The 69064-nt window shown below is 38.5% G+C and overlaps 1 protein-coding gene across 1 annotated transcript; it reads right to left on the bottom strand.

Annotated features, from left to right (window-relative positions):
* Positions 1-9552: 9552 nt before the first annotated feature.
* On the bottom strand, positions 9553-44731 carry LOC120779682. Its single transcript, XM_040112040.1, has 4 exons — positions 44578-44731; positions 44270-44490; positions 10180-10300; positions 9553-10096 (listed from the first exon to the last, which is right to left on the bottom strand). The coding sequence occupies exons 2-4, from the start codon at positions 44403-44405 to the stop codon at positions 9916-9918; spliced, it is 438 nt and encodes a 145-aa protein (XP_039967974.1). The 5' UTR covers positions 44406-44490; positions 44578-44731; the 3' UTR covers positions 9553-9915.
* Positions 44732-69064: the final 24333 nt, after the last annotated feature.

The raw sequence follows: 69064 nt of genomic DNA, 5'->3' as shown, positions 1-69064 counted from the left end.
TTATTAATTTGATTATGGTTATAATGTATGTATAAGAATTCGTTTACATTTTGATAGCTCAGATCAATTCGAAACCAATTTATTTTTGATATACTGATAGGAAATCGGCTTAACAAAAGATCATATAGATATTTCGATATTTTTTTTATTGAAACTTAACAAGGATATGGTTTTAGATCTCATTCTAATTACAACTAGTGACAAAAATAAACTAATACCACGTTCAGACCGAAAATTTAAAAGATTAGATTATATTTAAGCATTTCATAACCCAACAGTGTTCTCACTGCCCTTTGAAAGATCAAAAAACAGGTGTTATTGTCATTCAAGAATTCACATCGCTTAATATTTATCAAAAGAAAAGATTGTCATATAGTATTTTGAAATAAAAAGACGGCTTTTTTAATATTTTCCATATAATAGAAATAATGGATGCATTTTTTCATTTGTTAAGTCGATTTTCAGATGAAATTAGATTCATTGCTTTAAAAAAAATTTGTTTGTTTACATTTTTTCCCTTTTGTAGTGTCTAAATCAGTTGTGATAATGTAACAGATTTCCAGTGCTGACAAGTAGATTGCTCAAAATCAGAGTCGCACAGAGGGATTTAGCGTGGATCAGTTTCAAATCATTTCAACGAAGTGATTTGGAACTGTCATTTTTGTATGGCGAAATCTTGATAAATTTTTAAGATTAGTGGGATAATCCATTCAACAGCCGAAATCGTGTGATTAAGTGTCGGTCTGAACATGGTATAACAACTAATATTTATCAAAATTTATATAGTACAACAATAAAAGCTTTATAAGGAAGATTTTAATATTTGTTATTTGCTTATAAGGTTATGAAAACTTGTTCTTTTCAGTCTGAGGATGCTATTTATAGTCTCTCCCAGTCAGTGGCGTTGCTAGGGGGGGAGCCGAAGGGGGCCGTCGCCACGGGCGCAACGTCTTGGGAGCGGCTAAACGATCTTCGCTGTTTTTTTAAACTCCAATTCGGGCAAAAATTCCTGAAATATAGGGCGTAAATGGGTTTTTTATGGCTTTTAATAAGATGTCTTGTAAATTTACTATCAATTTCCTCAAAAACCGTATTGTGAGAATTTTGGAACTTCAGAATTTGCGTGGCCTTCCTAAATTTTATATACTTAATATCGAAGATATTTAGATAGGTAGATAAAGGGGGGCGGCAGAACATCTTTGGCCCCGGGCGCCCGAAGTTGTAGCTACGCCACTGCTCCCAGTTGTCAGGCTTCAGCGTTTACGTCATTTTGTAAATTTGTAGCATGTTTGGGTGCTGTTTCGTGAATGACTTCCCGAACATTTTTATGTGAAGCTCACGATGTAGATCTGATTTTCATATGTACCACGAGGCATTTACAATTTTTCGCAGAACTTTATTTTGGAATCTTTACATCTTCGACGTATAACGGTGCAGCGCATCCCCATATTTGTATTCCATATGTTCAAATTGGCTTTAACGTTTGTTTGCAGACTAGGATTTTATTTGAAGTTGTTAAGGGTGATTCCTTGCCGATCAACCAGTTTATTTTGTTGTATTTTAGTTTTAGTTCTGAAAATTTCCACTTTAACTTTGCGGCCAGCGTCAAACCAAGATATTTCGATAAAACGTCGTTTTTAACTCATCACAAATGTATTTACCAAATATAACCGCAGTTTCTTTTCGAAACATTTGGGAGCTATAGAGAAATGTTACAATTTTTTTCGAAAATATTGAAATCATATTTTTTGATAGTGATTAAGAAACAAAATTATTGTTATTCACATTTTTTTGCAATTTTGTAATAAAGTGATACAGAATTGGCCAGGGGCCGCAGTTTGTTTTTGAAACATTTAGGAGCTGTAGAGATATGTGGCAATTTTTTTCGAAAATATTGAAATAGTAACTTTTGATAGTTCTCTCTCTTCTTCTTTACTGCCGTAGAAAACCGCTTACGCGGTTATAGCCCAGTTAACAACAGCGCGCCAGTCGTTTCTTCTTTTCGCTATTTGGCGCCAATTGGAGAGTAAAATCGAAGCCAGGCCTTTCTTCACCTGGTCTTTTCAACGAAGTGCAGGTCTTGCTCTTCCACTGTTTCTCCCGACGGGTACTGCATCGAATACTTTCAGAGGTGGAGTGTTTTCGTTCATTCGGTCAACATGACCTAGCCAGCATAGCCGCTGTCTTTTAATTCGCTGAACTATGTCAATGCCGTCGTATATCTTATACAGCTCATCGTTCCATCGAATGCGATATTCGCCCTGGCTAACGCGCAAAGGACCATAAATCTTTCGCAGAACCTTTCTCTCGAAATCTCGTAACGTTGACTCATCAGATATTGTCTTCATCCATGCCTCTGCAACATATAGCAGTTCGATAAATAATTGGTGACTTATAGAGTTTGTGTTTTGCACGTCGAGAGAGGACTTTACTTCTAAATTGCCTACTAAGTCCGAAGTACTACATGTTGGCAAGAGTTATTGAGTCTGGAGAAAGCAGAATTAACGGCGCGGATGTTGAGGCCAATGAAATCAGTATCAGTGGCGTACGCCAGCAGATTGTACCTGCTCGATTAAGTTCTGCAGTTCGAATTATTTTCTCCAGAAGCAGATTGAAGAAGCCGCACGATAGGAAGTCGCCTAGTCTGAAACCTCGTTTAGTATCGAACGGCTCGGAGAGGTCCTTCCTCATCCTAACAGTGCTTTTGGTATTGCTCAATGCAGCTTACAAAGCCGTATTTGTTTTTCGGGAATACCAAATTCAGACATCGCGGTTTAAGGCAGCTCCTTTTCGTGCGATCAAAAGTAGCTTTGAAATCGACGAAGAAGTGGTGTGTGTCGATTCTCCAAGATTTGGCGCATGGTGAATATCTGGTCAGTTGTTGATTTGCCAGATCTAAAACCACACTGATAAGGTCCAATCAAGTTGTTGACGGTGGGCTTTAATCTTTCACACAATACACTCAGCAGAACCTTATACGCGATGTTTAGGAGACTCATCCCACGGTAGTTGGCGCAGATTGTGGAGTCTCCCTTTCTGTAGATTGGGCAGAGTACACTTAAATTCGAATCGTTTGGCATGCTTTCGTCCGACCATATTTTACAAAGAAGGTGATGCATGATCGGGCGGCAATCCATCGGCCCCCACCGCTTTGTTATTCTTCAGACGGGTAATTGCTATTCGAACTTCTTCATGGTCGGGCAATGGAATGTCTGCTCCATAGTCACCGATTGGGGAATCGGGTTTGCCTTCTCCTGGCGAGATGCTTTCTCCATAATTCCCTGTTCCATCCATAATTTTAGTATGATTTGGGCATCGGTTACTAGATCACCTCTTTGGGTTCAACAAGAGTATGCTCCGGTCTTAAAACATTTTGTTAGTTACCTCATTTTTCCGTAGAATTTTCGAGCAATAACCTCGTCAGCCAGCATGTCAAGCTTTTTATACCTACGCATTTTGGCCTCTCTCTATTTCTGTCTGCAAATGCGTCTCGCTTCCCTCTACAACTCTCGGTATCTGTCCCGTATCCCGCACGTGTTGTGGTCCATCGTAATTTTGGGAGGTAGGCAGTCTGTTTTCTCTCCGCTACGACACGGCACTCCTCGTCGTACAAACCATTGGTTTCGTAAGGAGCTTGAAATGCCGTCCCACAGTTCACGTATACCGAGTTGTTGGCGAGTGCTCTCAGAGACCAGGAGCGTAAGTCAAGTAGAAAATTGCTCGGCTGTCTGTTGTGATTCCAGCTCCTCGATTTCGAATCTTCCTTGTATTTGTTTAGGTGCGGTTTTAGCCGCACAGAGGCGGATGCGTATCTTGGATGCCACAAGAGTGGTGCGATTCTATGTTAGGACCTCGTCTAAAACACTGGAGACGTGTCTTCCTTTTATCACTACATTTGGACATCGTGGCGAGGCAGCTTTCATAAGTGCACTCTAAGCGCTCATAGAAGCCACCTCTGGTCACATCGCCGTTTTCTTACGTCGGGGCGTGGGCGCAAATCAGCGATATGTTGAAGAACTTCGCTTTGATGCTTATTGTGGCTAGACGTTCATCCACCGGTGTGAATGACAGTACTCGGCGACGTAGTCTCTCTCCCGCCACCCACCCGATACCCACACCGAATTTGCGCTCCTTTATATGGCCACTCTAGTAAATGCCACAAGGACCTACTCGACCTTGTCCCGTCCATGGCATTTTTGGAAGGCTCTGATGTCGGCCCTCACTCTAACGAGGACATCAACCAGCTGGGCAGCGGCATCTTCCCAATTAAGGGACCAGACATTTCCAGAAACGTTTGCCATGCGTCATCAAAAGGGTGGTCTCTCATCCGAGGTTGATTGTTATTTTTCATTAAATGCGTTTTTTTTACCTGGCGGGAATTTTTGGAAGGCTCTGATGTCAGCCCTCACTCTAACGAGGACATCAACCAGCTGGGCAGCGGCATCTTCCCAATTAAGGGACCAGACATTTCCAAAAACGTTTGCCATGTTCGTCATCAAAAGGGTGGTCTCTCATCCGAGGTTGATTGTTATTTTTCATTAAATGCGTTTTTTTTACCTGGCGGGTCCCAAACCCAGCACACAATCCTGCGGTTGCGGGTTGTTTCGCTTTCTCACTTTAGCTCGCCTTCAAACGGATGTTCTTTGGCTACCCAGTGGTGTCATATGTAAAATAATTGTTTCTAGCCACTCCCAAGTGAATGGCAATCATAGAACTTTCCTCACTTGCTTGAACTTCAACACATGACTCTATCCTCCATTCGATAGCTTTTAAGATATAAACATATTTTTATTCACATTACTTTAGCAATTTTTTAAATTTAGTGGCACTGAACTGAAAATTTCTTAACTTTTGATAATTATTAAGGTAATTTTATTTAAAAAAAAAAATATTCATATTCCCAAGGTTTAACGTATATCACTATTACGGTTTTACGCTCCATTTAGTTGAATTGAAGTTGAAAGTAATTCAACTTTAGATCAACCCAAGTCGAAGATTCATTGGTGCTGCCTATGAATATTTGACAGCTAATTAAACAGCTGAAAAAGAAAAAGTTATCCCTAAGGTGAATAAATATTAAAATGGACATTTGTTTTAATTTATATTATGGCAAAAAAGGTGTTGGGGCCAAAACTGATATACTGCGCGTAAGAAAACGCCTTTGTGACCGCACAAACCGTTTTAAACTCCGTAACATCAAGTAACCAAAGTGTCACCGACAATTAAATGCAGATTCATAAATGGTTTTTGTTTAAAAACCGAAGCGTTTAGTTTGTTTTTATCTAAATGAGATGAAGGAGCTTTATCATAAACTCCCCGTTTTCTCGCTGTCGGTAGGTATTAAGCAGTGGCGTAGCTACCTAGTGGCTGGCGGGGCAGTGCCATATTTCTTTCCATAAATCTCGATCGAACTGAACTTTTGGAAATTTCTCTAAATTTCAAAATAAATATAACAGGTTGCAACCCCATCTTAATCATGACAACTCAGTTGAGAGAAATTCAAAAGTTATGTCTAGGGAGCTCCTTTTCTTTCTGTAGGTTGGCAGTGATTATAATAATGATGTTAATGATTAAGTCAATAAACTTTTCTGTACTGGTCAATATAGTGGTTCAATTTCATTTGTATTTACCACTCATATTGATGTCCGTTAAGTCAATAAATCGTGTCAAATCAATAGATTTCGGCTACAACTCATTGTATAAATATCGTGAAAAAACACAAATCAACTTCGTTATTTTAAAATAGTTCTATAGAGTCCTAATAAAAATGAGCGTAGTGAATCAGAGAGTATTAAAACAAAAATGCTAAATTTCTAGTTCGTGTTGCTTTGCGAATTCATACACAGTGTATTGAACAACGTCAATAATGCAACCAAAACTTTACAAAAATGCGACCTTCAGTTTGGGCGAGGCAAGTAAAGTTTTATCAAAGCCCAAAGCAAAGTTGCAAATTTATAGAAATTATTTTGAATTATTCAAGTGCAAAGCCAGTGAGACTGCAAGAAAATGTGGTATTGATACCCATTTTCAAAAAAAAGGCATAGAAAAGTTAAAAAATATTTTGATGAATTAGCAGGTGATTACCGATTTCAAAATCGAGAAAAAATATTTATATAATTTTCTAACACCAATTATTCAGAAATATTCAGATATAATAGGCCCTAATTTTTCACTTAAATTTATTAATAATTACTACCTATGTAGTTTCAACTAACTAACACTATGCCACTGATATCAAGATTGCATTTTAAATAATACGAGTATGAGCAGCGTTCTCGTGCGTAGCGGATAAAACATAAATAAAGAGGAGCTTATTATTTTAAAAGTTTAGTTTTACTTTATGTTTGAAACAGTCCCTTAATGTTATATTTGCTGTTACCAAATTGTAGCTTGCCTCGTCCAGCTTCGTGATTTTTCTCCAGAGTCTCAACAAATTGTTTTACCTTTCTATGTATTAATACAAAATAATTGATTAAAATATTTTTTCTAAATAAAGACAGTAATGTCCAACTACAACTGAACTACTAGTTGAAATATTTTGAAACTCTGGTCAACCCAATTGGCGGAGAGTTGAAAACCGAAATATTACAAAAAACAAAAAAACTTCAACCGAGATTTTTTAACATATAGATCGAAATTTTTGGCACTTGTGGAGGCTTGAACAGTTATGGTCCGAGTTTGGCTATTTTTGGACTCGAGAAGAAAAGAAGAGTTTTTGCAAAGTGTTATCTCAATACATTCATTCTGTGTACTGAAAAGGGGAAAAATCACATGAAAATTCTGGTATATGGGAAGTAGGCTTCGTTATAATGTAAAATGGGATCGTCCAGAAAATGCTATGTACCGAAATTGCTTGAAATTGGTCCAGTAAGACCGGAGATTTGTTATTTCGTTTAAATGTGGGCTCAACGTCCAATTTTGAACCTGGCTTCTAAAGCCTTCTTACATAATACCGGGTGTAATATTTAATGCCTCTTGTTGATATCCCGATTGAATGAAAGGTCTAAAAAAGATCAAACGCCGTTTTTAGTTGATCGACACAATTGAATTTACCGAAAATAAACGTATTTCTCGAAACATAGGTTAATTTTTTTCGCAAATATTGAACTCGGCATTTTTGTTAGTTTTAAAGATAGAAACATATTGTTATTCACATTATTTTAGGAATTTTTGAATACATACACTGCTACATTTTGCTACAGAGTATAACAGTTTTGTTCATTTAAATTTGAATGTATGACCTAAACCTAAGCGAGATAGATATAGGGTTATACATACAAGGTGCTTTCCAAAGTAAACAGGACTTTTTGAATCTAGCGCCCCCTGGTGGCGCCATCTAAATGTCGATTGGTGCGTTAGAATCTGCTATCTTTATCGATTGTCCAGTGTCATGAGATTTCATCGATTGGAAGTGAAGTTATTGCGTTTTAAGTGTCAGTGTGTTTGTGTTATCGGCGCGAGTTTCGAACAAAGAGCCAACATTAAATTTTGTTTAAAAATTGGCAAAACTTTTACCGAAACGTTTCAATTGATGAAACAAGTTTATGGCGATGATTGGAATTGAACATCTCCGAAACATCGATTTATCGCATTTTGACCAAACATTTGGGCTTACGAAAGGTGTGTGCACGGTTTGTTCCGCACAAATTGATTGATGACCAAAAATTGCTCAGAATCCAACATTCGAAGGACATCATTGTGACCGATTATTTGACCAAAAATCACATTTGAACCATTAACCACTCCTGTATACACATTCGTTCGACATGCTTTTGGACCGTGCAAAAAGCTGTATTGAAGCAGGGAGACTATTTTGAATTAAATAAATTGATTTCGCCGAAAAAACCATTTGTTCTGTTTTTTTTAAGGCCTTTTTACTTTGGAACGCACCTTGTATGTATATACTATATATAAATAATCGGGATGATGAGAAAAATTGAAATCCGGGTGACTGTCTGTCTGTCCGCACGTCCGTCCCTCTATCCGTGAACGGTGTAACTTGAGATATCTTGATGAACCTTGGTATGCGGGTTTCGTTGATGGGCGCAATTGAACCACAGCCACGCCCACAAATCGCCACTAACCGAAAACCTAAAAAGTGTCATAACTAAGCACCAAATAAAGATATCCTATAAAACAGTAATATGACACAGGGGATCACAGTAGCAATTTTGACAAACTGGACGTAGTTTCGCCCTCTAATAAGTTTAATGTACATATCACCTAACCCACTACAGCTACAATAACTGACTTTGCTGAATGCAAGTACTATAAGAACTCCTATCGAAACTGTGCAAACGAATGAAATCGGAAAATAACCCCACCAAATAACGCTATTGTTCAAAACTACTAAAAGCGCAATAAATCAATAACTAATTACGCCAGAGACATTAAAATTTACCTCCGAGATGGTATTAGGGAACTTTATGGGAACCGGTGTAAAAATTAGACGATGAGTGTGGCGCCGCCACTTTTTCGTGGAATTATATACTACGGGCCCGGTCAACCGGTTTGGACTAAACTTAGTACGTAGCATGCTTCGCGTATTTCTATGTCACAGTGCGAAAATGGGCGAAATCGGACTATAACCACGCCTATATTCCATATACGAACATTTTAAATTGTATTTGTTTCTTTCACCCTCCAGTAGACAAATCAAGAAGGAATTATAATAACGGAATAAAATTTCGCACTTATAGTTACTTTAAAGTATGCAACCTTATCACCAAAATAGATCAAATCCTAGCAAGACGGTTCAAGCCCATAGGTACCGAATATGTAGACCTCAGTTTCTATAGTTGACTTTTGACCTAAAATATCGGTCAATGCGGGAGATATGCAATTGAAATTCAGGAAGCCCCGAGCCCCCACATACCTAATATAAGGACTTTCGAACCTCCAGGTGACTATATACCGAATATATCCGTCAATATTGGAGTTATCTAATTTAAAAATGTGTTTTTTTCATGATAATGTATCTTTATGCGTAAAATAGATACATTTGGACGAAATCTTGACGAAGCACCCATATAAATAATATCAGGATTTTTGAACATCCGCCTGATTTCACTCCATATGATTGGTGATTGCATGTGAGGTACCTTAATGGAACTCAGGGAACATATTTTTAGTATGTGGCATGATAATAGTTAATAGACGTAATCGGGTCGTTTACTTCCATATATGTATATAAAATTGATTAGAGTCCGATCCTCATGTTGACGTTTCATATCTTTAGGTGTTGGCTTTAATTCCTGCAAATGTATAAAATGTTGGGTTGTACCCGAACTTAGTGCTTTCTTACTTGTTTTATTTGATTTTGATATTTGGCCAATTTTAAGTTCATCTACTTTATTCGGAACTACATCAACGCAGCCTTCATATACGAGTACGTATAAATAGTTGAAATTGTAATAATTTGTTCCTATTTAATATAATTGTTGATAATACAAATTTACTTTCTTATTAATTAATAAGCCCATTAAAAGCTTGTTATCCCGCTATAACACTATATGTATCTAAAGCAATAGTAGTGAAATATCCAAAAACTGGTTCAGTTTCTCATTGCTGTCATATTTTTAAGAGTAAATTTTAGGAGACAGATACTATTACACTTAAAGTTTTCTGTTTAATTGAAATTATAAAGATAATAATGTTTTTGTATGTACATGTACAATATATTGTAGATTGCATGTAAATTGGCAAATATGTCAAAAGAGGGAAGAAGTAAAATCGTTTAAGGTATAATACAATTGGTACGTTTGATATTTCCTTGAGTTACTGTATTATCAAATTATGATTATTAATGTCAAATTATGATTATATCGCTAGGTGCAGACAAATGCATGCAAATCGTAATCGATCCATGGTTGTGATTTATTAACCACAACAAAATATTCCCATGTCTATAAACAACTATTCCTTTTTCGTTTCTTCCTCTGGAATTTCAGGATATTCAAGTTTAACACCAGATTCGCAGGTGAAGATAGGGCAGCAATACGGGAAAGGTGCCGTCTTGTTTGTTTTTTCAGTGTCCAGCTTGCATTTATCATTCGCTAACGGTAGTGGGCCGCAATCTTCTACCAACTCCAATAACCTGGAATGAAAAAAGAGTGAAAATTATGAAAACGGATATTGAAATTATTAAAATAATAACTATTAATTTTAAATAAATAATACTTGGATGGGGTTTCTTCGTTCAGAACACAAGTTGAGCGACCGCAAAAGGGTGTCAGCTCCCATGTCTTCGTAGGTTCGACAGTAGCACAACGTGTGGAAGCAAAACACATTCCAGGGAAATCTGAAAATAGTAAACAAACAACGTAAGGTAGGGCTAAGTTGGGGTGTAAACGAAAATTTTATTCTCTTGCAACTTGCAAGTACAAAAGCTCTGGAAATAACTTCAGGTGTTGGCAAAATTTTATATTAACTAAGTATGTAAAGACGGACTAATTTCAGGTGCAACCGAACATTTTATGCTCTTGCGCTTGCAACTTGCAAGAACCAAAGCCGGAGAAATACCCTAAGGTGCAAAACGATAAATATATGTATGTATATACGAGGTTTGACAATTAAGTAATGAGACTGATTTAATTGCCGCGCTTGTGGTAAACCTGTGACCTTGAAATTCCTTTTCTCTTTTTCCGCATCCCTTCCCTCTCCTTTGATATATGTACCATCGCTCTAGCTTGTTTAGTTCGCCTGCTGCGTCAAGTTGAGTAGACGTGTGTTTGTAGTGCTCGTCACGAAAATGGAAAAACGAAAGCAAAAGCAGCATCGAATGACCGTCGCAGAAGACTGTTTGGAACAAGTAAAAAACGATGCCACGCTGCTTGATCGAGTTATTACAGGCGATGAAAGCTGGTTTTTCCAATACGACCCAGAAACCAAACGCCAAAGCTCACAATGGTTGTTTTCGTGCGCCCCCGCCCGAAAAAAAGCTCGCATGAGCAAGTCGAAGGTGAAAACGATGATTATTGCCTTTTTTGATAGCCGTGGAATCGTCCACAAAGAATTCGTTTCACCGGGGATCCTTCATCACGACAACGCGCCGTGCCACACCGCTCTCAGCGTGTCCCAGTATTTGGCCTCTAAAGGGATCGCCGTGTTGCAACAGCCGCTTTATTCGCCCGACATGTCACCCTGTGACTTTTTTTGTTTCCTAAAACAAAATGGGTGGTCAAAGGAACCAATTTTGAGTCGATTACGGACATCCAGGCGGGAGTACTCGCGGACATCCCAGTCGAAGCGTCCCAGAAATGTTACGAAGCATGAAAAACGCGCTGGAATCGCTGTATAGCTGCCCAAGGGGACTACTTTGAAGGGGATGGTAGAGTTGTAGAATAATTTTCAAATATACGGCTTTTATGGAATCAGTCTCATTACTTAATTGTCATACCTCGCATATGTGTTTGCATTGCAATCCTCTGGTTATATCACTATATAACAGCTGATGCACTGACCTACATTTTCGATATAAGGTTTGTTAGAAAAAAAAAATTTCATATGTAGTACCATATATATGAAGCATATGGGAGTTGGGGGTAGTATCGACCGAATTATATTTATTTTTGCCAATACTACATACAATTAACATGCCACATACTAATTTCGCCCCAGTAAAGCACGCTCTCTCATTTTCAGATTCTCTTCTTCTTAATTGGCGTAGACACCGCTTACGCGATTATAGCCGAGTTAACAACAGCGCGCCAGTCGTTTCTTCTTTTCGCTACGTGGCGCCAATTGGATATTCCAAGCGAAGCCAGGTCCTTCTCCACTTGGTTCTTCCAACGGAGTGGAGGTCTTCCTCTTCCACTGCTTCCCCCGGCGGGTACTGCGTCGAATACTTTCAGAGCTGGAGTGTTTTCATCCATCCGGACAACATGACCTAGCCAGTGTAGCCGCTGTCTTTTAATTCGCTGAACTATGTCAATGTCGTCGTATATCTCGTACAGCTCATCGTTCCATCGAATGCGCAAAGGAAAAAAAATATTTCGCAGAATTTTTCTCTCGAAAACTCGCAACATCGACTCATCGGTTGCTGTCATCGCCCAAGCCTCTGCACAATATAGCAGGACGGGAATTATGAGCGACATATGGAGTTTAGCTTTTGTTCGTCGAGAGAGGACTTTACTTTTCAATTGCCTATTGTTGCTCGACGTCAGTTTACACAGCCATATTAGTTTTGAATGGATACCAAATTCAGATATCGCGGCATAAAGGCAGCTCCTTTTTGTGCTGTCGAAAGTAGCTTTGAAACCGACGAAGAAGTGGTGTGTGTCGATTCTCCAAGATTTGGCGCATGATGAATATCTGGTCGGTTGTGGATTTGCCAGATCTAAAGCCACACTGATAAGGTCCAATCAGTTTGTTGACGGTGGGCTTTAATCTTTCACCCAATACGCTCGATAGAACCTTATATGCGATGTTGAGGAGGCTAATCCCGCGGTAGTTGGCGCAGATTGTGGGGTCTCCTTTTTTATGGATTGGGCATAGCACACTTAAATTCCAATCGTTGGGCATGCTTTCGTCCGTCCATATTTTACAAAGAAGCTGATGCATGCTCCTTATCAGTTCTTCGCCGCCGTGTTTGAATAGCTCGGCCGGCAATCCATCGGCCCCCGCCGCTTGTTGTTTTTCAGGCGGGTAATTGCTATTCGAACTTCTTCATGGTCAATTGAACGTCTGCTCCATCGTCATCGATTGGGGAATCGGGTTCGCCTTCTCCTGGCGTTGTGCGTTTACTGCCCAAGTATGCTCTGGGCATCGGTCACTATATCACCTTCGGGGTTCTACAAGAGTGTGCTCCGGTCTTGAAACCTTCTGTAAGCCACCGCATTTTTTCGTAGAATTTTCGAGCATTACCGGCCAGCTTATCAAGCTCTTCGAACTCACGCATTTCAGCCTCTTTGTTTTTCTGTTTGCAAATGCGTCACGCTTCCCTTTTCAACTATCGGTATCTATCCCATCCCGCACGTGTTGTGGTCGATCGTAACGTTGCGAGGTAGGCAGCCTGTTTTCTCTCCGCTGCGACACGGCACTCCACGTCGTACCAGCTATTCTTTTGCACTTTCCGAAAATCAATGGCTTCGGTTGCAGCTGTAAGTAAGGAATTTGAAATGCCGTCCCACAGTTCCCTTATACCGAGTTGTTGACGAGTGCTCTCAGAGAGCAGGGGTGCAAGCCGAGTAGAAAGTCGTTCGGCTGTCTGTTGTGATTGCAGTTTCTCGACGTCGAACCTTCCTTGTGTTTGTTGGCGTGCGTTTTTTGCTGCACAGTGGCAGGTGCGAATCTTGGCTGCAACAAGATAGTGGTCCGAGTCGATGTTAGGACCTCGGAGCGCACGCACATCTAAAACACTGGAGACGTGTCTTCCGTCTATCACAACATGATCGATCGGATTGGTAGTTTTTCGATCCGGAGACAGCCAAGTAGCTTAATGAATCTTCTTTTGCTGGTATCTAGCACTACAGATAACCATATTTCGGGCCCCGGCGAAGTCAATCAGCCTCAACCCATTTGGGGATGTTTCGTCGTGGAGGCTGAATTTACCGACCGTAGTGCCAAAGATACCTTCTTTGCCCACCCTGGCGCTAAAGTCGCCAAGCACGATTTTGACATCGTGGCGGGGCAGCTCTCATGGGTTCGCTCCAAGCGCTCATAAAAGGCATCTTTCGTCACATCGTCCTTCTTTTCCGTCGGGGCGTGGGCGCAAATCAGCGATATGTTGAAGAACCTCGCTTTGATGCGGATTGTGGCTAGACGTTCATCCACCGGTGTGAATGACAGTACTCGGCGACGTAGTCTCTCTCCCACCACGAATCAAACACCAAATTTGCGCTCCTTTATATGGCCACTGTAGTAAAGGTCACAAGGACCTATTCGTCTCTGTCCTTGTCCCGTCCATCGCATTTCTTGGACGGCGGTGATTTCAGCCTTTATTTTCGCGAGGACATCAACCAGCTGGGCAGCGGCACATTCCCAATTAAGGGTCCGGACATTCCAGGTGCATGCCCTTATATCGTAGTCCTTGTTTCGTTTGCCATGGTCGTCATCAAAAGGGGGGTCTCTCATCCGAGGCTGTTTTGTCTTTTTCATTGGTACTGATTTTTACGTGGCGGGTCCCAAACCCAGCGCACAACCCTATGTAGGGGATATTTCGCCTTCTCACTTTAGCTAGCCTTCGAACGGATGTCCTTAGGCTACCCAGAGGATACTTGGTCAAAGACCGAAAGTAGTAATCTGCTTGAGCCATGTGTAAAAGAATCGTTTCTATCCACTCCCAAGTGAATAGCGGTCAGAGAACTTTCCCCACTTGCGTGAACTTCTACACATGACTCCATCCTCTCAGTCCCCGCCCACTAATAGGTTTAATGTACATATCTCTCAAATTGTTCAAGCCAAAATTACCAAATTCGCTCCAGATAAATTCTATACTAGCCCCTACCTACAGTGTTGAAACGAATCAAATCGAACCATAACTCCGCTCACTCCCCATATATCGGTAGTATTAAAAATTACTGAAAGCGCGATAAATCAATAACCAAAACTCCAGCGACAGTTAATTTTACCACCCATATGGTATTAGACAGCCTTATAACAACCGGTATTAAAATTGGACAATGGGCGCGGCACCGCCTATATCTCGAGACTTGCTCAAGCGATTTGAATCAAATTCGGTAAATAACATTATCTTAATATTTCTATGTCACAGGATGAAAATGGGCGAAGCCGGTTCACAAACACGCATAATTCCCATATAACACAAGTTTAAATTCCTTTTGTTTCTTTTACTTTCCGATATAAGTACAAATCAAGAAGTAATTAATATAACGATATTCATACAACCTTATGATCAAAAATTGGCCAAGTCGGACCAAAACTGACTTTTGACAGAAAATATCGACCAATGTGTGAGATTATAATTTAATTCAGAGAATTTTTTTTCCTAATACTATTATATCTGTGTATTAAAATTGGGTAATCGGATCAATATTTTCTTTAGCCTCCATATACCAACATAAAGAATTTCAAACTTCTGGGAACTTTATACCGCATATATCGGCCAATATCTGAGCGATCTTAATAAAATTGAGAGAAGGAGTTTCACTCATAACGGTGTTTGTTTGTGCCTAAATAGATAAAATTGGGCGACAACGTGACCTTGCTCCATACAACTAATATAGGATTTTCGAATAGCGGGCTGACTTCACTCCAAATGGTTGGTGATTGAATGTGAGGAACCTTGATGAAACCTTGGGAGTATATTATTAGCCTGTGGCTTTTTAATTTTATGTGGTATTGGCAAAAAATAGATAAAATCGGGTCAATACTATCTATATACTTAATATAAGATCGTCCAAATTAACTGGACGCATAATTTTGAATATACTCGTACTATAGTTTAATGTCAAAACAAGAAAAAACGTTGACTTCGGCTGCACCGAAGCTAATATACCCTTCACAGATTACATAGGTGCCTTAGAAAATAATTTATACCAAATTTCGTAAATATATCTTGTCAAATGTGAAAGTTTTCCATACATGAACTTCATTCCGATCGTTCAGTTTGTATGGTAGCTATATGCTATAGTTAACCGATCTGACCAATTTCTTCAGAGATTACATTTTTGCCTTAAAAAATAATTTATGCCAAATTTGGTGAAGATGCATTGTCAAATGTGAAAGTTTTCCATACAAGAACTTGATTCCGATCGTTCAGTTTATATGGCAGCTATATGTTATAGTGGTCCGATATCGGCCGTTCCGACAAATGAGCAGTTATAATCATAAATTATATCATTGTGTCCTGGATATTGTACCAATGTAAGTTTCTTTTACAAACGATCTTCTGAAAACGATCCAGAAAATAATCAAAGACATTGGTGGAAACACTCCGTTTAATAACGCTATTTTATACCAATGGAAAGATACGGTAAAACGATGTGTCCGCGTTTAAGAGATTCCATGAAAGCCAAAGAATTTAAAACTATTCGGTTTTTGATTTGGGTCATTTATTTTATTCATTTTCGAACTTATGAGGTACACTTAAAGACCAACTGAGCTGTTGAAGTTGCTCCGAATGCTTGTACAAATGAAAGTCTAAGAGCGTAAACAGAAATGAGTAAGTTAACGTTATCTCACTAGGTTTAAAAATGGATGGCCGAGGTAGAAGTGGCTTACGCTATTCATAAATCCTTGGTTCTCATTGACAGAAGCTTAATCCATTAATAAAGGGATAGCTGCAGTAAGCGAGAAATTATTAGAAAGTGTTTTCCGAGCTGCTTAACTTCCTGAAGAGTATTAGAACGACGACACTTTAGAAGAACAGGTATGTACATTGAAAGGATGGGACAGATGAAACGTTCTTTGTAATTTTTGCTCCCAATAGTTTTTTTTTAAATAACATTATTAACTATATAAACATACCTATATATTAAGCTTTAAATTTACACCCATAGTTGTTTTGTTTTTGTAAGTGAATTGTGGTTCTTTATTTATATAAAAAAAATTTTGTGTTTGAACACCATTATATCAAATTTCACATTATTTGCGTTATTTAAAATTATTTACAGTTAGTATAAGTTTTACTTTTGTAGCATACAATTGTAAAGAGAGCATATTTTGTTGAATTTATTAGATTTTTAATAAATTTTTTGTTGTTAATTCTTAACAAACGATACATTGCCCGACCATTAAGAATTTAGAAAGCAATTACCCATCTGAAGTGGCGGGAGCCGATAGATTGGCGGCCGAGCGGCGACGAAGAACTGGTAAGGAGTATGCATCAGCTTCTGTGTAGAATATGTTTGGATGAAACCATACCCGAAGATTGGATTCGATCTGTGTCAAATACCATGTGATAAGCCTCTTCAAAACAGCATATTAGGTTCTACCGAGCGTTTTGTTTGAAACATTAAAGCTCACCGTCAACACTTATCAGTGTGGATTTAAAGATGAGTGACACACAGCACCTCTTCGCCGATTTCGAAGCTGCTTTAGACAGCACGAAAAGGAGCTGGTAGTAAACGAGGGCAAGACGAAATACTTGTATCTCCTGACATCAAACACTCGCACTCGCGTCTTGGCTCTCACGTCACTGTTGACAGTCATAACTTCGAAGTTGTAGATAATTTCGCCTAACATGAAACCAGTATTAACACTAATGCAGAATAACTCTTGCCAACAGGTGTTACTTTGAACTGAGTAGGCAATTGAGAGTAAAGAGCTCTCTCCACGAACAAAGACAAAACTCTATAAGTCTTCCCGTCCTGTTATATGGTGCAGAGGCATGGAACAACATCTGATGAGTCGATGTTACGAGTTTTCGAGAGAAAGGTTCTGAGGAAGATTTATGGTCCTTTGCACATTGGCATTCGCATTCGATGGAACGATGAACTGTACGAGTTACACGCCGACATTGATATAGTTCAGCGAATTAAGGGACATCTGCTACGCTGGCTAGTTCAAGTCAACCGAAGGGTTGGAAACACTCCAGTTATGAAAGTATTCGACGCAGTACCCGAGGGGGAAAGAAGAGGAAGACCTCTACACCGTTTGAAAGACCACGTGAAAAAGGACCTGGCTACACTTGGAATCTCTAATTGACGCGTAAGTGGTGTCTTCGTTAATAAAGAAAAAATAGAATTACGATATTATCACTTATCGGTGATAACATGGGCTCGCTGTTATATTTACTGCTAAAAGTCATAAATTGAACAACTTTTTGATGTACCTTCCGGAAGGAAAAAGTGTCAACCCCGCTATCTAAATGAGCCTCAGTCTCCTGCCCCACACAACTTTTACAAATTGTGCGAACATCAATTTTATAATTCGAGTTAAATATGTAAATTGTACATAAAGTTAAATAAAATACATTTTGTAGAATTTCTTGCGGAATTGTGTGTTGCCTTTTTTCTATAATTTTTCGAACGGCGAGTGCGAGGAAATTACTCGAAAACAACATGGTCCTTCCTACCTAGTGCCTACAGAAAGGCACTATAGGACAAAAAAAACAAATTTTAATACAAACGACTGTAGTGACGAAAGAAAAAGAAAAAAAACAAAATTAAGTTAAAGTGAAAATCTGATTAATATAATCTAATACATTTCTGATCTAATAATTCTGGCGCGATCGGGCAAAAAACATTAATACAACATAGTAACAACACACAACAGGAAAACCGGAGCACACAGGCATAACAGACCAAAAACATACTTTGCCCCAAAAAACTCCCTTGAGGCGAGATAAAGTAAGTGTATCGTTTTTCATTTCTATTTATTATATGTATGTACTCATGTATGATAACAAACGTATTTATATTTAAGATAATCCGTTTGAACGGTACAAACCGGGAAAAATTTAATTATATATATCATCTATATATATAAAACAGTAAAAAAACTTGTATTTGCCTATTTGCTTACCCCTGTGTTACCAGCACACATAACAAGCTAATCAAACAACAATCTAATTTGAAGTCTCTACTTGCAACATTTTCCGCAATACTCCTTCTGTTCCTCAAAACAGTAAGCAGTAGTATATGTATGTATCTAAAATAAATAAGCAGAAGGCAGAATAAAAAGACAAGAAGAGAAATTAAAGAAATAATAAATTCGAACATACATTCATACATATTAACTAATAACAACGTCGTATTATTGTACGAAGTTAAAGCAAAAAAAACACAAAGCATAAAGAGGTGAACACTTGCGCATGGTGAACTCTCCTTTTGATTCGCATCGCGCCTACAACAACGGAAGAACGTAACAAGCAATGAAGGGCTAAGTTCGGGTGTCACCGAACATTTTATACTCTCGCATGATAAAGTGATAATCGAGATTTCATTATCCGTCATTTACATATTTTTCAAATACCGTATTTGTGTAAAGTTTAATTCCGCTATCAGCATTGATTCCTAATGTATATATTATACAGAGAAGGCATCAGATGGAATTCAAAATAGCGTTATATTGGAAGAAGGCGTGGTTGTGAACCGATTTCACCCATATTTCGTACATGTCATCAGGGTGTTAAGAAAATATTATATACCGAATTTCATTGAAATCGGTTGAGTAGTTCCTGAGATATGGTTTTTGGTCCATAAGTTTTTAAAAAAAGTCTGGATGCAGCTTTTTTCTGCCATTTCTTCCGTAAAATTTAGTGTTTCTGACGTTTTTTGTAAGTCGGTTAACGCACTTTTAGTGATTTCAACATAACCTTTGTATGGGAGGTGGGCGTGCTTATTATCCGATTTCTTCCATTTTTGAACTGTATATGGAAATGCCTGAAGGAAACGCCTCTGCAGAGTTTGGTTGACATAGCTATAGTAGTTTCCGAGATATGTACAACAAACTTAGTAGGGGGCGGGGCCACCCCCACTTTTCCAAAAAAATTACTTTCAAATATGCCCCTCCCTAATGCGATCCTTTGTGCCAAATTTCACTTTAATATCTTTATTTATGGCTTAGTTATGACACTTTATAGGTTTTCGGTTTCCGCCAATTTGTGGGCGTGGCAGTGGGCCGATTTTGCCCATCTTCGAACTTAACCTTCTTATGTAGCCAAGACATACGTGTACCAAGTTTCATCATGATATCTCAATTTTTACTACAGTTACAGCTTGCACGGACGGACGGACGGACAGACAGACATCCGGATTTCAATTAGATATATAATAATCGAATTTAAAAATAGTAAGTATCTGACATTATTGAAAAAACATAAACGGTCCGGTACAACAACAAATATATATATTTACATTGGCAAACATTTCGTTTTGTCTTCACTTTATACCTTTATTTATATTATAGCGCATCAAATACAGACCAGGCACATACACAAAGGGTATTGACGGCTGTAATTACGAGAGTGCACACAAATAGGTCCGCAAACAAAAAAAAAATATATATATAGTATATATATACACACATATAAAATTTACAATATATTTATTATATTATTGCTTAAATATTTCAAAAAAAAACTACGTAAAACGACATACGCGTATTTCAATAAAATAATTGTTAATGAGGAAATAAAAACTCTTATCTACGTAAAAGAGTTTTCGGGTTCATCATCATCATTCATCTGAACTTATACTGGAAAATATATTTCACTTTTATTAATTTATTGTTACTAAAATATATTTCACTACATAAACCATCCTAAATTATCACAAGCGCAAAAATTGTATCGCTTCCGATACAAAACAAAAGGTCAAGCAGGCGTCATAGTAAAACAGTTCGCTCTTAATGACAATAATTTCAATTTGGCTTGGGAAGCTCTAAAAGAACGATACGAGAATGAAAGAATATTGGTCGACAAACAAGTGACCATATTAATGAATTTACCAAAATATTAGAAAGAAACAAGTGAAGAGTTCATAAAACTTCAGTCCACTGTTTCAAATTGTTTGTCGGTTCTATCGACACAGAATATTCCCACAGACAATTGGGACCCCATACTGGTAAACATATGCTCCGCGGCATTACCAGAAAAATCGTTGCTTTTGTGGAAGCAATCGCACTCATCACGAAAAAAATGCCCAACGTGGCAAAAAATGAAAGATTTCTTAACTACCCAATATGAAATTGCGGAAAGGGTAGATAAAAAAACGGTCAGAACTAAAAACGTCCAACACGACCTAAATCGATGTTTCATTAGACCCCAAGCTAGTAACAACAACAATTTAAACAGAAGCTTTTTTAAAAACCAATAGTTCACATCCGAACAATTTAAACAAACGTCATGTAACCTGTGTAAAGGAGGGCACAAGCTAAAAGTAAAGAAAGGAACAACTTTGTCAGATCAAAAAGACTCTGTACAAACTGCTTGTCCCCCTCACACAATCTTAATAATGGCGAAAGCAAATTCAACTGCGTGTATTGCCAAAAAAGGCATCATTCAATGTTGCACTTGAATAACTCACCCAAAGTAGCACTTTCTCAAAAAGAGCCACGGGTTTAGTTGCAACCGCAACTCCCGAAACACAAAATCCCGAATTTTGCCAAGAGACACCATGCTGATCTAAGGCATTAAAAACTCAAACGCTGCACAGCGATATTCAAAGTAGGGTACTACTACCCACAGCAGTTGTCTTCATCGAGACAACTTTTTAATCTCAGGGCCTTAATAGACCAAGGATCACAACGATCTTTCATAGCGTCTAGGGCACAAAATAGGCTAAAACTGCCAACAAAACAAGCCAGTTATGAAATTACAGGAATGGGCGGAAGAGTAGTACAAAACTCAAATAAAATCTGTCCCATTACCCTAATTTCCTCCCAAGCAGATAAGCGCATTCAAGCAGATGCAATAGTTTTACCTCAACTCACGAACATACTTCCAAGCTATCATAGAAATAGCAAGCATTGGCAAAAGGTTACACACCTAAATCTAGCAGATCCCAACTGCAACACCCCCGCTCAAATAGACCTTCTATTAGGCAGCGACCTTTTATCACAAATTATACCAGAAGGTGTTGAAAAAATTTCGAAAGCACTTCTGGCGCAAAATACCATTTTCGGTTGGGTCCTAAGTGGACTAGTTGCGGAACCAGTCACAACAATGACAACTCAAGTTGAGGAAATCTCAAACGAGTACCTCAATTCACAATTGAGAAAATTTTGGGAGTCAGAAGAACTCCCCCCCATTTCAATTACAACACCAGAAGATCAGTATTGTGAAGACTTTTACAAAGCCACAACTACTAGATGAGGTAATGGTCGATATGTCGTACGACTACCACTAAAACAACAATTTCCAGACAGACTTGCCTTAGGTCACTCTCGCACCTCTGCAATACAGCAGTTTCTAAGTATAGAAAAAAAACAAACTTTGAAAAAGTGAGCTTAAACAAGATTATGACGGTGTCTTAGAAGAATACCTCCATTTAGACCACATGGAGGAAGTAAGCCCATGCGAAAAAATCATAAAAGGCAAATATTATTCATTCTACTTGCCACATCATGCAGTAGTAAGGCCTGACAAAAAACCACAAGGGTAAGAGTTGTCTTTAATGCCTCGAGATCCGCTAGCTCGGGGAATTCCCTAAAGGATATTCTATTTACGGGACACACGCTCCAACCAGATTTAATGCTCCTTATATTAAATTGGCGTATATACAAATACGTATTCAATGAGGATGTCGAAAAAATGTATCGACAAATAATTGTTCATAAAGATTATCAAGATTTTCAACGGATTTTTTTCCGAAACTCTGCCAATAGTCAACTACGCGACTTTAAATTGAAAACAGTTACCTTTGGCGTAAACTGTGCCTCATATCTAGCCATCCGTACACTCCACGAACTGGCAGAAGACACAAAGTCAAAATTTCCTCTGGCTACACAAGTCTTTAAAACACAAACGTATGTAAACGATATCTTGTCTGGGAGCCACAGCCACAAGCATACGAGTCCTTATCACAAGGATAAAGGCTCTCAACACCGCAGGGTCTCCCCTAAAAAAGATCTTAGCTAATCACCCAAATATCTTAAAAAATTTACCAAACGACAATTTGTTGGATATTAATTTCCTTATATTAGAAAAGGAAAGTACAACAAAAACACTGGGCATCCAATAAAAAGAGAAAAAATTTATCCTCGGTGGCAAAACTTTTCGACCCCGCAGGATGGCATTCGCCAATTATTATTCAAGCGAAAATCCTGATCCAAGAATTATGGTTAGACGGAACCGACTGCGACGAACAAGTGAAACCTCTTCGCTTAGAAAAATGGTCCCAGTTGGCTAATAATCTGACTGATATTTCGCGGATATAAATTCCACGGTGGGTAAACTATTCCCCCGAATACAAAGTGGAACTACACGGTTTCTGCGACGCCTCTGAAAAGGCATATTGTGCCACTATATACATATGTGCGCACACAAAGCGATACCGCAATTACAAGCCACCTACTAGTGGCAAAAGCAAAAGTTGCGCCTCTAAAAACGCTAAGCCTTCCACGACTTGAACTCTGTGGCGCTCTGCTACTAGCAAAACTAGCTTCAATGGTGCAGACCCACTTAAACATGGCGAAATACAAATTATATCTATGGTCCGATTCCGAAATACTTCTAGCTTGGTTAAAAATGCCACCACACGCGTGGAAAACCTATATTTCTAATCGAATGTCGCAAATACTTGACCTAGTAGGATCAGCCACTTGGCGACACGTAGCCAGTGCTGACAATCCTGCTGATCTAGGTACAAGAGGGTCTAAGCCCCTGCACCTCGCCACCGCCACCCTGTGGTGGAATGGCCCCCGATGGTTAACAGCATCTCCCGATCCTTGGCCACAATCGCCAATGCGCAACATTATTGCCCCCGAAAGTCGAAAAATCGACACCTATCACACGATATTGGATGATAATGACATCCTTGAAGGATTTTCATCTTTCCCCCGAGCGCTCAGAGTAGTCGCCTATATGCTCAAGTTCTTAGAGCGGCTTAAACTTAAAGCTAAAGGAGCAACTTGCCCCCAATGCGATATATTGACGCATCAAGACTTACAAAAAGCAAAGGTCGCTCTTATCGCATCAACCCAAACGCGCTACTTCAGCCGCGATATGTCTTTACTAAGGGAATCGAAGCCGATTGACAAAAAGAGCTCACTCTTAGTTCTAAACCCATTTCTTGACACGTAAGGTCTGCTTGGTGCCAATGGTCGGCTTGTTAACTCAAGCCTAACATACAACGAACGCCCCCCCATAATCATACCTGAGAAGTCTCCGTTTGCCACATTATTCCTGAATTACATCCACATATTAATGCTACACGCCGAACATCGCCTCATGCAACATATGGTACGCCAAGAGTATTACATTCCTCGTTTGAAGCCCCAAATCAGGAAATGGATTTTCATGTGCAAGATCTGCACTATGCATAAGCAAAAAATGCGAACGAAGATTATGGCAGCACTTCTACCTGAACGCTGTAATTTCGCTCTGCCTTTCACCACCATAGGTGCCTTTTCAAATAAAGGCGTCCATGCTAAGGTCTCCGACTCTCATGAAAGGCTATGTGGCTGTCTTTGTATGATTCACGACAAAGGCAGTACACCTTGAACTATGTACTAATCTGACGACAGAGGCTTTTCTCGCGGCATTTGCTCGTTTCGTCGCTCGACGTGGCTTCCCATAAAAAATCATGAGCGATAATGGCAAAAAATTCATTGGAGCTCAACGAGCCACAGAAAAACAGTTTGTGGATTTCTTTAAACAAGTGTCACCTGACATCGTACAAAAGTACGCCCCCCAAGGTATCAATTGGCAATTTATACCCCCAAGCGCTCTTTACATGGGTGGTTTATAGGAATCAGCTGTAAAGAGCTTCAAATCTCATTTCAAGAAGCTAGCTGGCAGCTACAAATTTAATTATGAAGAAATCACGACATTATTAACTAAAATCGAAGCCCTCCGATTTCACAGCCCTAACTCTGGTCACACCTGAGCTAGGCGCGGAGTCGCTATCCTTACTAAATAGATGGGAAAGTATTAAAATTCTCCATCACAATTTCAGTCGCCGATGGAAAGAAGACTATATAAAGGACCTCCACAAGAGGTACCGATGGAAAACTACAGAAAATGCGCAAAAGATTGGAGATTGTGTCCTGATTCATGACGAATATCTCCCCCCTACCGAATGGCGGCTTGGCCGCATAGAGAAGCTTTACCAAGGCTCCGACGGTCATATTCGCGTAGTGGATCTCCGTACGCAATCAGGAAAGTTAACCAGACCGCGCGTTAAACTATGCTTTTTACCGACTGTCGATACCATCGAAACGTAAACGATAAAACCGTCAAATAAACCCGATATAATAAATATTTTAAAATAACAAATAAAACAACCTAATGCTCTATCAACTTGACGATCCACTTCTGCCACAACGTGGCAGCCATACCATAGCCATATCCACTCTATGCAACAAATTTATAATTAAAATAACACTCTTCCATACAGATAAACATGGATGCAGACATGCTCACTCCGACGCCAACCATTCGTTCAACTATCCATGTGCCACGCCAAGTGGCAGCCCCAGTTGCAGCTCCCGAAACACCACATCAAGGGGTCCTCGTAGTGGAACGCCAGCACTGCCGTCAACGCCCATATCAGCAGCAGAGTCTCAGCGCATTAGGTGCCCAATATGTCGTCGACAGCACCAGTTGACGCACTGCGCCATTTTTTAAAGGATTGCCACCACAGCAAAGGTTGCGCGTCGTCCAGGCACACGGCCACTGCCTTAATTGTCTGGCACCTACCTACACCACCCAGGAGTGTACTTCGGGAAACCAGTGCCAGATATGTATGTGGCCTCATCGTACGATGCTGCATCGAACCACCAGACACGACATCGGTCAGCATTCTGGTGGCCACCACCGTGGCGCAGTACGACGACCACCAATAAGCCGGGATGCACGGTCCCGTCGAGAGCCAACCACATCATCATCCCGTATCTGGCGGCCACAAAATGGGACGTCGACCCGACGCCAGCAACAAAGGCCTCGTCCGCGCCGCACCTCAGGCCTCAGCACCGTTGTAGCCACGCTCCAGCAACTGCAGCGAATTCTAGGCTGAAATATTCGCCTAGGGGGCCGGGATGGCTAAATGAGCCTCAGTCTCCTGCCCCACACAACATATAATCCCACATCAACAACACTCTACACTCACCGCATTAAAATATACGTCACTAACACGCTTCATACACCACACTCATCTCAACACCACCTACAATCCACATCACACATAACTACAATACCACTGCATTTTCCACCACAGCAAAATGGGAACAAAAGGGGCGGAGAAACAAGTTGGGCTTCTTTCTTCTTTTTGCGATCCGCTGACGATAGCCGTGCGATTCCCCGCGAGCTCCAACTTTTACATATTGTGCGAACATCAATTTTATAATTCGAGTTAAATATATAAATTGTACATAAAGTTCAATAAAATACATTTTGTAAAATTTCTTGCGGAATTGTGTGTTGCCTCTTTTATATAATATTCCGAACGGTGAGTGCGAGGAAATTTCTCGAAAACAACACCCGCATACCCGCAAAACAAAAAAAAGAGACAAAAGTGGCAACATAGCTTTTGTCGATTTCCGCGGCTCGCAAAAATCTGCGGCAATTTGTTGGCTTGCTCATAAATTTTTACGATGGCTTATAAGCTGTTAGAGCGGCAAAGAAAGTGGTGACAAGCGGCGTTCGTTCGTTTGCTTTTTCGGCACAGTTCGCATTTTCTACTAACATTACGATATTGTAACGCTTTGTCGTCGCGTCGTTCTTTCGACAAATTCACTCTTTTGCTTCATTTAGACACATCAAAATAATCATTAGTGTTTAGTATACGCTTACATTTCTGAAGTACATGAAGTGCATTCAGCGATTTTTACGATTAGTAAAATTTTTCAACAAAGAAGTTCCATTAAATTTTGTGAGTGGAATTAAATTTCTGGTACCGAAATGTTTAGAATGTTGTAAAAGGCCTTCGATGATTGTTGTTTGTCACGGGCAATATTTTTGGTTGGTACAAATTATTAAAAGAGGATCGGGAACGCGTTGACGACGAACTACGTCCAGGACGGCCATCAACATCAACATGTCAATAAAATAAAGGAATTGGTGCCTGAAAACCGACGATTCATAGTAATAAATCTTTCTGATATCGATGAAATAGCCGAAGAATTATTGAAAACTATTTTGAAACATAATTTGGCCCTGAGAAAAGTGAAAGCACGAGGTTCCTGTTTTTCGAAAAACAGCGTCGGGTTAACGTCTGTACAACAGTGCCGTCCGACTACCAAGATGTCATGAAACGTACTATTACTGTTGGTGAGTCTTAGATCTATGCTTACGACCCAGAAACATACAATGAGTCGGCCGATTACCGTGACAAAGTCGAGCCGAAGATGAGAAAATCACGTCAAAGCAGGAAAAAAATCAAGGTTGTGTCGACAGTTTTTTCGATTATCGAGGTGTGGTGCACTCTGAATTCCTTCCGACCACGGCCAAACTGTCAACAAGAAATACTATTTGAGTGTTATGTGTCATTTGCGTTAAGTTATTCATAAAAAGAGGTCAGAATTTTGGGCTGTGTTTTTTGCACCACGATAATGCACCGTTGAATAGTACATAGATTTTGCATGAGTTTTTCGCAAAATTTTCAACCATTATCGCGCAACAACCACCGTATTCACCTGATTTAGCTCTGTGTGACTTCTGGCTATACAGCAAACTCAAACGACCGCTCCGGGGAATCCGTTTGGAGTCGAATGAAAGTCGATTAAACGTGAATCACCTAGCCCATGGAAAGCTATTCCGTAAATTGACTTCAGGAACTGTTTCGAGTATTGGAAAAAACGTTGACGCAAGTGTATTGAGGCCATTTAGGTTTACTTTGAGGGGATGACATAGATTCTGAAGAATAAATTTTGCATTTTAAGGTTATAAATAACGTCTTAATATGAGGAAAAAATAATAAGACTTATAGAGTTTATAAAACCCATATTCTTCTTCTTAATTGACGTAGAAACCGCTTAAGCGATTATTGCCGAGTTAACAACAACGCGCCAGTCGTTTCTTCTTTTCGCTACGTGGCGCCAATTTGATATTCCAAGCGAAGCCAGGTCCTTCTCCACTTGGTCCTTCCAACGGAGTGGAGGTCTTCCTCTTCCTCTGCTTCCCCCGGCGGGTACTTCGTCGAATATTTTCAGAGTTGGAGTGTTTTCGTCCATCCGGACAACATGACCTAGCCAGCGTAGCCGAAAGCCCATATATGTATATTAAATATTTAGAGAATAATATAAACCTTGCTTTATCATATATTTCAAAATATTTTATTGAAATCATCATGAAATAGGCCAATTTGAACACATAAACTGTGACAAAAAATTTTAAAGAAAACGTTAAATATTTTGTGACCCAGAAATTGTAAATAAAACGCAAAATATTTAATTATTCATCAAAATTTATTTTGTCGCTTTTAAAGTAATTCCCACCAGATGTAATACACTCAAGCCTTTTCCAACATTTGCAACGATTTTTGGTTAGAAATACAAAATTTTAAAGAAATTCTTTGTTCGACATTTTTATACATTGTAAAAATCGCAACGCACTACTGAGGTGTACCGACTTAAGCAGCTGCTGTAAACAAACTGGTTGACAGATCGCGCTCATACTCGTATTTGGCATGGTAATTAAAGACAGTTATATTTATCCGACAACGATAGAAAGGACGTTTGTAAAATTTTGTTTCAATTCAATTGCAAGACGCTGCATTGATCGAGAAGCCTCAAACTGGAGTTAATAGATAGTTCCTGGCAGTATTGCTTCTCTTACACTCTTCTCAAGCTTTCTCCTCCAGCGACTCCTTCTTATTCCATATCTCCCTGAAAGGTGTATGAGCAGGGAATAGACTGTCAGGGCTAGGCATGACAACCTGGTAATTTATTTTTTATTTAACAACGATCTCTAAATAGTGTTTCTTATATTTTTTCCGTTTAAAAGTTAAAAATGTTAATTATATATAGAATATCATTACTAAATTACTGTATACAATCAGGGTTTTCGTTTACTACTCCGTAGCAGCAAAATTTCTGAAATTATTGCTATGCTATTGCTACCGCTCTCACTTTGACGGGAGCCATAGCAGAACTATGTAAAATTATGTGCTCTGCTCTGCTCGGAGTTTTGTAATGTAAAAAACTATAGCTGTAGCAATAGCTAAAATGAAGGGCTGTGCTCTGCTCTGGCGTACCGGTAGCAAAAAAATTGGGAGCGGTATGAGAGCAGAGCTAATTAAAATTTTCATGTGCTACAGCTCTTGGAAAGTATGCTTCTTGGCCAGCTTAACTCAACTCACTTAGATAGTGCTAAAGACAATTTAAATTTAATTGAAGACGAGATAATTTATTTTTCTATACGCATAAGTTGTTGTTGTTTATTATTTTCTTATTTCTATTTATTTACTAGTTACTTAATTCATTAATTTGAATACTGGGACTAAATAACATAGGTTTGTAATTTTTATTTAATTTAAACACTGACTGAACAAAATACTTTTTTGATTTAGATTTTTTGTTTCTAAATAAAATATTGTTATTACATTGTTTTCTTTCAATTTAAATATTATGACAGAAAATAGCAAAAAAGAAAAAAACAACAAACACATTCGAGTAGTGCCCCAATCTGCATGAAAAAAAGTTTTTTGCTTAAAAAATCCGTATTGAAAGGGTTAAAGTTAAAAAAAAATTTCCTTGCTATAATTTCCATAATTATCAGGAAATTTATCCAGATGTTTGCGGAGATAGTCTATCTACTTCAAATTTGTTTATAGAGTCTGACAGTATGCCAGCACGTTTTGCACATTTTCTTTATAATTTGGTGAATTACCTAGGATGATCACAAATTTTCCTCACGATTCACTTCCAAGATCAGTTATAACTTTCATACAATCTGTATCTTTCAGTAATTGCTGTATTAGATATATCACCTTTCAGTTTTGCCATACTAAGTTCGGAAAGTCGCCACAAATCTCGCTAAAACAATATCCTTCTACGTCCACCGCTTTGACATTGTTTTATTACTTTTAAATTCATCATGTATTAAGTCACTGCTGAAGGATGCAGTCATGTGTAGAAGTTCACGCAAGTGAGGAAAGTTCTTTGATCGCCATTCACTTGGGAGTGGCCAGAAACGATTCTTTTACATATGGCTCAAGCAGTTCACGACTTCCGGTCATTGACCAAGTATCCTCTGAGTAGCGTAAGAACATCTATTTGAAGGCAAGCTAAAGTGAGAAGGCAAAACAACTCCTCCGTAGGGTTGTGCGCTGGGTTTGGGACTCACCACGTACAAAAACTCATCCAATGAAAAATTACTATCAGCCTCGGATGAAAGACCACCCGTGGTGGGAGAGAGACTCCGACGAATAGTGTCATTCCCCCCGGTTGATGAACGTCTAGCCACAATCCCCATCAAAGAGAAATTCTTCAACATATGGCTGATCTGCGAACACGCCCCGACAGAAGAAAGGGACGATGTGACCAAAGATACCTTGTATGAGCGATTGGAGCGCACATATGAGAGCTGCCCCCGCCACGATATCAAAATCGTGCTTGGCGACTTTAACGCCAGGGAGGGCAAAGAAGCTATCTTTGGCACTACGGTCAGTAAATTCAGTCTCTACGTGGAAACGTCCCCAAATGGGTTGAGGCTGATCGACTTGGCCGCGACCCAAAATATGGTTATCAGTAGTATTTAATTCCAGCATAAGAAAATTCATCAAGAAGAGATCGATAATGTTGCGATAGACGGAAGACACGTCTCCAGTGTTTTAGAAGTGCGTGCGCTCCGAGGTCCTAACATCGACTCGGACCACTACCTTGTTGCAGCTAAGATTCGCACCCGCCTCTGTGCAGCAAAAAACGCACGCCAACAAAGACAAGGAAGGTTCGACGTCGAGAAACTGCAATAAACCCAGACAGCCGAACGATTTTCCGGTATAAGGGAACTTTGGGACGGCATTTCAAACTCCTTACGTACAGCTGAAACCGAAACCATTGGTTTTCGGAAAGCGCAAAAGAACAGCTGGTACGATGAGGAGTGCCGTGTCGCATCGGAGAGAAAACAGGTTGCCTACCTCGCAACGTTACGATCGACCACAACACGTGCGGGATGGGATAGCTAACGAGAGTTGAAAAGGGAAGCGAAACGCATTTGCAGACAGGAAAAGAAAGAGGCCGAAATGCATGAGTATGAAGAGCTTGACATGCTGACCGACAAAGGTAATGCTCGAAAATTCTACGAAAAAATGCGGCGGCTAACAGAAGGTTTCAAGACCTGAGCATACCCTTGTATAATTCCCAGAGGTGATCTAGTTACCGATGCTGAGAGAACTCTAAAATTGTGGAGGAAACACTTCTCCAGCCTGCTGAATGGCTGTCAAAGTACAAGGCCAGGAGAAGGTGAACCTGATTTCTTAATCGATTACGATGGAGCAGACCTTCCATTGCGCGACCATGAATAAGTTCGGTAGCAGTTACCCGCCTGAAGAACAACAAAGCGGCGGGGGCTGATTGATTGCCGGCGGCGAAGAACTGATAAGGAGCATGTATCAGCTTCTTTGTTAAATATGGCCGGACAAAAGCATGCCCAACGATTGGAATTTAAGTGTCCTAAACATCGTGTATAAGGTTCTATCGACCGTATTGTGTGAAAGATAAAAGTCCACCGTCAACTGACTGATTGGACCTTATCAGTGTGGCTTTAGAGCTGGCAAATTAATAACCGACCAGATATTCACCATGCGCCAACTCTTGGAAAAGACCCGTAAAGGACCCGTAAAGGAGAATCGACACACACCACCTCTTCGTCGATTTCAGAGCTGCTTTCGACAGCACGAAAAGGAGCTGCATTTATTCCGCGATGTCTGAATTTGGTATCCCCGCAAAACTAAAACGGCTGTGTAAACTGACGATGAACAACACCAAAACCTCCGTCAGGACTGGGAAGGACCACTCCGAGCCATTCGATACCAAAGGATGTTTGAGACAATGCTGATTGGATGGCTCGGAGAGGTACTTCTTGATACTGACGGACGTAAGTTTACACAGCCGTATAAGTTCTGCGGGGATACCAAATTGAGACTCCCTTTCCCTTTCGTGCGACTTCTTCAATCTGATGCTGGAGAAAGTAATTCGAGCTGCAGTACTTAAACGAGCAGGTACAATTGATATCATTGGCCTCAACACCCGCGCCGTTAGTTCTGCTTTCTCCAGATCGGGCAAGGAAGCAAACCAAATGGGTATGGCAATGAACGAGGGCAAGACGAAATATCTCCTGTCTTCAAATAAACAGTCGTCGCACTCGCGACTTGGCCCTCATGTCACTGTTGACGGACATAACTTTGAAGTCGTAGATACTTTCGTCTATCTTGGAACTAGTATGAACACTACCAACAGTGTCAGCCTGGAAATCCAACGCAGGATAACTCTTGCCAAGAGGTGCTTCTTCGGACTGAGTAGGCATACGATGAAACGATCAGCACACTGACGACGACACTGACTTAGTTCAGCGAATTAAAAGACAGCAGCTACGCTGGCTGGGTCAAGTTGTACGAATGGACGAAAAAACTCCAGCTCTGAAAGTATTCGACGCAGTACCCGCCGGGGGAAGCAGAGGAATAGGAAAACCTCTACACCGTTGGAAGGACCTGGCTTCTCTTGGAATATCCAATTGTGGCCACGTAGCGAAAAGAAGAAACAACTGGGGCGCTGTTGTTAACTCGGCTATAATCGCATAAGTGGTGTCTACGCCATTAAAGGGAAGAAGAAGAAGAATTTAGTCACTGATTTAATTTTGAGAAAAGAACTGGAGATGTTTTACTCTATTATTCATCTTCATTAGTTGGCTGTACCGATATCTGGGTATTTCTGAGTAGTCAATGCGAATTACTTTTGAAACGAAAACGAATTTTACACTGAGTAAAACATGATATTTTGTGGAATGTAAAGCCTGATATCTAGACGTTTGATGATTAGTAAAATCTTAAAACTTTCGGCATATATTTTCACATATTTTCAGTAAGGAGTCTGAGAATAATTATCACAGGTATGCGTGAAACAGGAGTGCAAAACAGTTCTGACAAAAAAACTAAATTTTTATTATTAAAAAGCCGATAATTATCAATATATTAAATATGCAATTATATGGGTTCAGTTTCTACGGAAGCTATATGCTATAGTAATCTGATCTGAACAATTTTTTCGGATATTAGGTAATTACCTTAAGCAGTAATCCATGTCAAATTTCGTGAAGATACCGCGTCAAACGCCAAAGTTTTCCATACAAACCCTTGATTCCGATCTTTCAGTTTGTATGGCAGCTATATGTTATAGTGGTCCGATATCGGTAGTTCCGACAAATGAGCAGCTTCTTGAAGAGAAAATGGCGTTTACACAATTTCAAAACGATGTCTTAAATACTGAGGGTCTAGTTCGTATATATACAGACTGACAGACGGACGGACAGTCAGACAGACGGACATGGCTAAATCGACTCAGCACAACTATTGATCATTTATATATATACTTTATAGGGTCTCCGATACTTCCTTATGGGTGTTACAAACTTCGTGACAAACTTAGGATATATTAAGTTCAGGGTATAAAAAAAATTGTTTTTGTATAGCTGCAATCGATCAGCATGATGAGCTGATTCGAGTTAGCCATGCCAGCCTGTCTGTAAATATCCGAACTAATCCCTCAGTTTTTGAAGCATCGATCTGAAAGTAGGCACAGGTCCTGCTTCCTAAGAAGCTGCTCATTTGTTGTTACGGTAATATTGGACAATTGTAGCTTAAACCTCTCATACAAACTGAACGAACAAAACTTAGCTCTTGTATGACAAAACTTTTTATTTTACAAGATATTTTCACGAAATTTCCGTTGATTTTCTGTCCCTCGCAGCTATAAAGTAATTATTTAAAAAAATTTTCCAAATCGGGCGACTATAGCATATAGCTGTCATACACACTGAGTGATCAAATTCAATCCTTTTTATACCATTTTATGTTATAAAAGATGCACCCTTCACAGGTGCAACTGATTTTAACATTTTTCTTTTTTATAACTGTACTCTTGTACATATAAACGCAACAGGAAATTTATTTAGTTCGCTTAAATGTTATTACTTTTATATATTCCATCTTTGTTTGGCTACCCAAGTATATTTGTATTTCATTTATGAGAGTTATTTGTTCGATGTATCATTTATACCATATCTAATGTAATATTAATACTTTTCTATTTTCAGTTATTTAAAAATTTAATGTAGGTTAAGAGTAACGTTAACGAGCCTTGACATGCCTTGATGAATGTGCACAAAAGCATTTTTATATTATGTTAGATGGATGTTAGTATGGAAGCCTGAAATAGATAATATTCGACCGAATAAACCACGTCCAGCATGCAGGGAAGAAAATAAAGCAGCCGTAGTTGAGAGTGTACATGAAGACCGTGGAGAGTTACAAGAAGATCCGACGTTTTCGAGCAAAATTTTGTTCAGCGAGCAAAAAAGGTCGCATTTCATTAAGAAAAAACAATGGCTTGGTGTTGTTTATGGACCGGTGGTGGTGAGAGCGTAACTGTCAATGGTGACTTTTAGCGAAATGATAACCAACCTTTTTGATACCTGAAATTTAAGCTCGTGATCTCGGCGACATTAGGTTTCAACAAGATGGTGCCTCTTCCCACACATCGCATCAGTGAATGGATTTAGAGAGAGAGAGCACTACGGTGAGCAGATAATTTAACGTTATGGGCTGGTCGATTGGCTACCAAGATCGTGAGATATCACACCATTAGACTTTTTCCTGTGGGGATATGTAAAGTTTATGCGGACAATTCCGCCTCGATTCAGCCCTTGGAGCAAAATACCACGCGTGTTATTTGCCAGTTATCAGTCGAAATGATCGAACGAGTCATCGAAAGTTGAACTCAACGGATGGACTATTTAAGGCGTAACCGTGGCCAACATTTGAAAGAGATAATCTTCAAAAAATTAATTCCAAGGAATGTGCTTTCAAATGATAATAAACATCACCATTAAATTAGTAGTTTCTGTGTTTTTTCTTTTAAAAAAAGTACGGAAGTTTGAAATGGGTCAGCCTTTTACATTAGAGGGAGCCAAAAACGAATGTTTTTTTTTTCGTTTCGCTCTCTCAAAAGACAATTGAAAGTGAGATATAAAGTTTTCTATTTGATAAAAAAAATTTAAAACCGTAATAAATATATACTTGGTGAGCTATTTTTAGAGCTATCTTTCAACCAGTTTTTCAGAGTACGGAGCAAAAAAAAACATTAGTTTTTTTATCTACCCTAATGTACACTTCTACTAATATTGCAAACAGAAATTTTAACAAACTGATACATACATACATATATGTACGAGGTGCATTCCAAAGTAAACAGGACTTCAAAAAAACGAGAACAAATGGTTTTTTCGGCAAAATCAATTTATTTTATTCAAAATAGTCTCCTTCTGCTTCAATACTGCTCTTTGCACGGTCCAAAAGCATGTCGAACGAGTGTTTTAGCTCGTTGGCCGGTATGGCCGTCAGTATGCCGGCGCAAGCCTTTTGAATGGCCGTCTACGTCTGCATAACGCTTTCATTTTAAGGGCAAATGCATTTTTCCGAAAAGGGAAAATATGCACGGTGCCATATCGGGCGAATACGTACCGTTCGCAAGCCTAAATGTTCGGTCAAAATGCGATAAATCGATGTTTTGGAGATGTTCAATTCCATTTTCATGAATTTCAATGATGATTTCGGCTGCTTTTCGATGAATTCACGCACAGTGATCGTCATTTATGTCCTTACGACCACTTGGAAAACGTTGAAACCAATCGTGTACTCTGCTACGGGATAAGCAATCATCGCCATAAACTTGTTTCATCAATTAAAACGTTTCGCAAAAAGTTAACAAAATTTAATGTTAGCTCTTTGTTCGAAGCTCATTTTCGCACCGATAACACAAACATATTGACACTTAAAACGCAATAACTTCACTTGCAATCGATGAAATGTCATGAAACTCTCACTGGAAATTCGATAAAGATGGCAGATTCTAACGCACTAGTCGACATATAGATGGCTACGAGGGGGCGCTAGATTCGAAAAGTTTACTTTGGAACGCACCTTGTATGCCGTGAACAATGTAGTGGAGTCGCATTACACATATATATAAATATACACAAACTTTTCTTTGATTTTCTTATATATGTAGTATATGTCATGCCAAGTTATGTAATGTATGTAAACACACTAATTGGTATAAATTTAAATGTATAGTGAATAAAGTCGACCCAAAGTTTAAGCACATATCGACAATCGACAGGCGTTGAGTTGTACTGTGAGGTTGAAGATGTCACAAATATACACCCAACTCTTTTTTTACACGGTTTCTTTTTCCACAGTTTCACGGTCGAAATTTTTTTTTTGTTTTATAAAAAATTTTTAATCTAGTACAGTTTCAAAATCTTGTAATTAGGTTGGTTTTTATCGCACTTAGTATAAAAAAACCTTGTAAATATTATAAACAGTGCATTATGCCTAAGATACGTGCTGTCGCTTTGGAAAGTATCTGAAGTCATAATGATACCTAAGCCGGGTAAGCCAGTACACGATATTACATCATATAGACCAATTTCGCTGCTGCCAGATTTTTCTAAAAACTTTGAAACTGTACTCATAAATAGGCTCAAACCAATAATCGTTCATAAACAATCGTTCAACACATCAATATGGCTTCCGTGACCACCATTCAACAATTGACCAAGTACACCGAATCGTTAATTTCGTTGTAAATACTATTGATAAAAAGAACGTTTGTACGGCGGCCTTCTTATACGTGTCTCAAGCTTTTGACAAAGTTTGGCATACGGGACAAATACATGCTACCCAAACAATTTTGCGAAATAATTGCTTCATATTAAAAAGATACATACTAAACAAGAGGATGCATACTCAAACTTGCAACCGATTGAAGCGGGTGTTCCCCAGGGAAGCGTGTTGGGGCCAATGCTTTATTTACTTTTTACCAGTGACCTTCCATCTGACTCTAGTTATATGACAGAGACATTTGCGGATGACACAGATTTGTTAGCAGCTGGAGAGTCAACTTCGATCAGCTGTCAAAGTTCAGAAGGTTTTGACATTTAACAATTGGAAATGTGGGATGGCCAGATTGAAACCTTAACAAGAAAAAAACGTTAAATTCGGCTGCACCGAAGCTAATATAGTCTTCGCAGGTGCATTTCTTTTAGTAAATATGTGTCCAGTTTGTATGGAAGTTATATGCTATAGTAATCCGATCTGAACAATTTTTCGGAGATTATGTTATTACCTTAAGCAGTAATCCATGTCAAACTCGTGAAGATACCACGTCAGATGCGAAAATTTTCCATACAAGCCCTTGATTCCGATCGTTCGGTTTATATGGCAGCTATATGCTTTAGTGAGCCGATCTGAACAATTTCTTTCAATATTACATTATTTCTATAAATAATAACTCATGCGAAATTTCGTGAAGATATATCGTCAAATGAGGAAGTTTCCCATGCAAGCATTTGATTCTGATCATTCAGTTTGATGGCAGCTATGTATATGCTATAGTTAACTGATCTGAAAAATTTCTTCGGAGATTACATTGTTGCCTTAGAAAATAATTTATACTAAATGTCGTGAATATATCTTGTCAAATGCAAAAGATTTCCATACCATCACTAGATTCCGATCGTTCAGTTCGTATAGCAGCTATATACCAAGCCGATCTGAATAAATTCTTCGTATATTGCAATATTATCTTAGAAAATAGCATGTGCCAACTTTTGTGAAGATACATTGTCAAATGTGAAAGTTTTCCACACAAGAACTTGATTCCGATCGTTCAGTTTGTATGGCAGCTATATGTTATAGTTGTCCGATATCGATAGTTCCGACAAACAAGCAGCTTCTTGAAGAGAAAATGGCGTTTAAATAATTTCAAAACGATGTCTTAAAAACTGAGGGACTAGTTCGTATATATACAGACAGACGGACGGACGGACAGACAGACAGACGGGCATGGCTAAATCGACTCAGCTCAACATACTGATCATTTATATATATATAGTACTTTATAGGGTCTCCGACGCTTCCTTCTGGGTGTTACAAACTTCGTGACAAACTTAATATACCCTGTTCAGGGTACAAATTTGTTAACGGAGGGATTTGTTGCCTCGCTCTAGACCACTAAATAAAATGTAAAACAACGATAATTAAAGAAAACACGAAATATAAATATAATTGATGAAATGTTTTGTCATGTAATGCATTATTAATTGGAAAATGTTATAAAAAATTTTGCAGGAATAGTTGGACATCCCTTTATCCCTGACAGAATGGTTGCGGCAATATTGATATTGTACACAAATTAAAGAGCGGAAATTTACTTCATATCGGAATTGTACAGTTGTGTGAACAAACAAAGGTAAACAGAATTTGGAGGTTTTAGAGCTTCGCATAAATTTTTTTTATTTACCTTTGAATGGTGGGAAATAATAATCACAGGAGGATGGAGTCATATGTAGAAGTTCACGCAAGTGAGGAAAGTTCTCTGATCGCCATTCACTTGGGAGTGGCCAGAAACGATTTTTTTACATATGACTCAAGCAGCTCACTACTTCCGGTTTTTGACCAAGTATCCTCTGGGTAGCCTAAGAACGTCTGTTTGAAGAAAACAGCACATTTTAAAACTTCATCTATATATATAAAATTAAGCGGCAAAACTTCCTGTTCGCATACTCCTCCTAGACGGCTTGACCGATTTCAATGAAATTTTCAGGGGTGATTGGGGTCTGTTTGGAGGGTGCACATAAGAAATTTAAGGTGTGTATCATTGCACGTTTTGCAAAAAACAAAAAAAAAATAATAATACATCCCGCCTATACAAATTCTCATGAAATTGTTATTGTTTTGTAAGTGCTTCCATGCGGTTGGCAAATACACTGTTGGTGGGTCTTATTGCATATGCGTGTGTGGGTAAAATACATAGTTTAAGATGTAGTTTTAGGTTAATTTTTCAATTTTTATTTATGTACTTCAAATATGCATACTGAATGCAAGAACATTGCTATATTCCGAAATACCACAATATTTCACTTGGAATCCATCATCGAAAACATTTCAACAACGAAAGCAAGGGGAGCGTGTTGACGGTTATCCAAATGTCCGTAAACCCGATGCCATAAGACGCATTTACACCATCCATCCGAACAACGCCGAATGTTTCTATTTGCGTCTGCTATTAGTCAACGTGCACGGACCAAGATCATTTGATGATTTGAAAACTGTTGACGGTCAGTTGTGTGCGACGCATCGTGAAGCATGTCCGCGATTGCATTTGTTAGAAGATGATATGCATTGGGACACCGCACTTCATGACGCATCACTCACACCTCATCCAAAACAATACAAAAATACGCGTACTATTCGCCATAATAATATCTACATGCCTTCTGTCAAATCCGCAAGAACTGTGGAATAAGTACAAAGACTGCATGACCGAGGACTTATTAATTTTGGCGCGTCATCGAGCATCGGACGCAGACTTGCTATATACATTACAAATGTATAATGATGCTTTGATATTGGTTGAAGATCTGTGCCTTACAATTGCGAATAAGGCATTAGCGCAACTTGGCATATGACCATGAGCTTCAATGTGAACAACAATACGATTGCAATGAATTGCGTGCTTTCATACAAGCTAAAATTACCAAATTGAATATTCAGCAGAAAAATGCTTATGATAAGATTAAACGAGCATTTGACAATAAATTCTACTTTCTGGATGCGCCCGGTGGTTTCTGATCTTTTTGATTCTTGCTACTATACGGTCACTGCAGAAAATTGCGCTGGCAATTGCTTCGTCAGGCATCGCTGCTACTCTACTTAATGGCGGCCGAACAGCACATTCTGCGTTGAAATTACCGTTGAACATCCAAGTCGTTGAAACACCAACGTGCAACATATCGAGGAATTCAACAATGGCAAAAGTTTTGCGAGGAGCTGGAATAGTTACGCCAAAAGCAACAACTTTTTGGCGGAGCATTAGTCTTATTATCCGGCGATTTTCGGCAACTTTGTCAGTCATTCCTCGATCAAATCCTGCCGACGAAATAAACGCATGTTTAAAATCGTCAGTTTTGTGGAGACATGTTCAAAGGCTGACTCTTACCATCAACATGCGAGTGCAATTGCAAAATGGTCGATCCGCAGCGGCGTTTTCGAAGCAGTTGTTGGACATTGGCGAAGGCAAAATAGAATCGATGATACCGGTTTGATCACATTGCCGAACAACTTTTGTACACTTTTACAATCGAAAGAAGAATTGATTGAAAGTGTATTTCCGAATATTGTTCAACACTATCAACGCCACGATTATTTAAGTGAACACGCAATATTGGCACCGAAAAATGTACACGTCAACGAAATCAATTTTGCCATTCAAGAAAAACTGCCAGGAGAAGCTACAACATATACATCGATTGATAGCGTTTTAAATCAAGATGAAGTAGTCAATTATCCAACTGAATTCTTGAACTCTTTGGATCCCCCCGGTCTGCCACCGCATCGTTTGGTCCTGAAAGCCGGTTCACCCATTATACTTCTACGAAATCTGAAGCCACCGACTTTGTGTAATGGCACAAGACTTTCAGTCAAAAATTGTGGCCAAGTTTGATTGAAGCAACAATACTAAATGGCAAGGCAGCAGGTGAAGTTGTACTCTTACCACGCATTCCCATGATTCCAACGGACATGCCGTTTGAATTTAAGCGCTTGCAGTTCCCAGTACGTCTTGCCTTTGCGATGACCATCAACAAATCGCAAGGCTAAACGTTTCAAGTGTGCGGCGTCAATGTGGAAGAACCGTGCTTCTCCCACGGCCAATTGCTCAAGAGTGGGAACACCAAGGTGCTTATTCATTTACGCGCCAGGTGGAAAAACCAAAAATGTGTTTACCAATATGTTTAATAAATGTTTTATAAATAAGTAACAGTTTTACAACAATAAATAAAACTCAAAGTAAAAACCCTTAAGAGTTTTAATCGATTTAGGTGTTGCTAAACGCACAGGGTAACAGCTAGTAATATTATATTGTTGTTCCTGATAATGGTCACGATGCCACTTGCAAAAAATTCATTTTAGTTATAATTGGGAAATCTTTTCTCAAGTCGTGGGCTCTTATACGCACATACGCAAGGCAGTTTTATATACATATATCTACATATATAAAAAAGAAAAGATACTTGTGACCATAATATATATTTTTTAAACATATTGCAGTTCCATTTAAAGAAAATGCTTATATAAATATATGATTTTTGATATTTTTCAGTTTGGTAATTTTACCAAAATACTGAGGTTTTTTTCTATAATTGTTTTATCAGTGGCGTAGCTACAACTTCGGGCGCCGGGTGCCAAGGATGTTCTGCCGCCCCCCTTTATCTACCTACCTACAAGTTTCATGAGGTGGTTCGAACAAAAGTGAATTTTTACAAAATATCTTCGATATTAAGTTTATAAAATTTAGGAACTAGAAGCCACGCAGAATCTGAAGTTCCAAAATTCTCACAATACAGTTTTTGAGGAAATTGATAGTAAATTTACAAGACATCTTATTAAAAGCCATAGAAAAAACCCATTTTCGCCTTATATCTTGTACACTTTTGACACAATTTGCAGGAATTTTTGCCCGAATAGGAGTTTTTAAATACAATTTTTGAAAATTTGGAGAAATAAAAGTATTTGTTACATTCAAAGCATAGGGTAACTGTGAGAGTGACACGTCGCTAGACAAAGCTAGAAAAGTGCATCTTTAAGTTCTATCACTATTTTTAAGAAAGATATAATAATTAATATTATTCATTTTAAAAAACAGCGAATATCGTTTTGCCGCCCCAAAAACGTTGCGCCCAGGGCGACGGACCGACCCCCCCCCCACCCCTCCTAGCTATGCCACTGTGTTTAATTAAATTTTGAAGGTGTAAGTTGCCTCTGGAAATGTATTAAAATAATAATACGCACTTTGGAAAGGGAACACATATTTTCAAAAATATAAAAAATCATCAAATAAAAATATATTTGCGCGGTATGGCATTATTAATTCAAAGTGGTTAAGCATACAAATATAATACAAATGCTAATAGGTGTGTGCTGAGCGTTTGTTTGTGCATATGGATGTGTTTGAAGAAACAGTGGTTCATAAACTGAAGTTGTTATAATTTAAATGTGCATAAATGTTATCAGCGCGTGAAAACAGTGTCCAAAATTTAAGAAGAAAAATTAACTAATTTAATGTAAAATGAGAAAAAAATGTCTGTATGTCAGGACAGCTCTGGCAGCATACAATGTCTGCTATTTAAAAAACATGTTCGGATGAAGAAATGCAACATTCAAAGGCATTACGAAGCGCAACACGAATAATATGATCGGTATACAGGTGAATTATGATTATCTGGAATATTGTACTTTTAGAAGTGTTTTGTTGATAGTAACTGTGCAATCCTTGTTAGCTATGCGATTGCACTTAAAATGGTTTTAGGTAACCACTCATTTTTCGGTGGAGATTTCATTAAAGAATGCATTTTGGAAGCAACTGGAACTTTAAACAAAGAACATCTTCCGAAATATTTATTACACTTTTTATTATTTGTTTTACATTTTATAAATTTATGGTGGTTATAAAGAAACTTAAAATTGTTAGGCAATTTTACAATTGTTACCCACAGTGCAACTACCCATATATACGATCGCTCTCATTTGTAAACGAGGAGTGGTAAAATACGTTGCTCTCAATTCCCTCTTCATGTTTTCCCGCGTTGATACTTTCATCTAGCCCTGTGCCCGAACGGTGCAAAATGCCACTGAAGCGCTGAACACATAGAGAGCGACAGACTGCAAACCACATCTGTCAAATATTAAATTACACACGTTCTTAGGGGCAGTGTTATTTTGACAGCTGCACGACTACACGACTGCAGGCCGACGGTTGTCGTTCTCGCTAACTTCAATATCCTCCTATATTTGCCAACGACAGTAGGACGACAGTAGAGTTGACAGTAGAATGGAAGATAGAAAGAGGATGTAGAGGGTGATGCCACTAATATGTAAAATGTAAAATTATTCACAGCTCTAACAAACTTGAAGTTATTTTACAAATAAAAGCATAAAATAGCTATATTATAGCTCTATTATATCATTTGTAATAACAATTGATAATTTAAAGCAAAAATATTGACCTATTTACTTATATTTTGCATAAAAAATTTCACTTTGAGCAAAATATTAAAATTTCATTGAAGTGAAAGGAATTAGTATGGCCACAACGAAATTGTGTACATGCAAAATGGACAACTGAGTTGTTTTGTGTACATGCCGGCCATTGTGTTGTTGTTGCTTCTCAAAATGTACATGCAGTAAGATGAACAACGACGTTTTCAGTTCACTGTCGTGCTGCTGCAGTCTGTCGCAGTCATTGTGTTCACCACTTGAGGGCTAATATGCCGACCTCTTATGTATATCATAGTCAGGAATCATACAAGTGCAAAACCAAAAATTCGAGTTGCTTTTTTTTGAAAAATAATACTTTTAAAGGGTACTAAAACGAACTATTCTCTAAAAATATTACTACGTCCAATTATACAACCATAAATGTAATGCGCTATTTTAATAGACTTCATTGATTTAATTTGCAATTTGCTATAAGAATATTTAATTTCAACGAATATTATTAATGCTTGTTTTTATTTGATCCCACTGTATGTAACTACAACTTAAAGGCAATGTTTATATATTTTTGAAACAGTTTGGATTTAGTACATTCTCAAGCAGTATTTGAATATTTGGTATCTCGTTCCAAACGACCATGGAAGAAATGCTCCAAAATAAAGCTTGTCAGCGACTAGTTTCGCTTGTGACTAACACTAAGTGATATATTAATACAACTTCACTGCTGGATACTGCCAATGGGGCGATATGCTTGGGGCAAGAAATAAATTAAATAAAAATTTTACAATTATTTAAGAGAAAAACACTTTTTACAATTTTTTACACAAATGTGTATATATGTATATATGTGCTAGGTATAAAAAAGTTTTGTGCTTTTATTTTACTTGTCAAAGCAAGTTTGAGTATACAAATGTGCCCACATGAAAACTGCATAATAATAAATACAAGAAAACATGTTAACTTCGGTTGAATGGAAGCTATAATACCGTTCACAAATAAAATAGTTTTCCATGCAACAACTTGCTTAGGAATTGATCGACCAGTTTGCATGACAGCTAATTGGTGTAGTAGTCTGATCTGAACAACTTTGTGTACAAACTTTTAGATCAATATTTCAAAAACTTACCAACTAGCTGGCGTACATACAGACGGACAGAAGGATGATTAATTTATTGCATTGTAAATAGGTACATAGTGCATTTTCTTATACTAGCTTTAATTTCTTCAACTAGAAAAAACGTGAGCTAACCAATTAAACGACTCCTATTGTTAAATGTCTGATAACTTTTCAATCAATTAAAATTTTTTTTTGGAAAAGGTGTGTATATACATACGTATATATGTTATTACGTTTGTATTATAAGTTGCAGCAATTTTGAGTTAGAAAGACGGTTGGGATTTTTCATTCATAGGCACACATGTTAGTATATCCTTACCTCGCAACACATCAGCTGGTATCAGGCGCTTATAAATTTTTATTTCTCTATCAGTGTTTCTTTGACTGGTCGTCTTATCGTCCTGGCTGGCAACACATACGAGTAATGCACAAGCAACTATCAAAAAGGCTTTCATTTTTTCTCAACTAAATAATAATTTTAAAAACCTTCAATAGACTTTCACTAATTTCAAATGGCTTTGATTGTACCGGCGTAGTTTACTATTGGTAAAAAAAAATTATATAATTTAAGAATTTATATTATTTTGTGTATATAAGTATATGTGGCAGTTATGTGTGCTACGTTACACAAAACAAAGATTTGGTCGGTTATGACGAATAGAGTAGTAACGATCGCAGATTAAGAAGTGTTCGTATCCGAAGCTCTACCAAACCGTATTTAACAAGCAACTGTTGCAGGTGAAAGTGTGTACTGAATTAAATTTAAAAATAGTGCAAAGACTGGTATTTATAGGCAGAGCTTAGTCTGAGCCGCAGACAGTAAACACCACAGATATACAGCTTTAATGGTTGAAAATAAATGTATCTTACCAAAATGAGCACAACACATCTATATTCACCATAATTTATCCATCACACATCGGTGTATACATGCACATATACATATACTATGTATATATATGTATATATTTGTGAATAGCAATGTTTGAACGTCCCTGCCAACCACGGCTACCCACTTGTGTCAAAAATTTCAATACAACTACACATTTTTTCTCTATGCACCAACACCAACGCACATTTTCGGGCTATTTTTTGTTTACCTAAATGCGATGAAAAAAGTTTCTTCCATTTCTTGATTTATTTGAATGAGTGCGAAGGAGAAAACATAATTGTCAATAGTGCCAAAAGAAAATCCCAAAATGGGTAATAAAAAAACGACTGAAAGACGCATGTCATTCGTGATCGTACCATTGTAAAAGAGGCTCGTAAAACAAGAAGGTAAGTAAGTGAATTTTATGTGATTTTTTTTAAATAATTTGCAAATAATTACTTCATTTGTTTTTATAGCATTGGAAATCAGAATGAATGGAAATAGCAGCTGCAGCAATATCACCAGAAGTAGCAAATATCAATTGTTAATTAAGTGTGTGAAAAAAAGTGTGTGTACTTTGAAAGTGGACTGCACAGTCCAATATAATACGCAAAAATAAGTACATATGTATGTATGTATGTATTTTATGCGTTTGTGGCGGCTTGCACAATTTAATATAATATGTGAAAACAAATGTTTGTTTTATATTTTAAATGATCAATAATACTTATCTTTTCTTTCAGATGTTATTATTATTTTTATTTAATTATTCATTCTTTTCAGATTTTATCAATATTTTTATTTAATTAATCTTTGCTTCCAGAGTAAATTCTATTTGTATTTAATATATTTAACTTTTTCAGATAATATTAATCTTTTCTTTCAGATATTATTATCATATTATACAATTAATCTTTCTTTTTCTTTTAGATATTACAAACTCAATGTAATTATTATTTATTTTCAGGTATTAATAACCTTTATTTTGTTTCAATTTTTTTTCAGATTTTTGTCTTTTATAATCTTTTTTCACTCTTTTATTATCAGGTTTTAATAACCTTTATTTTATTTCAGGTATTATTTGCCTTTTATTTTCAGGTATCAATAATGTTTTTCTTTAATAAATCTTTTTTTCAGATATTAATTATTTTTTTATTTAAATATGTTTTTATTTATATACATTATAATAAATTTTATGTAAATATGAAAAAATAAAAAAAAATAAAAATTTTAAAAATTAAAAGTTGAAATTTTAAGAAATTTTTAAAGTAGGAATCAAAAAAATGCAGAGTTGCATTTTTGCCGTCGATTGGGGATATTAGAGCAGGACAGATATACTTTCTTATATAACACTGCTGAATGAGCGCAACAGAGATGTATGATCACATGTATACGAACATGTGAGGGGAAAGTAGGTAGAATCTTAAACTACCCACATGTTTACCAACTTTACTACCTACTGATTCACTGGGTTTTTACCCGCTCATGGTTGGCAGGGGTGTAAGTTACCATGCACCAAATATGTAGGGATAAAAATATTTCATCCGAGTAAAAAGATTTATAGTTGTAGTTGTTCTCATTTGAGCAATTTATAGTTTCATTGTAAATGAAAACTCACCACCACTTCTACCGTCTCTCTAATGTACATGTTTTCTCAAATTGGACTTTTTCCGCAGAAACGAGTTTGCTCTCTTAAACGCAGGATTGCCACCAGTCTCGATATTTTGTAGAAATTAAAAAATAAACTTGAATATATTTGAAATATTTTAAGGCTAATTCAAAATTACAGTCCAATACGATTATTTATAATTAAGAAAACCTCTTTTGGGTTTTTAGTTTTGATGTTTCACATTATGAAAAAGTATAACTGAAAAGCTTGATGTGTGCAAAACCATTTATACAAATTGAGCAATGGCAACATGCTTAAATATGATTAAGAGAGAACAACAAAAAATTCGGTTTCACTACGGAAGGGCGGCACGTCTTGACTAAACGAAGCAGAAGGCTCTAGTCTTTTGGTGAGTTGGATAGTGGATTTGGTTAAATGCCTGCTTGGGCGCATCATATGCTTATGCAAGCATATGTAGATGCATATATTTATGCATAAAAGTACAAACATATACATATGTGTATACTTGTTAGTGAGTTTTACTTTGGCATTAACAACTCTGCTTAAGAGTTAAATATTTGCAGTTATATTGGACTGTGTAGTTGAGGTTTTCCACGTATTTCATGCAACCATACTCTGACTCATTCTGGGGGCTGTTTGTTAATACCACTTTCTTAGGTATGATGAGTCACAGTGTTAGCCGACTTAACTGATCAGTGGTAAACTGTTTGTGCTTAAGAAATCAAGCTAAAATGGAAATTAAAACGGCACACAGTGGTGCCGCTTCATATAAGCCGCGGCAAAAAATAGAAGGAATCGAGGTAGGGCTTTGAAATTTGGCACACATCTCTCACATTGCCAAATTAGATGAAAAAAAAAAATTTTGTTAAAATCCGCCCACAACCACGCCTACCACTCATATAACACAAAAATCAAAAATCACCCTACTGTAACAAAATTTTCTACAATGTAATATTTTGTAAATATAAGCTTGTCCAGAAAAAATAAATCAAATCCGCCCACAATTACGCCCATCTCCCATATAATATAATCACAAAAGTTGCAATATTTTCGCTGTTATCACAGCTAGACTGTTAAAAATTGTCAAACGGATTTGAATCAATAAAAATTATTATTTCTCTAAAAATGAAACAAGTCCGCCCACAACTACGCCCACCTCCCATATAACATAACCAATAAATATTCAAAAATGATCATATATTATTAATTATTTATTTAACAAGTAATTTTTTAACATCATCGTCCAATTCTAAAGTTTTATTTTTGGGATTTGTTCTGAAACCATTAATAAAAGGATCCGATGAAGCTAAAAGCAAGTGCATTACATCTTGATTTGTATAAATTTTGTCGCATTTTCTTGAATGATTGAGCCTATATTTCTTGTAATCTTTATTGCGAGCTTCTTGAGCCTCCTCTGATAGCATGCCCAATGGTAAAACAGAGGATGAAACAATTTTACTTCCATGCATTAAAACTTTATGTACCGTCATTGGCATATAGTAAAATTCATAAAGGCTGACATATAACCTCGCAGTTTTCATGCAATAAATTTAAAATTTTTGAATATCTATTGCTGCTTGACAATTGATTGTATTTAATATTATTTTAATTCTATGTATCAGGTTTTCGTCAACGCCAACAAAAAATCTTCGTGAGGTATTGCCATCATTTGTCGTACCCAGTCCCTGATTCACTACATCAACATTTATTCCCAAGGATGACTTCAAATCTGCTTGAATACGTTCTTTTTCATCTTCCTTCAGTTTTTTGGTACGATCGTCAGTTCTCCATTTGCGAAAATGTTTGTTGTAAGCAATATGCATTAGTTCAAATAATATAATGCATCTAAACTAGTATTTTGTTGTTGTTGTATAACGAGAGACATCTCCAAAAAGTAACAACAAAGCAACAAACCGAACAATCAAGAAAACAAACAAAACAACGAAGCAGGCAAAAAAACAAAGCAGCGAAGCAGGCAAAAAAAAAAAACAAAGCAACGAATCAAGCAAACAAACAACGCAGTTGCAGATGCAGTAGATTAAAATGCTAATTACTCATGAATTGGCAGCTAATTGCAGCTGATTTTTTTCTATCGATTAAGGAGATTTTAAAGTTTATTTTGTGGAAGTGGCTAACCTGCGCGCTCCTGCGCACAATAGTTATATTGAAGTTGTGAAAAATATGATTTTTTTGGACCATGAAAAAACATCATATTAAAAAAAATCTTGAAAAAGTATACATTTGATGATGTAAATCACATCTATAACATTGGTTTTAATAAATAAAAACTTTACAATTGATATTTTATGGTTAACTTTTGAGTTTTAACCTTTGCAATTTTCATCACATTTTTCTGAGTAACTTTGCGTTGATACTTTGTTGGACTTTGAAGCTCTCCCAACAAAAAACCATTGAATATATCAAGCCCAAGTATTCGGATAATGTTATTTGATTAGTTCTTAGCTTAAATTGAAAAGATGGTACAAATTTGGAATGATAAAAAAAATCCTTTTTTTCCGCTCTGGCACCACTGTGCGCCAGTGTGTAGTTGTAGCATTGACAACATTTATGGCGTAACTTCAAATGATTCGCTGTAAGGCTGGTTTGACGGAATTACCAAAATTCCACTCGTCACGCTTTTTAAAGCTGGTAGCTTTTAAGTTTTTGTACACGTAAACGCATACATACATTTATGGTATACTGCTAATATACATACATATGTACTACTGTGATCAAATGGAAAGATGAATTTTGCTCATTTCATCTCCTTCAAAGTAATCCCCTCCCGATGCAATACACTTATGCCAACGAATTTTCTTTATCCTCAATTGATTCAAAACGGTGTCCTCGGAGTGGTCAGGTGAATTTGCTGAATAGCCAGAATTTACACGAAGGTAAATCAGGCAAATGCAGTGATCACGAATAACCAATGCAGTATGAGATGGTGCATTATCGCACTTCTTTATTCAATAAATTCAGGCATAGTGCAAATCGAAGAATTCGCTTTTACAGCCTCACAAAACGACGCGCATCTCAAATACTAATGAATATTTTGAAGTGAAATTGACCATAGATGTCACTAACACTACTACCAATTTACCGATTCGAAAAACACGCGAAGTATAAATTATAAATTCACCTTTCAATTTGGTCACAGTAGTATGCATACGTTATGTGTAAACTTAAGTTGTACTTTAGAAATGAATTTTTGATACGTATTTATTGTTTTATTTATTTCGACTTTTATTAATAATCGGCTTTTCATCCATATCGTCACATACCATACAGTCAGGCAAATGTCAGAGAGATGATAAGAAAGCGTTCTTGCTCAACTCATCCCGAAAAAGCTCAATTTTTTTCAAAATGAGTGCGATTGTGACCGAATTTAATGCGAAACACGCAATGAAGACCATCGATCAACCATCGTATTCACCAGATTTGGCTCCGTATGGTTTTTTCTTGTTCCCTAAACTGAAATTGTATACGCGTATTACATCTGATAAAGGATTACTTTGAAGGCGACCAAATAAATATTGATGAGTAATTAAATATTTTGCGTTTTATTTACAATTTCCGGATACTTTATTGTCACAATCCATACCTCTTTTTCGCCATTTCTCTGCTCGCTATCTTTGCGCGCTACCCTCCTGCCAAAAAAAAAAAATTACATATAAAAGCCACAACAATGTTGAATTCTTACAAGCTACCAAGTTTTGGTAACATTTTAACATCAAATGCCAAATGAAAAAACCTATTTATTTATTTTCATTGATTTTAAAAACTCATTAATAGATAACCGAACTAAAGAGTTACTAAAAATAATTTATCCACCAATTAAGAATGTCAAGTGCACAACTGCACTTGCACAAGAGGTGTAGTTTTCCACGTTTATTTGAACATCTGGCAAAGTTTGTTCTATTCGCTGATTCACATGTTACATCAGAGTAAAACAGTATTGTTGACCTGATGGTTGTTTGTCTCACCCAAAACTGATTGAGATAGATAGAAGATCTACATATATACTATATATAAATGATCAGGAAGACGAGTTGAAGTCAGGATGTCTGTCTGTTCGTACGTCCATCAAGCTGTAACTTGAGTAAAAGTTAAGATATTGTGTTCCTTGGCAAAACACGAAGTTCGTAGATGGGCGTTATCGTACTACTGCCACGCCCACAAAAGATATAGAACCCCATTAAGGGAAAACATATAAAACAGCATAACTAAGCACTAAAGTGAGATAAAGAACTATAATTTGGCACAAAACATCGCAGTAGCAAGGAACAAATTTGGTAAATTTTTTTTTAAGTGGGCGTGGCCCCACCCCTAGTAGTGTTAATGCACATATCTTCCAAACCGTTCACGCTATAATGGAAGAAAAAATGGAAAAATGGAAGAAAGAGGATAATAAGCCCGCTTCTTCTTCTTTATAGGCTTACGCGGTTATAGCAACAGCACGCCAGTCCATCGGAGTGGAGGTCTTCCTCTTCCTATGTTTCCCCCCGGCGGGTACTCAGACGAATACTTCCATAGCTGAAGATAGATAGATAGACGGCAGTCGAGTGAAGTGGTAGTGTTTTTTTTTACGCTCTTGATTTTCTTGGATTAATCCCAATTTTCACTGAGACGGCATATAGATTTTGTCTTGGCACTTACCGGAAGTCCGGAGGATTCAAGTGGATAATAGGCCTTGAGAAATAGATAAGTACAATTTGTTTTAAATAAAAAATTCATTTGTACATACCTGTACCCTTTTCGTGGCAAATTTTTTAGTTTTAAGTTTTTTCCATTTCCCTACTAACAGCAAATCACAGCAAAACGTGCACATATTTTTTCTATGCCGTTTTGTTTTGATTAATCAGCTGTTCTCCGTTTTCGCTTTCTCCCTTTTCGTTTTTGCTTTTGGGTTAGGCGTTGCCAACCATTAAAAATATAAATAAGGTTTTAGCGGTAGGGATTGAACATACTGATTGACAGGTGGAGCCAGACTATTTTCTCCTGAGGCATGGCCTCTGAGAGTGCAGTATGGGGCGTACCCCAGAGAATCCTTTCCGGAGGAATTCTAAAATTTTGAGAACGCCTCCTAACGGCAGGAATGAGGAATCCACTGCTGCTGGATCAACAATTAGCGATGAAACAACTGACCGAGCAAGCAGAAGTGAAGAGAATTCACTAAATAATGAAACTTCCGACCATTTTAACAAGCTGGGTTGTAAAATTAAAGAGTTGGAAAATATGATGGCTGGGCAAAGGCACGTAAATCAAGCTATGCGCGATTTACTGAGTAGCATAATGAGCCTATATAAAAGCCGAGAAACCGGAGAAAAAAATATGGTTGAGAAAGCAACCCAGATATCATATTTTTAAAGAGATGAATACCCCAAAGCGGCTGCGTGAAGCATCGGGTGACCTACCCCCCACGAAAAAACTGAAAAAAGCTACTGAGAAGTTGCAACAAGTAAACAGTGAGCCAACGAAAAAAATTCAAGAAAATATCACGGGTCAACATAGCGCAGGTGAAAAATGGGTGGATGTTGTGAAAAAGAAGAAGCCAATTCAGAAGAAAATTAGAATGAAACCGGACGCCATCATAATAACCAAAAAGGAGGGTGCGTCTTATGCTGATATTCTCCGCAAGATAAAAAGCGACAGTGGTCTTGAAGAGCTTGGATCAAACGTGACCTACATACGGAAGACGATGAAAGGAGACCTACTCATCGAGTTGAAAAATCAGGCTTAGAGGGAGCGGTGGGTGAAATGGCGCTGATACAGCCAAAAACCCATAACGTTACAATAGTGTGTAAGGACTTAGACGAAATTACAACACCAGAAGAAATCTGCGAGGCACTAAAAAAAGAGTGTGGGTTCCAAAACCTGGAGAAAACAAGCGTCAAAAATATGAGAAAAACCCGAAGTGGCACACAAATAGCTCTTATTTGTCTGCGCGCCCAAGACGCTAAAGTTGCACTAAAATTGGGCAAAGTGAAGATAGGGTGGTCCATCTGTCGTCTTAGAGAATACTCACCCATTACCCGATGTTTTAGGTGCTTCCAATTGGGTCATATAGCACACAAATGTGTCAGTCAGACTGATCGGTCAGCCCTCTGCACACGCTGCGGAGCTGCAGGGCACACGTAACAAAAAGTATGCAAAAATGCCCCGAGTTGTATGCTTTGCAAGGGAGAGCACTCCGTCTTAAGTACAACACATGTCCGAAGTACGTACAAATGATGAAAACAATGAAAAAATGAGGTTGTTACAGCTAAACCTTAATCACTGCGCTGCAGCACAAGATCTGCTAAAACAAACAGTCCAAGAAGAGAACATAGATGTCGCCTTACTAAGCGAACCATATAGACTGCGTTCGGAGAGCACTTGGTGTAAAGATAGAAAGTGGCAAAGCAGCAATATGAGCCTGCAAAGGACAAGCTTTCTCATCCCGCTCCAAAGAAGTTCATAACGGCTTTACATGGGCGAAGATGCAAGGTATATATTTTGTAAGCTGCTATGCTCGTCCTAGCGCAACAATTAGAGAATTTGAAGATTTTCTCCTGGAGCTGTCTCTAGAGACCAGAAACAAATCGCCAATAATAATAGCGGGTGATTTCAACGCATGGTCTACTGCTTGGGGTAGCAGAATTACAAATAACCGTGGTCGCCTCATTCTAGAATTTTTGAGTCAAACAAACCTCACGATTCTAAACAATGGCACAAAAAATACGTTTCAAAAGGGTAATAAAGGTTCTATAATAGACCTAATGTTTACTAACGACACGCTTAGCAGACATATTAAGTGGAAGGTATCAGATATTTACACAAATAGCGACCATATGGCTATAATCGCTTTGAAGTTTCGTTTTCCCAAGAAAGGGAACTGTCTCGCAGAAATCCCTCTCGAAAACGTAGTTGGCGTGAAAAGGAATTTGATATCGACGTCTTTGAGAGCGTCTGGAGAGCGGCAAAGGCACCAGGCGAAGACGCCACCCACTTAGTATCCGCTGTGCAGAAGGAACTAGTTGCAGCATGCGACGCAACTATGCACAGGACGAGATACAATAACAATCGAAAGCCGGTATACTGGTGGAGCGACGAAATCGCCAAGCTGAGGAAGCTCTGTCACTCAGCTAGACGTCGCGCTCAACGAAACCAGGGAGGGGAAAACGAAATCCGCCTCAGAGAAGCATTTAAATGCCAAAGAAAGCTCCTGAAGTCAGCCATTATCCGTAGTAAGAGATCCTGTTTCGAAAAGCTATGTGAGGAAGCGAACATAGACCCCTGGGGATCGGCATACAAAATTTGTATGTCGAAATTCAAAAATAAGTCGCAGCTACCTAAGAACGCATCATTTATGAAAAATGTTGTGGAAGCGTTATTCCCCACACATGCATCTATTTCCTACATTAAAAGAAACGAAGCTACGGAGCCACCTCTATTAGTCACAGAAGACGAACTATTGGCAATTGCGAAAAAAATCAAAAACTCTAAAGCGCCTGGAATAGATGGTATACCAAATAGAGCCCTTAAAGAAGCCATAACTCTTAGACCCAGTTTATTTATTAACATGTACAATGCGTGTATATTAGAAGAGGTGTTCCCCGATCCGTGGAAGATTCAGCGCCTGGTTCTACTCCCAAAGCCAAAAAAGCCACCAGAAGAACCTTCATCATATCGACCCCTTTGCATGCTCGACACGATTGGGAAAGTGTACGAAAGCATCGTAAGAAACCGCTTGGAACTAGCTATCCAAAAAGCCGGCGGATTATCAGAGAGACAATACGGCTTCATAAAAAAGAGATCCACTATTGACGCACTACGAGAAGTCGTCGATATTGCGAAATGTGCAGTAAGTGGCAAAAGATGGAAAGGTGGCACCAAAAAGTATTGTGCGCTGATTACCCTGGATGTCAAAAATGCGTTCAACTCAGCAAAATGGGCAGACATAATTAAAGCCCTGGATGAAATACGTGCCCCTGAGTACCTCATAAATATAATAACGAGCTATTTTAAAAACAGAAAGCTGATTTTGAGACGGACGAAGAGCACCAAGAGCTACTCTATCACAAGTGGAGTACCACAAGGCTCAGTGTTAGGCCCACTATTATGGAACCTTATGTATGACGGGGTGCTAAGAAGACAGCAACCAACAGACGTGAAACTAGTAGCTTATGCGGACGACCTCATGGTGGTAGCAGTCGCCAAACAATTAGCCGACCTGAAAATAAATGTAATGAGTGCTTAAATAGTCTACGCCAATGGTTCTCATCTATGAGTCTGAAACTGGCGGAGGAAAAACAGAAGTTTTACTGATAAGCACTAGGAAGATAGAAGAACGAATAGAGCTCTCACCATAGGGGAATGCAAGATTACCTCGCAGCCTGCAATTGAAGTATCTAGGGGTAATACTAGATTCCAAATTAAAATTTAAAGAACACTTGGAGTATACTTCCGCCAAGGCAAACAGAATTTATAATGCGCTATCGAGAATGATGACCAATAGAGGCTGTGTGCGTTCAGCCGGCGATTCTTAATAGCGAAAGCAATGAGTTCCGTAATACTGTATGCGGCACCAGTATGGATACAGGCAATGGATATAAAGCGTATACCAAAACAAATAATTGCAGTGCATGGGCTTTCTGCAATTCGGGTAATTAGTGCTTTCCGGACTATATCAACCGACGCTGCTGAAGTATTAGCCAGCATGCCGCCCATTGACATCCAGGGAGATGAACTCGAGCGTTTATATCAATTATCAACGCCTAAAAACAGTATCAGTAAGGACAGAGGAGAGAAACAAAGAGTACTAAAATGTGGCAGGAGCGGTGGAATTCACTCATCAAAGGGCGCTGGACCCATCGACTTATACCGGACATCCACACGTGGATAGACAGACGACATGGGGACTTAGATTTCTATCTGACCCAAATACTTAGTGGACATGGATGCTTTAGAAGCTACCTTTTCAGATTCCACAATGACATTAGTCGAACTTTGTCCGACGTGTACAGAGCATATAGAAGACTCTGAACATGTATTATTTCATTGCCCTCGATTTTCGAATACAAGGGAACAGCTAAAAACCACACTCGGTGGTAGTTTTACAGTCGATAACTTGACCACACTCATGTGTCAGTCGACTAATAAATGGAAAGCTGTCAGCGAAGCGTCAGCGTTCATAATGACCAAACTGAGATGTTTTCAATAGACTAGGCGTCCGTCAGTCCGCGAAATAGAGGAGACTTAAATGTCTTGTCCCTCCCACGAAGTAATACCTAGCCGGTGGTTCCGTGGGAGAGTCCTGAGTTGGGAGTAGGTTAGGTTTAGCGGATTAAAGTTCCGCACTTCGGCTTTCGATGCTTCCCCCTACTATAAAAAAAAATAGCTGAAGTGTTTTCATCCATTCGGGCGACATGACCTACCCAGCGCAGCCGCTGTCTCCTAATTCGCTGAACTATGTAAATGTCGGCGTATAACTGATACAGCTCAGCGTTCCTTCGAATGCAATATTCGCCGTGGCCAATCAGCAAAACTTTCCTCTCAAACACTCCTAAGGACGGCTCATCTGATGATATCATTGTCCATGCCTTCGCACCACATAGCAATTGGCTACTCAGTCGGAAGAAGCACCTATTGGCAAGAGTTATTTTGCGTTGATTTTCGAGACTGACATTGTTATTGGTGTTAACACTGTTTCAAGATAGACGAAACTAGCTACGACTTCGAAGTTATGATTGTCAACAGTGATGTGACAGCCAAATTGCGAGTGCGACGACTGTATGTTAGATGACAGGATATATTTCGTCTTGCCCTCGTTCACTACCAGACCCATTTGCTTCTCATTCTTATTCAGTCTGGAGAAAGCAGAACTAATGACGTTGTTGGCCAATGATCAATAGGATTGGCGTACGCCAGCAGCTAATTAGCCGTACCAAATTCAGATATAGCGCATAAAGGCAGGACCTTTTCGTGCTGTCCAAAGTAGCTTTGAAATCGGAAGCTTCAAAATCGATCCTCTTTAAAGGCACATTGATGAGGTCCAATCAGTTCGTTGATGGTGGGTTTTAATCTTTCACACAATACGCTCAATAGAGCTTTATGTGCAATGTTGAGGAGGCTAATCCCACGGTAGTTGGCGCAGATTGTGGGGTCTCTCTTTTCGTGGATTTCCAATCGTCGGGCATGCTTTCGTCCGACCATATTTTACAAAAACGCTGATGGATGCTCCTTATCAGTTTTTCGCCCGCTTATTTGAATAGCTTAGCCGGCAATCCATCGGCCACCGCCCCTTTGTTTTTCTTCAGACGGGTAATTGCTATTCGAACTTATTCATGGTCGGACAATGGAACGTCTGATCCATCGTCATCGATTGGGGATTCGGGTTCGCCAACTCCTAGCGTTGTGTTTTCACTGCCATTCAGCAGACTGGAGAACGGTTCCCTCCATAATTTTAGTATGCTCTGGGCATCAGTCACTAGATCATCTCTGGAGGTTCTTCAAGTGTATGCTCAGGTCTTGTAACCTTCTGTTAGTCGCCTAGTCTTTTCGAGCATTGCCCGTGTCGGCCAGCTTGTCAAGCTCATATCTGTACTCACGCATTTCGGTTTCTCTGTTTTTTGTCTGCAAATGCGTTTCGCTTCTCTCTTCAACTCTCGGTGTCTGTCCCATCCTGCACGTATTGTGGTCCATTCAGACCTTGCGAGGTACGCTGTCTGTTTTCTCTCCACTGCGACAGGTCACTTCTCAAGGTTTCGTTTGCAGCTATACGCAAAGAGCTTGAAATGCCGTTCCACAGTTCCCTTAAACCGAGTTTTCCCATAGAGGGGGAGTGCAAGTCGAGTAGAAAATCGTTCTGCTCTCTGTTGTGATTGCAGCTTCTTGACGTCAAACCTTCCTTGAGTTTTTTGAAGATAGCGGTCAGAGTCAATTTTAGGAACTCGGAGCGTACGCGCATCTTAAACACCGGAGACTTGTTTTCCGTTTATCACAACATGATCAATCTGGTTTGTGGCTTTTCGATCTGTAGAAATCCAGGTAGCTTAATGAGTTTTCTTATTTTCGAATCTTGTAATACACTATATTTCGGTGTCCGGTAAATTCTGTCAGGGATGTTTCATCGTGGAAGCTGAATTTACCGATCGTTATGCCAAAGATACCTTCTTTGCCTACCCTGGCGTTAAAGTCGCCAAGCACGATTTTGAAATCGTGGCACGGGCAGCTCTTAAAGGTTCGCTCACAGCGCTCATAGAAGGCATCTTTGGTCACATCGTTTTTCTCTTCCGAAGAACTTCGCTTTGATGCGAATGCTAGTACTCGGCAACGGAGCCTCTTTCACACCGAGTTTGCGCTTTTTTATATAACCTCTGCAGTAAATGTCACAAGGACTTACTAACTTCAGTCCTTGTCCCGTCCACTACATTTTTTTGACGGTGATGTCAGCCTTTACTTTAACGAGGACATCTACCAGCTGGGCAGTGGCGCCTTCCCAATTAAGAGACCACGTGAATGGCTTCAAATCATAATACTTAACACGTTTGCACTGGTTGTCAAAAAAAGGGGGGTCATTCCGAGGGTGTTGTTTCCTTTTCGTTGATAAGGTTTTTTTACATGGCGAATCCCAGCGCACAACGCTGGGGAGAGGAGGTTTTGCTTTTCACTTTAGTCCGCCTTCAAACGGATTTTGTTAGGCTACCCAGAGGATACTTGAAATAAGACCGGAAATCGTGAGCTGCTTGAGCATATGTAAAATAATAATTTTTGGCCATTCCCAAGTGAATGGCGCTCTGAGAGTTCTTCTCATTTGTGTGAACTTCTACGCATTGCTCCACTATGAATGGGCTTTGCGTAAAATTTAATCGAAAGGCGTAGCACTGCCCAATTTTAGGTGAAATTACATATCTGGGGACCCGTCGAACAGGTTTTATTATTTTGGTACGTGACATTGTTCTGACATTTCTATGTTACTGGGCGAAAATGGCCAAATCGAACTACAACCGGTCCTAAAGCCCATATAATATAATTTTATTCTTCCACTTTGCAGTGTGCAAATCAAGAAGCAATTAATATTACGGAATAAAACTTTGCACGAATAATGCCTTTAAACTATGTATGTCACTTTTGAGAAAAAATTGTTCAAATCGAACTAAAACTGTTCAATCCCTAGCTACCGACTATTTGGACCCCAGTACCTATAATTGACTTGTTACCAAAATATCGGTCAAAGTGTGAGCTAAATATATAATTGAAATTCAGGGATAATATTTTGTCTGTATGTCAAAAATGGCTTGCATCGGGAAAATACTTTTTTTAGCCCTCATACGCCTATTACAAAGATTTTTGAACTTCCCTGTGACTTTATACGGCATATATCAACCAATATGTAAATTACCTCAAAGAAAATGAGGGAGCGTGTTTTACTCATACACTGGTACTTCAATATATTCTTATGAAGAATTTCAGTTTGTGAGTTCTATATTTTAAAAATTCCTTGAACTCCCCGGTTCACGTTTTCCACATTAACTCAATATATTAAATTTAGCCTCTTAATATAAGGTTTTACCCGGGCTTTGATTCTAGCAAGTTGCAAGAGTACAAAATGTTGGATTGCGCAACTTATCCCTTCCTTACTGGTTTTAAATAATTTCATTTATACGATCGTATACCTACTGCTAATCGCAAGCAACTATTACTTATATCACTCATATTTGATATATCATAAACATACTATGGAAGTATTTTAATAACCTCGACAATTTATTATTTCTATGGAAAAATTACTTTTAAATCTAAGCGTCGCACTATACCCGATTTTCCTGAAAAGCTGGCCAAAGCCCGAAATTTTTTTTTGGAAATTATCAAGTTAAAGCTTAAAAAATTTTCAAGGGGCCCTGCTGTGTACTGTCAAGAAAGCTGAATGAGTTTTTTTTAAAGACTTTGCATAGTATATTAAATTACTGTATAATATACTAAATGCTAAATAAGTAGGGACGTAGAGTGCTTTTTCTGGAACCGGGGCAAAATAAAATTGTAGAGAGCCTGTAAAAAAACCAATGAAAATTTTAATGAAACATCTGATTTTCATAATACTTGTAGGTACTCAAATTGGATTATATTCTTCTTCATTATAAATTACATTCGTGTAAATTTTGAAAGTCTGATGAATTTTAGAAGAAATGAGATGGTATTTGTGTAAAATTTGAAACAGTAAATTTTCTTTCAATCTTTAAGAGTCTCTGATAAGGGAGCTCGAGGAAAACTGCTTTGCTTGTCTTTGTAAACAAAAAAAAATGGTGTAGGGTATTGAATTGTAGTTGTTTTAGCACTATGATGAAAAGGATCTTACCCTTTGTTGTAAACGATTTGAATTAAGTATTATAGACAAAATCAATGCTTTACAGTGCATTCGCCGTCAAATTTTTTATGCTTTGTACAAACAAAAGCACTTGGACCTGGCCGACAAAATTAAGATTCTGGAACATCAATTCAAAGATAAAAAAAGATCTTTTGCATTTGATCCATTTGAGTTTAGATCCGCCAAAAAAAGTAGCACATTGTCATCAGAGGCAATTAAAGTATTAAATTCTACGACGGGTTTGAGTGCAGAGTCGATATAATAAACCCCAGACGTGAGCTCAAGTGCAGATGACGATTCTTCATTTGGTAGTGATTATGATTAAGCCTTTTTAATATTCTATAGGGTCATTATTTGTTAAGAATTACTAGATACATTCAGTGCTTATGTTTTTTTACCTTAATTATCTGTCAATCTGAGGGATATGTTACTGAAATTCAGGAAGAATAATTTTCTGATAATGATGTTTCCTTATGATAAAAATTGGTAAAATCGTGCAAATACTTCCCAGAAAGTTTTTTGTAAGACCCAATGAAGCATTATTTTCAGGAAAAGACACTTTATTTTTTGGAAATCTTAATTTTAATAAAATATTTTACAATAGTTCAAAAATGAACATACGCTTATTCCACGATATTGGCGCAGATTCTTTTTGTGGATTGGGTAGAGCACACTTTAATTCCAATCGTCGAGCAAGCTTTCGTCCGACCACATTGTTCAAAGAAGCCGATCCATGCTCCTTATCAGTTCTTCGTCACCGTATTTGAATGGCTCCGCTGGTAATCCATCGGCACCGCCGCTTTGTTATTCTTCAGACGGGTAATTGCTATTCGGAATTCTTCATGGTTGGGCAATGGAACGTCTGCTCCATTGTCATTGACGGGGGAATCGGGTTCACCACCAGCTGCTATTCAGCATTCTACATTCCTGAAGCATGACCTTACATCATAATCCTTAATGCGTTGTCTGTGGTCGTTCTCAACAGGATGGTGTTTTATTCAAGACTGCTTTATTCTTTTCATGGCGGGTGTTCTTTACGAGGCGGTCCCAAACCCAGCGCACAACCCTGAATAGGGATGATTCGCATCTTACTTAAGCTGGCTCTCAAACGGATGTTTTTTGGTTTCTTTTCCTTCTTTACTGGCGTGGACACTGCTTACGCGATATAACCGAGTTAACAACAGCGCGCCAGTCGTTCCTTCTTTTCGCACCATGGCGCCAATTTTGGATTCCAAGCGATGACAGGATCTTCTCCATCTGGTCCTTCCAATGGAGTGGAGGTCTTCGCATTCCCCTGCTACCCCCGGCGGGTATTGCGTCGAGTTCTTTCAGAGCTGGAATGTTTTCATTCATTCGGATGACATGAAGAAGCCTAGCCGCTGTCTCTTAATTCGCTGAACTATGTCAATGTCGTCATGTATCTTATACAGATCATCGTTTCATCGACAGCGGCATTCGGCGTTTCCAATGCGTATATAACCACAAATCTTACGCAGAATCTTTCTCTCCAAAATCGACTCATCAGATGCTCCCATCGTCCATGCCTCTGCACCATATAGCAGGACGGGAATAATGAGTGACATACAGAGTTTGGTTTTTGTTCGTTGAGAGAGGACTTTGCTTCTCAATTGCCTACTCAATCCAAAGTAGTGCTGGCAAGAGTAATTCTGAATTGGATTTCGAGGCTGACATTATTGTTGCTGTTAATGCTGGTTCCAAGATAGACGAAGTTGACTACAACTTCGAAGTTATGACTGTCAGCAATGACGTGGTCGCAAGTGCGACGCCTCTTTGTTTGATGACAGGAGATATTTCGTCTTGCCCTCGTTAACTGCCACACCCATTTGCTATGCTTCCTTATTCAGTCTGAAGAAAGCAGAACTAACGGCGCGGGTGTTAAGACCGATGATATCAATATCATCGACGTACGCCAACAGCTGTACACTCTTAAAGAAGATTGTACCTGCTCGATTAAGTTCTGCAGTTCGAAGTTTTTTCTTCAGCATCAGTTTGAAGAAGTCGCACGATAGTGAGGTCCTTCACGATCCTGACGGAGTTTTTGGTATTGCTCAACGTCAGTTTACACAGTCGTATTAGTTTTGCTGGGATACCAAATTCAGATATCGCGGCATAAGCAGCACGCGGCAGCTCCTTTTCGTACTGTCAAAAGTGTGTCGATACTCTTTTCACAGGTCTTTTCAAAGATTTGGCGCATGGTGAATATCTGGTCGGTTGTTGATTTTCCAGGTCTAAAGCCAGATTTAGAGAATTAGATTTTATCAGTGTGTTGACGATGGGCTTTAATCTTTCACACAATACGTTCGATAGAACCTTATATGCAATGTTAAGGAGGCTTTTACCACGGCAGTTGGCGCAGATTGTGGGGTCTCCGGTTTTGTGGATTGGACAGAGCAGCTTAATTTCCAATCGTTAGGCATACTTTCGTGCGACCATATTTTACAAAGAAGATAATGCATGTTCTTTACCAGATCTTCGCCGCCGTGTTTGAATAGCTCGGGCCATCAATCCATCAGCCCCTCCGCTTTGTTATTCTTCAGACGGGTAATTGCTATTCGAACTTCTTCAATGTTGGGCAATGGAACGTCTGCTCCATCGTCTTCAATTGGGGAGTCGTGTTCGCCAACTCCTGATGTGATGCCTTCACTGCTATTCGGCGGACTGGGGAGTTCTTTCCATATTTTTAGTATGCCTTGGAGGTCAGTCACTATATCACTTCTGAGGGTTCTACATGAGTATGCTCCGGTCTTGAAACCTTATGTTAGTCGCCGCATTTTTCCGTATCAGCATTACTCTTGTCGGCCAGCTTGTCAAGCTCTTCATACTCACGCTTTCGGGCGTCTCGCGTCTCGCGTCCATCTTCAACTCTCGGCATCTGTCCCATGCCGCACGTATTGTTTTCCATCATAACGTTGGGGGTGGGCAGTCTGTTTTCTCTCCGCTGCGACACGACACTCCTCGTCGTACCTTCTTTACATTTTCCAAAAACCAATGGTTTCGGTTGCAGCTGTACGTAAGGAGCTTGAAACGCCGTCCCACAGTTCCCTTATACTGAGTCGTTGACGAGTGCTGTCAGAGAGTAGGAGTGCAAGTGGAATAGAAAATCGTTTGGCTATCTGTTATGAATGCAGCTTCTCGACGTCGAATCTGCCTTCTGTGTGTTGATAATCGTTTTTTTGCTGCACAGAGGCCAGTGCTTATCTTTGCTGCAACAAGATAGTGGTCAGGGTCAATGTTAAGACCTCAAAGTGTACGCACGTCTAAACCAATGGAGACGTATCTTCCGTCTATCACAACATGATTGATCTGGTTGGTGGCTTTTTGAATCGGAGGCACCCAGGTAGCTTGTTTAATTTTTCTATGCTGGAATCTAGTACTACAGGTTACCATATTTCGAGCCCCGGCGAAGTCGATCAGCCTCATCCCATTTAGGGACGTTTCTTCATGGAAGCTGAGTTTACCGACTGCTGTGCCAAACATACCTTCCTTGCCTACCCTGGCGTTAAAGTCGCCAAGCACGACTTGGACAACGTGTCGGAGGCAGCTCTCAAAAGGCGCTCCAAGAGCTCTTAGAAGGCATATGTGGTCACATCGTCCTTCTCTTCCGTCGGGGCGTGGGCGCAAATCAACGATATGTTAAAGAACTTCGCTTTTAAGTGGACTGTGGCTAGTCGTTCATCCAGCGGTGTGAATGCTAGTACTCGGCCACGGAGTCTCATTCACACCAAGAATTGTTTATATGGCTACTGTAGTAAATGGCACAAGGACCTACTCGCCTCAGTGCTTGTCCTCTCTATCGCATTTGGAATAGCGCTCAGAGAACTTTCCTCACTTGCGTAAACTTCTACACACGACTTCATCCTCCTCTTACCTAACGCTTAGAAAATTGGCACTTTTCCCACTTAACATATAGTCTGTTGCTACGCTAAGAACTTCCTTTAGGAACCGTAAAGGACGTGAATTTGCTGATTTTGTCTTGGAACAACTGGAAAACGATAACGATATTTTTAAGAAAGTCATGTTCCCCTATGAGGCTCACTTTCATTTCAGTGGTGCGGTAAATAAACAAAACTGTTGTTTCTAGTTCAAAGGAAATCCACACATTATTCATGAACAACCATTACTTTTACTTAAATTGGCAGTTTGGTGTGGTTTTTGGTCTGGTGTAATCATCGGTACATACTTCTTTCGAAATGAAGCTGGTGACACCATTGCTGCCAGTGGAGAGATAATCAACTTTTTATGTCTGAAATTTGAAGAATTTAATGTTGAAAACATCTGCTTTTAACAAGGCTGGGAAAATTATTGCGAGAAAAGTTTGGAGATTCGATTATTTCAAGAAATTGTCTTATTAAATGACCTCCACGACGTTTTGACCTTTCATTGTTACAAACGTATATGAAAATCTTATAGAGCTTTCTTCGACAGGGACATGCAAGACTCCTGAAGTTTTTACAATAAAATTTTCTCAATTAATTTGCTATAGTCGCTTCTTTTTATTCCTTTCAGACATAAGAACAATCGGCGACTTTTTTACATTATTGAGATGTGAAAAATCATGCATTGGGTTCGGCGCTTATTCTACATACAAATCATACAAAAATCTGCTATTTCAGCCTGTTGCAGTTTTTTTCATACTCTTGTGCTATCCAATTGGCGAGTATCTGGTTTATCTTTCGTTAGAAACCTATCGTTCTCTTCACTAGCTATCAAATCTATTTGACTTAAAACTGGGCGTCCAATATTGCCGCATATTGGAGCTCCGTATTATTCACAATATGAAATGCGATATCGATCTCAATATTCCCCACTTTCGCTTTTGTTTGGAACTGCTCAACGTTACTTATCTTGGTTTAGTTTAACAGTAAAATTCTGTTGTGCCCTGATCAAATACAAAAGACCTCAGTTATCTGCCAAAGCAGGAAAAATTTTATTTGCTGCCATTTACCACTTTAATCTTTAGTACATGGTCTGCAACTGAAGGTATGAACCTTACTTCAGTTATTGTATTCAGATTCTTCTCAGTTTTCGTTTAAGCCGTTGGATATTCGTAGCACTAATGGACTATCGTTTTGCACTTGCAACACCTAATTTGTTGATTTGTGCAACTTTAAGCTATGTATGTGCGAAGCTTCGTCACATTTAAAACATACGCCGTTCACAATTGCCCGTTGGATATTTTCCATCCGCTCTTACCATTTTTTAAAAAAATTTTATTTGTACTTTTAATTCCCTTATATTCCTTTCTTGGTAAAAAACCGTGTTGTTCAAATGTAAATCGGGTATCCCCAGTATGAAGTACTCTATTAAACTAATTTCCTTAAGTTTTACTCGCTTCCTATTTCTATTAAAGCATATAAATTCAATAAATGTTGCGTATTGCTTCTTTTGACGATTTCTCAAAAGCCTATATGCCTCAACTGATGAATATTATATTTCAAATCAATCAACACATATTTTAGAGATATCCAATTACGAATATCATTTTTGCTTCGAATGAATGGCTTAGCTGCTAAAAGAAGGGAATCTCCAACCATCCGACTATACGTGTATTTTCTTCCAAAGATTCTGTCCCTTGTCTTATCTCCTGCCGTGGGTGACACCGGACACACTTTTACAAACCGGCACCACTGTTTCGACATCGCTTTCGCCTTCATCATCATCTTAAAAAGACCGTAGTATGTCAGAACTTTTATCCCTGACAGACGAGCAAAATTAATGCGCCTTAAGCAACGCTAATGCGTTCTGACAGATGGCAGATTTGTGCATTTAGACAGCTGATAGTGAAATTTGTTTATTTATTAAAAAAAACAAGTTAAATAAAAGTGTGCGATAAAGTTAGGAATTTTGAAAAAATGGATGGGAAACTGTGTGTTGTTTATTTTCTGCCATCTAAAAATATTAAAATTTGTTTTTGTTAATATGCTTGCACATAAACTGTAAACACAAACAAGGCGGCAGATTTCAAGCGACATCTGTCAAACCATAGCAGAAATTTGCCATTTTTGGGCAGTGTTGCCTACTCAAATTTAGTAAATTCAGCTAAATGCTCGAAATTTTTGTGCATTGCTAACTTGCATTAACATGGGTCAAATGCGCAAGTAAATGTAAATTAAGCCCGCTAATGCATATTAGCGCTGTCGTCTGTGAGGGCTATTTGTCTGGTAAATCTTTCTTGCGTTCGCTTATCGGTAGCCTTACTTCTTTTTCGTCTCTTTTAACAATGACATGTTCAATATCTTTTGAGTCTCCATTGCGAATGCTCTTCTATAGCCTTGGTAGATCCGGATTAACTGCACTAATCCATTGTGAAAGGAAAACAAGCAGCACCGAAAGCTGTATAATAATACAAGAAGATTTATGATATGACGCAGTTTTAAAAATAACGTGTTGATATGTTTTTGTAATAAAAAATGGTTTTGTAAAAATTGATCGGCTAACAATCGCAATGTTTATCTTCTATCCATTTGCATTGAAATTATTATCAAAATTACAATCAGCTATTTACGAGAGTTTCAAACTCGCATAGCTGCCGTCTGTCACCTACAAATTTGGATCTGATTAAGTGCCCAGTTAATCCGGATTAACGCTGCCGGATAATGCTTATTGTTTGCTGCTTGCTAGCCTATATGTGTGCGTTGGCGTAGCATTTGGAATATAGGCTATCTATCTTTTGATATGAGAAGCCATCAAACAACATAAATATACATATGTATAGTATATTATAAACAAAGACGTACTATAAACACTTTTGTTAATACGTGAAATAGGCGCAATTTATTAGTTTATAATTTTAGTGAAATGAATAGAATAACGTTGCGTGAAAATATTTGGGTAATTTTCAAATAATTACATTTATCTATGACAACGTATGTACTTGTATTTACCAATTAAGTGAATGATTAAATATATGTAGGATTCTGATTTCGATGTACACATACATACATTAATAATGGTTCTGATCAGAGCTGTCAGAGAAAAACCGTGCCCAATGGTAAAACGGTGCGGGGATCCCTCTCAAAAGAAATGTTCCTAAAACTTTATGTTTAGAGAAATAAGTCTAATACGAAGTTGCATTTTATGCTCCCATTAAATCTGTATTAAATTTTTGTCTTGTTGATGTTGGGTGAAAAAAATTTGTCGAGTACAGTTTTGAAAATGTATAAATAATTTCAGAGGCTTTGAGTCAAAAATATTGTTTCAAATTATTATTACATGAATATAAAGATATGTAGCTAGAAAACAGAAACATATGATTCTAACATTTATTTACCGATCTAATTAATGAAAAACCGGTTCTTTTAAAATCTGTTGACTTTTATTTTCCCCAGCTCTGTAAAGTTTACGGGTTGAGAGGAAGTGCTGGACCTCACGCTATCAACAGACTCAGATAGTCTTGTTGTGGATGTTTGGAGAGTGAGCCATCTAAGTCGTATCACTTTTGGATACTCTTCAGAATTCGGGAGAAATTCAGTACTTCTTTCAAAAAAAATTTACAAGAGCAGCAACAAAAAGCCTTTAAAAAGGAGCTAAAAATAGTATCAGCGTTCCTCAAGAGCTTGATAATGAAGTAAAGAAGATAGAAAATATCTTAACAGCAACATAAGCAAAACCCTTCCGCTAACAGTCCTGAAAAAGAGAAAGTCTCCTCCCTGGTGGAATAGTGATCTTAAGAGCCTGAGAACACAACTGGGGAAAGCTTTCAATGAGAGTTTCAGAAACAAAATTTTGCAACACTATATTGCCTACATAAAGGTGGAAGGAAATGATTGGACCTCCTCTGCAGAAGAATCTCTGGAGGTACTTATTAAAACGCATTTCCCTGGATTTCAATAGACGGCGACAACAGAGGTTCAATCAGAACCACTGGCAAACTCAGCTCATTACCCGAGCCTGATAATAGACAAAAGGAAAATTATATACGCTTTTAAAGTGGCAGGTCCAGACGGGATTATGCCTATAATGCTGCAAAAGCTGGAAAAATCAATAGTTCAAATGCTTGAAAATGTATACAAAGTGAGCATTCAACGGTCTTACATTCCAAGAAGTTGGAAAAGAATTAAGGTGGTGTTCCTGAAAAAACCAGTCAGAAAAACACACGATAATGCTAAGGATTTTAAGCCTATAAGCCTCACTCTCACTATGCTGAAGGTTCTAGAAAGGCTAATGGACTTACATATAAGACAGTCATGGCGGATGAGTTATCGAAGTCCCAACATACGTACATAAAGGGCCGATCAACCGAAACTGCCCTTCACGAGGAGATAAGTGTAACTGAAAAATCACTACACTACAAACAATACACCATGGCTGCATTTCTAGATATAGAGGGCGCCTTCAATAATATAAAACACATGTTGGCATAGACGATACTGTGTGCAGATGGATACAATCGATGCTTGAGAATAGAAAGATTATAGAATCAAAAGGCGCTGCAACACACAAAATATATGTGAGTAGAGAGAATCCTCAAGGAGGGTCCTCTCCCCACTTCTGTGGGTTGTAGCGCTGAACGAAATACTACTCCAATTAAACGGTGGAGGAGCTAAAGCAGTAGCAAATGCGGAAGTCTTTTAAGACTGCACCTTCTGAAATTATTGGAATCAGAAAGTCGCCGGTCATGATAATATTTCTCGGATACTATCCCATTTCATGGAAAAAGTCGCAGATTATCTTCATAGATAAACCTGGGAAAGACTTACCACAGCCGTCTTCATACAGACTAATCAGTCTTCTACCCTGTCTTTCTAAAGTATTTGAAAACGTATTACTATTGTCTCCAGTGGCGTAGCTACAACTTCGGGCGCCCGGGGCCAAGGATGTACTGCCGCCCCCTTTATCTACCTACCTACAAATTTCATGAGGTGGTTCGAACAAAAGTGAATTTTTATAAAATATCTTCGATATTAAGTATATAAAATTTAGGAACTAGAAGCCACACAAATTCAGAAGTTCCAAAATTCTTACAATACGGGTTTTGAGGGAATTGATAGTAAATTTACAAGACATCTTATTAAAAGCCATAGAAAAAACCCATTTTCGACCATATATTGTACACTTTTGACACAATTTGCAAGAATTTTTGCCTGGATTGGAGTTTTTAAATGCTAGTTTTGAAAATTTGGAGAAATAAAAGTATTTGTTACATTCAAAGCATAGGGTAACTGTGAGAGTGACACGTCGCTAGACAAAGCTAGAAAAGGGCATCTTTAAGTTCCTTCACTTTTTTAAGAAAGATATAAGACAAAAG

The sequence above is a fragment of the Bactrocera tryoni genome, unplaced genomic scaffold, assembly GCF_016617805.1.
Source record: "Bactrocera tryoni isolate S06 unplaced genomic scaffold, CSIRO_BtryS06_freeze2 scaffold_11, whole genome shotgun sequence".
Classification (NCBI taxonomy): domain Eukaryota; kingdom Metazoa; phylum Arthropoda; class Insecta; order Diptera; family Tephritidae; genus Bactrocera; species Bactrocera tryoni.
Note: the sequence above shows the minus strand (reverse complement) of the source record. Positions and strands in the feature narration are given on the sequence as shown.

Coding starts and splice junctions, on each gene's coding strand:
- LOC120779682 (XM_040112040.1), bottom strand. CDS start 44,405: ATGAAAGCCTTTTTGATAGTTGCTTGTGCATTACTCGTATGTGTTGCC. Junction 10,301..44,269: donor ACCAGCTGATGTGTTGCGAG/GTAAGGATATAC, acceptor TACTATTTTCAG/ATTTCCCTGGAATGTGTTTT. Junction 10,097..10,179: donor AACGAAGAAACCCCATCCAA/GTATTATTTATT, acceptor TTTTCATTCCAG/GTTATTGGAGTTGGTAGAAG.